We start from the raw sequence: 72089 nt of genomic DNA, 5'->3' as shown, positions 1-72089 counted from the left end.
CTATAATAATTTCATTTTGTTCCATTACCGTATTAATTTGCATGTCCTATTTTGTTTGTTTGATTGTGTTTTCAACAAAATTCATGGTTTCATACTGCATACCGCCAAAATATAAGTCAACATAACATACAAGTAGTTTCCTGACTTCATTCAAAACTGCATGTAATGCTTGATATTGCTTGAGCATATCAGTGACCTTAAAAACTAAATATGCGCACGAAAACTCAAAACATGGCAAACATCAATATGCATACCAGGAAAGGCTTTAACACAATGTTTCACTGCAAGAGAATCAACTGCACTTCGTGTATGTCAGGGGTGTCAAACTCAACTCACATCGCGGGCAGGATTCTAACCTTGAAACCGTTCGTGGGCCTGACAGTAAAATAGTTCCAATATGTTACTTCGAAATGCACGCCCTCGCTTTATTATCAATCTGTATAGCCTACATAGTACGATAATAGTATATTACATCATGGGTCATATTTTAGCAGCACCTTTATTCGCAAACAACAGAATTTTGGCAAAAAGATGAAGTTTGTTTGTTTGAATTCAACCGCTAAAACACTGACTCTAACAACGGAATGTGTTGGCAAATGTCTATGCTACCTATTCTTGAATTATACTTTTGGGCCATGCGACCTGCGTAGAACAGTTTTCCTTCGGTTTTTTCGCTTCGCGAATAACAACTTTTTCCTCATTTTTCCATAAAATCTGAAATCAGTGTGCACTTTTTTAGGAATTGGATGTCAGTGTCACTATAGAAATTAAACATGGAACAGCAACGACCGAATTTGCAGCTTCGTTCCGCTTCGCCGAGGCTGGAGTGGAGAATTGTTTTGCGTAAGCGACTGTAGGATTTCTGGCAATCCAAAAGCTGTCTTCCCGAGAGCAGAAATTATTGAATCTGGTCTTGATCGAAAGCTACTGTTGCACCGATTCCGAAAATATAAATTAAAATATTGATCAGGCACTGATCCACCTAGAATCCGTCCTCCAAATCTGAAATATCGGCATTGTTCGAACAATCGGAGAGTCGCAACGGGTCATTGTTATGGCCATTGTGTTGCGGTTACCCGATTGTTCTAAACAATGCCGATATTTCAGACTTGAAGGACAGATTCTAGGTGGACCAGTGCCTGATCAATATTTTAATTTATATTTTCGGAATCGGTGCAACAGTAGCTTTCGATCAAGACCAGATTCAATAATTTCTGCTCTCGGGAAGACAGCTTTTGGATTGCCAGAAATCCTACAGTCGCTTACGCAAAACAATTCTCCACTCCAGCCTCAGCGAAGCGGAACGAAGCTGCGAAATCGGTCGTTGCCGTTCCGTGTTTAATTTCTATAGTGTCACCAACTTGTTTCTGATGGTGACTAGACTAAATCCATAACACCGCCGTCGGATGGTCATAATGTGACCTATGACCTTGAAATTCGCTGCCTCGTGGGAAGCATTTTCAATCTAGTCAGAATTCCTTCACGCCTATGATAGCTGGTGTTGTTAGAAATAGGGGACATTGCCAATGCCGGTAATAAGTCTTCATAATATACTGCCGTACATTCCATATATGAACGTTTAAATAAGATAGAAAAGGCATGTACCCGTATTGAAATGTGTTGATCGAGGAGGCCATGGTCAAAAGCACTCATGTTTTCATCGAAAAATTCACACATAATAATGAAGTCTTTCCTCATAACAAAGAATGTGTTTAATCGCATTCCGTGCTACACTGCAAATCATTTTACCTCAAATAGGTAATGTGATACTACAACTCCACAAATATATATTTAGTGGTCATTTAGGTAGTGCCAGCACGAGTTATCGATAGTCACTGCATCAATTAATGCAAAAGATGCAACCCAAACCAGTATGGAATCAGATTTCTGGAATTGTACAACGGATTTCAAATGACTGCATTTGCAGTCACAAGAACAGGTAAAATTGATAACACAATGTCGTATCAAATTCCTGGAACGTAATTGTGCCACTTGATAAAATAAGCAAAACCATTCCGATGCATTATGTGGAAACTTGGAGGAAATCACCCAGCCAGTGAATCAATGAGGATTTTCAAATTTCTGTTTGGAAATCTGATTTCAAGAGGTGCTAGCTGTATTAGCGAGAATCCTTCAATGTGGGAAGCGAAATGTCACCGCCCCAATTTGTATCATGACACCAGACTGGAAACCAATGTTCCCTGTAATTTTTCACAAGTTTGCGCAAGCTCAACAACTCACTGCGTGGTCCTCTGGACAAAAGTGCGTAACATAGAGTTGCCACGGCTGGGCTACAGATTTAACCGCATTTTTCCAGTAATGTGTGGTGTGGACAAAAAAAGGGTCATCATTTCGGCTCGACTCACGAATTACCCACTTTACAAGAAAGACATCACTTTCGATCACTTTGATTCGACTACCGATTTCCCCAAATTTTGCAAAACTCTGACGTTCACTGCGACGGACTCGAGTTTATTATTGCATTTTAATAAATTTTCTACAAAAAGAGAAGGTGTTGCTCCATCTGATTACGAATTAGCCTACTGATTGATTACAAGTTAGTGATGTACATTTGCAGATCTGAAATGGTAGTCAATTTGGTCTGATGATCATCAGTGCCGTCTGCGAAAGATAGTGATGATTTTTTTTCGAACCAAAGGTGGTAATGTAAAGTAACGCTGACGCTCGCTAAAAAAAGTTTTTCACAGATAAATTACAGCAATATGAAGTGAGTTTGAGTTTGACCAAGTCAATGGTATATCAAGTTGAATTTCATAGCACTATATTTCACTAATCAAAGGTTAATTCACATTCACGGGAGATTGCAAAGTCCCACCGAACCGGCATCAGCATCAGGTATCTCATGGCGCCATGCCAGTATAATACCGTAATAGAGCGAAGAACTATACCGACATGACTCTACTTCCGCGATGACTTGTATCTGGTGCCACTTCACCCATACCTAACGCTTCCCCTGAGCAAAGACATCAACTTCGGTAATAAATAGAGATACTTAAGTACTACGATCTCAATAGAAAACCCATTTTCTAAGCAAGCTTCATTCAAGGCGGATCTTGAGAGACCGTCAATCAGATGACGTCATTAGCTGCTGTGTAATAGTCATGACGCACCCGAATCGCATTATTGATGTAATAGACAGTAGGTCACAAAATAATGACATGCAACGAAGTAATTATTCTAACAGACCCACCCGAATATGTTTATTAAACGTGCCCTAAATTTTCCAAGACGATACCTCACTCAGCTCTACATAGAAGATATTAGGAAGCTAGAAATTGCCAATTTTATGTATCAGTTCCATTGCGGCCAATGTCCCTCAAATTTCAACTTCTACTTCACCTCCTAGCAGTGTTGGGATCAAGTCACTACCTTCGAGTCACGAGTCATCTCGAGTCATTGCAGATTTTGACTCTCGAGTCAAGTCAAGTCATTAGATTTTCGAAGGTGATTCGAGTCAAGTCAAGTCAAGTCACTCGGTTTTTGGAGTTGACTCGAGTCAAATCGAGTCAAGTCAAGTCAAGTCACGAGTCAAGTCACAATTCAAGTCAAATTGATTTTTCGAAGGGCAAATGATGATTCAAACTCATAACATTTTGCCAGCTGTGTAAAAGACAGATTAATTAGCAATTTATCTTAAATAAAATAACGAGTATAAAGTTAAATAAACATACAAAATGGAGCTGTATCGCACACGCACACGTAGATCTGCTAATAAAATACAGTCTGTTATTATCAGCCAAAATAAAGGATGGAATACGAAGCCTCGAGAAGTTCAAACAAATTGATATGGTACAATACAAAACAGTACCCAGCATCTACAGATCCGTGAGAATATAAACGGGTAAATTATATTCATTCGATTTAAATCATACAAGAGGGTTGATAAAGGTGAGCACTGCGCAATATAAGCGGTGAGCCGTCCACGAAAAGGAGATGTGTTGCTATTAATCTACTACTACTGCGTCATCGTAAGCTATGATAATTTCGTTTCCGGCCAATTTATTTGTGACGTAGTAACAATAGAGGACCAGTGGAACGTACAATCAGTGAACGACTGGTTGCTCTCACCGGCGTGTCACCGGCGTATCGCGGATAATCCGAACATTTAAATGACACCATTTACTTATTGATGACTTGAAATTGACTAGTAACTTTTGCTCCGAGTCACAAGTCAATCCACATTTCTGAAGCGCCAAGTCAAGTCAAGTCATTTTTCCAAAGTGACTCGAGTCAAGTCAAGTCATACAAAAAAGTTGACTCGAGTCATCCCAACACTGCCTTCTAGTCAAAAGCGCACAAGTAGGCTACAGCACACGCGCGTCAACGAAAAACAAATACAATATGATTCAGACGTAATACAAAAAAAACGCATTGCTCTATCAAGTATGCCGGACCCCAATTGTGGAACAGCATCTCGCCGGCTATCCTACAGTCGTCGAGCATGTCCGCATTCAAGTCGAAATACAAGCAATTTCTTCTAAATGAATACTAGCCAGCAATGTTCCCTCTAAGCTGCGCACGCGCGCAATTGCGCAGTACTGAAACGGTCTTTGCGCACATAAAATCTAAGCTGCGCACAAAAAATACGAAGTGATGACCCTATATTTTAGTCGTTACGCGATGTTGTCCAAGGGAACGCGCAGTGAGTTGGTGAGTGCGCGCAGACTCGTGAAGAATTAGAGGGAACATTGGACGTATTGTAACCCTAGTTTACAACATCATATTGCATACATTCTGAGAATCTAGGGAGGTGCCGAAGCTTTAGTGCGCGCGGACTCGTCAAGAATTAGAGGGAACATTGCTAGCCAGCCTTCAGGATTATACCGGACCACGGCCTAACATCGACCTCGCCCTCCGCCACATGCCACCTCATTTTGTCGCATGCGTCTTGTATTCTCTGCGTTACTTTTCATTCAGTGTGCATGCCTCTTCTTTACTTCGCCTAGGCTAAGGTGGGTGCCTGATCTTAAAGTCTACTCCAAGTTGTTTCGACACCTTCCAATCTTTTCATTGTATCGCAGTCTTGTGAAGTTTTGAAATGATGAAAATATTAATAAACTGATTGATTGACTACCGGAAATCTGATAATTCGGCGAATTTTGCGAGTTGATGAACTATATCGCTTCGAAGTATCAAAAGTTGTTCACAAATATTTTTCCAATAGTCTGCCTACTGTGTTTGATGACTTTTTCGTACCTGCTAAACATGTCCATTCCCATTACACGAGATCCTCGTCTAAAGGAAACATCTACTTACCCCCACCCAATAGCAACCTAACTAAGAGATCTATCGACTACTCGGGACCTATCATCTGGAATGCATTACCACCACATATCCGTGAATTGCCTTATAATAGATTCAAAAAAGCCCTACTTGATCACCTCTTGTCGTTACACTAACACTGTTGCCCTACCTCGCCCAGACATTGCTTCATTGATCATTTGCCACCATTGTTTTATTTTTTTTTTCTATTTTCCTTTAACTAAACATTTCTTTACAGCCAGACTGTTCAGAGTCAAGTGTACGTGTTTGATGCTGGTGTGATCAGACTAGATGACCTTCACCGTCTTATCGATCATTTCTATCTAATACCGAATACTGTGCACGCATATTTTCTGTACCACCATCACTGCCGTTTGTTATGTATTTTGGTTCGATGAAAATAAAGACTCTCTCTCTCTCTCTCTCTCGGAAAGGATGAAAAATTTATAGCAATATCAATGCAATTATCAATATTATTGACCGATTAATTCAAAATAATAAACAAAATTGATTAGGTTACAGACTCTTTACCTATACCGAGCAGAATAAACGGGGGGTCGGGGTCAAAGCCACTCCAATGTCTGGTTTATCACCCTAACATGTTTTGGGGGATGGGCTGACGAAGTGCTTTTCTGCACTGGTTTTGTTTGTGGCCAGGAGCGGTTGTCAGGTGTTGTGGCACATTGTATTCGCAGGAACCAGATACGTCTGGTGGTAGTGGGCAATGAGCAAGGTTGCACGAAACGCTTCTTTTCTCGATAATACCAACGACAAGAGCATTATTCGAGTTTGCGTGGTAGCTTACATCCACGACCTTCTGCACGAAGGATTGTGAATAACTCTCGGCGGTAGCACGTTTCTCTGGACAAGATGATTTTAGCTCGTACTCAGCAGACTCGCTAGAATCATATGGCTTCCATCTTGAACATAATTATTTACCATCAAAACCCTCAAAATGCCACTCTCTAGCATTGCAAAAGAACGGTGGCATACTTTACATTTTGGGTTAATTTCAGTTTCTGAATCTTCACCGGTCCGCCAAATATACTTTGAAATTTGACCCGTCCGCGAGGTGAAAAAAGGTTGAGAACCGACGAGATAGCGTGATGGTAAAGCGTCTGGCATCTTGATCGGTTGATCGGGTTGATCCTCGGCCGGGTCAGACCAAAGACCTGATTGGTGACACTGGTATCCATGACTTCCCTGCTTGGCGCTCATGCATTACTGGGATAGCATGGAGGGATGGTGCAAGACTTGGAAAGCCGTAAAAGGCTATATCTGTACCTTCCTTGTCCTGCGGCATACGCACATCATGCACTCATGATATGCATATGCGCAGATCGTGTGTATGTATATCATGAGTCTGTGTATATGCTGCAAAAACATCAAGGACAAAATATAAACTACGTCTTTCCTTCCTTCCTTCCTACCACTGGCCTGAAATGTCGTGTGTCTTGGTGCGTCGTGGCACGGTAGTGGAAACGCCGAAATGCCCATTTCTATAAACCATGCCTTTTTTTGTTTGGAGGAGGGTATACCCAATCATCAAGATATTTGGCCATATTAAATAGCGCGCAGCGCAAATATTTTTTTGTAGAAGTTGTGTTATGTTCGTGCATTTTACGTTGGTATCGTTTGTGTCTTATTTGTCTAGGATTAGTAATTACCGCCAATCATTATTTCCTCGTGTGTCGTGCTTTGTATTTATACCCTGTGTTCTGTTGTTTACTCGTCTTTTGTTTAACTGAACTCTGGATCGTGTCGCCTGTCTTAGAGTTATTCTGCTGTATAATATTCTGATTTCGTATTGCAACCTCGTATGAGTTATCGTTCAAACAAGATCAAGAACATAACAAGTTGCATAAATTTTCAAAAATATACTCTATAATTTATGTTAATTAATGAAATAATTTTGAGCCCACTTCGAGCCAAGGCCTCAATTGGATTATTAAGAAAAAACGTACTGGTATCTTCGTAGGCCGATGCTTTCACCCATTTTTGGTTAGAGGATGCAATCAACCTAGGATATCCAACACACATATTAGATGCAAACTGTAGGATGTGGCAAGAAAAATACACATTACATTTACTATCAGCTTTAGATCTAATGCCCCATTCAGCTTATGCAGTGTAACTTGAAACTCCTATACGCTCGATAATTTGGATTAAGATGAAGATCTCAGGGATAGCAGGTTAATGAAGAACATTTTGAAATCGAATATGATTCAGAACGTAGAGTAGTCCATCAACACAAGTTATTGATCTGACATAAGCTTTGAGACTTGGAATAGTAATCTTCGGAACTTTTACCATCCTTACGAAGTAATAAACGATTACGTGGCAAGGTAGAGCTGGTATCTCACTTTTGATCAGGAGAAACAGCCTTTTCTCTGTAGGCCTACTTTCAGTAGCTTTGTGTATTGCCGGGATGCTGGCATTGGCATGATTCTGTTAGATTACTTGGTAAGGTATAGAGAAGGTATCTCACTTTTGATCAGGAGAAACAGCCTATTCTTTGCAGGCCTACTTTCAGTAGCTTTGTGTATTGCCGGGATACTGGCATTGGCATGATTCTGTTACCATGGATTAGTGGAAGAGTATACCATGGATTAGTGGAGGAGTTTGGAATCCCGTTTTACAACTCAATTAAATGGCAAATACCTATAGGTAGCTTAAAAACGATCCTAAATTGTGGTATTATCAAAAATGGCACACTCAGTTGGTCTTCGTGAATAATACTGAAACATTGACAATAATGCAGAAACATTGAATTGTTACAATATCACGAGCCCGATTGGATCATATGTGTCCGCTTTGAAATATTGTATTTTCTTAGTGGTCAGACAATAAGGATGTACAATGTACATTGTACATGTAGCCAAGATACACATGTGCAACTGCCATATGTTTATGTCGGACAGCAGACATTCAAAAAAGCTAAAATATGTAAGTAATTTACTTGAAAACCTTGACATAGTCAGAAACGGGCAAGGAGAAAATGTCCCCCAACATCTGAAGATGATGGGGGTAAGATACCAGAGTATATAGGAGCTTACATAATTTAGCTGACTATATTGCTCGAGTATCAAACTAGACAACCAACAGAATTATGGGTTATTAGCGTAAATTTGAACCCTGAAACTCGCTCTTTGGTTGTCCTGTAAAAGCAATAACAGTTTAAATCAACCAGATAAAACAGTGCAAATGTTTATTTGAAGTCTATTGATTTAGGCTACTTTCGACTGCTTGTGGTTTTTGTAACGTGTTATGCAATAAACACAAAATATTAAAAGTATTGCTATTACGTGGGTTATGAGACAACGCGGTGGGTGCCTAACCCAAAAATCTGACGTGATAGAGAAAAGCGGAAGTCATTTTTTAATTTAGCGTCCAAAAGTTAGTCAACATCAATTGCCTAATCAAAGTCAACAAAAATTGTGTTGACCAGTGTTATCGGTGCGACTTTCTTAGTCAGGAGAACAACCAACAACACCCATCAACCAAATTACTAACTGACACGTGGCATGAAATTTATCACTTGATAAGACCAAACATTCAATATCCTGTCAAAATATCATGTCCTAGAAAATTTGATAGGGGAAAAAGAATCAATTCAGTTTATAGCACTCCGGACGATTCCACCCCGCTTGTTGAGTCGATAGCCCTGGCTCATCCGAAAGGGCGCATCCGCTCTCTGTAAACGCGTGCTTCCAAGATTACCTCTTTGAGTGTCATAACCAAGCCATCGAGATTTATGCAGATGGTTCTATGACTGCTACGGCGACAGCTTTCGTGATTTGTCCGTTTTAGCCAGATCTTACCGAGATTATATTCGATTTTCAAGCGGAGATGCTAGCTATTGTTAATGCCCTGGATTACACTCGTCAAAACACAGTTTTTGCCAATAAAGTTTCAACCGTTTTAGGGGATTTGCAATTGCATGTAGCTGAATCCAAAAATGACATTAGTTCTTCTGAATTGGCTCTATTTTTTGAGATATTCCATTTTAGTTTCAAAAAATTCTAAAAACACCCAAATTTGACGTAGTTAAAATTCCATTTTTCTACAACTTTGATGAGTCTTCATCTGTCTTCAAGCATGTGCATGCCGTATTCTTTTAGTTCTGAAGCGATATCTCTAAACACGCAATCGTTAACACAGAGAGCCTTGTAAACTAGGGTTACCATACGTCCTCTTTTAAGAGGATTTGTCCTCTTTTTTGACTTTTTTGAAAGTGTCCTCGGAGGACGCCCTTTCGTCCTCTTTTTCGAGATTGTGTCCTCTTTTTTGAGAATTTAGGTCATATTTACAGCAAAATTGGACTGATATGCCGTAAATCAGCACCGAAGTGACGTGCAGGCAGGTATTTCAGGAGCTATGGGCGGAAAGTTGACCTTTTTTTAGTCAACCACCTGACAATGCGGAGGAAAAAACGGCATTTTGGGCGCTGAACGAGAATGTGGACCTTTTTTTAGTCAACCGACCGCAAAATTTATCGTTTTCTGAGAATTCTCCTCCGGTTTTGCAAGTCTGAAAATTCTAAAAAAGTGTCCACTTTTAAGATATCCAAAATATGGTAACCCTATCTAAACGGGAATCATGTTTCACGTGAAGATCAAGCAAAATTAGGCGATATTAGCAGTCAATAAAAGCAGCTGACGTCAAAGCACAAGCACTACTTTTAGTCATGCTCAAAGTACATTTAGCAAGGTGTCAAATCACCTTAAAAACTATAGAACTACGCTATGGCTATAGCTATATAGCTATAAAATGAGATATTGATGTCATGTGATAACTGAAGGGAGTACTCGACGCTGTGTATGTGGCTAACAATACAAGAAACTGCAGCCGTGGGACGTAGCGTAGCAGTGACGATAAGCGCCTACAAATCTGGCGGATCCGGATCGATTCCCGTCGGAGGCTTACCTGGGCTCCTCTTCCCCCGCCGTTGCCGTTCTTGCGGTGACAAAAAAAGCCCAGAATAAGACCCGACGAAAGAAAGCACTCACAGGAAATGGAAATAACTAGTAGAAAGGACCGCAACTTCAAAAAGATCAACATCAAAAAGAACTGTGACATCGGGCACTCTAGGCCGAGGTGTATTAAAAGGGTCGTTCGGCATCCTCCCGTCTGTTCATGACATCGCATTGTGTCTTATCACATTGTGTGTGACTTGTTCAGATGGAAAAAAATCGAACTCAACGATTGTATTGTACTCCCATCGCCTGGTTTGCTGTATGATGCTGATAAGTTTGCGGAAATCACTTATAACGGTAGAAATATACGGTACAGCAACATACAGTATATAGGCTGCAGCTAAATAACTTTTGCTGTCCAGAATGGAATGTTTTCAATGTCTTGTTTCTGAAGTAACGGGATGCTACAACAGCAAATAGACATAGTGGAGTATATGGTCCAGAATAAGTGATGCGTTGGCTTATGAGACATCTCCAATAAGCATGTTACTAATACTTCTGTTCACATTTGGCAGTTACTAAAGTAACGATTTTTCTTTTCTTTTTTTAAATAAAAAATATCAATATCTGAAAATAAAGAGCCAATTTAAAGAAACGAATGTCATTTTCGGACTCAGCAGGCCCAAAATACCCAGAAACCACTAAAATATATTTGGCACTAGGAAAAAACTTTTTTGTTGGCCCGTATATAATCATGGCAGTCGAGCCGATAAATATGTAATTCCGTCAGATCGTCTTAGTGTTCTGAATAAGACATAGTGGCATTCCCGACAATGAGGTTGCAGACGAACTTGCACGTTCCACCGCCGCTTTCGCATTTGACAGTCAGTAACGACAATTCCCTCAATGCACAGATCGCCTTTGTATAAAACGATAATATTCCCTCTCCGCTCCGTCCATTGTCGCCTTAAAGGGCATGTATTTAAAATAGGCTGCATGGACACGCCTTTGTGTGACTTATGCCTCGTACCCGAAAATGTGAATCCCTTCTTCCTCGCGTGCCCATAATTCGCGAGCACATTTATTCGATTTTTGCTTGAAGTTGAAAGTTTAATTCACCATAGATAACCTTCTCGTACGGCCAAAACTTCATCCTTGCCAGCAATGTGTTAATTTAAGCCATTTATAGGTAAATGATTTGTAACTCGTAATACGAAATTAATTTTTCCCGTGGCGAACCAGATCGATAAGGTGATGAGCGCCACAATGTCTCATTTTTACAATCAATAATAATACAAAAAACATATCATGGACATATAAAGTGGACCAAGAACCGATCCTGGAGGTACGTTGCAAGAGAATAGAGTTTCCCATACTTCCCTGCTAGTAACCGCTAATGACTTTCCTAATTCCCGGAAACGTATGTGGAGATTAAATAAATATATTAAATTTATTAATAATAAATTCAAAACTTCTTCCGATTTGATATACAATCAAATCCAATTGCAGAATTTTTCTGCTAATTAATGCTCGTCCCGACTAATTTACCCAATCGCTGCGCCCACACCGTGACCGAAAAACTTCACAATGTTATACCATAACCATAGCTTTTTCCTCTGATGGATGGATGGTGGGTAAGATTATATTTCAATGTCCCCATATGATTACATTGTATGCTACATTGTTAACCAACTCGATGTACAATAGCATGTCCTCTCAGATAGACGTATATATAACTGTATTGTGGCAGTGGTCCATTCATGAGTAAATCAAAACTTGACTCTATGTATCGCCATTCTATAGGCAACGAACAATTGCACCGTGAAACAGCGCAATGATTTTTCGTACTATATTTCTTTGATTGGATGGATCCATACACTTAACTCACACACACATACCAAGATGATTTTGTTTCTCAAATAATAGTCGCTAAACGGAAGGCATTGATATTATATTGACCATATGCGAGTGATAAGTATGAGAATATGGGTTTGCAAAATTGATTGAGAGTGTCCGGTTTAGTGGACAATACATTCTTCCTTCCCATGATCCATAAAAAAGTATGAAACCATATGCTCCAATCTTTTCTTTCATCTCAATACAAGTTTCATCATGATGCAACGTATTAGAATCATTTGAAAGGGCCGTTGTTCCTCATTCAACAGGATTCATGCGTCTTCGACTGTGTTCCATATGGATGAGCTCAAAATCAACAGTCGACACGGCTGCTTTCTCGTGATAACAATCGAGGTCTTTATGTATAGAGATTTTTTAATGAATCAAGTAAGCAAGAAAAGATTGTGATTGTGATGATGATCATTCATATTTTGTCTTGTATGTGTGTGCGGTGTCCCTGTTTACTATATAAGATCGTGCGTCTGCTCATGATCATCATCGAATCACCTTCCAAACCAAGCAATATGAGACTTCGTACAGCTTGTTTGTTGGTATTATTGTGCGGAATCCTGGCGGCGGAATCTTATGGACGGCGTAGGAGGAGACGGTACACGTACAGTCGCAGAAGACGTTCGGTGCGTTAACTATTATAACCTACGTTATATTGCAATTTTCCTAAAGCTGTCCACGCGAAATTGATTGCCGCCCATGAAATTCGTCAGAAGCACATTGATAATATTTTGCCAGCTCAATTTGGCTGTTATGCGCGTTGCTGCACAGTGCACAGCTGCGCAGTTGATGCACATATGCATCGCAATATTTTGAAGCATCTCGATTACTGACAAAATGTTTTGGTATACGTTCTGTTCTGACAAGTACAAATTAATTGTGCAAGATGGTTGCCCCACGAGGTGGTCTCAGTTATCTCAACAGGCGATATTCTGATTATTGTGTAACAATTAGGGCCAGTTTTTATTGCACTAAACTTGCACCTAATTTTAACAACATTCGCAGTGAAAGTTCCATTTATGATTTTTTTAAATTATCAGAGTATGAGATACTCGAACGGTCCCGTTGTATAACCTAACAGCTTAAAATTTGCAGGGTGTCTGCTTGTTCCGTCTCGTTCTTCGCTATTCAATCGATCATACAGGCATTTGTATGTTATGTTATCCCTGTCAAATTGGGTACTTTCGCATTTCACGGACGGTCTGGCGAGAACGCCAAAAATTTCATTTCTTGCCAGTATGCAACAAGAAAATAACGTAATGCTGAAATAATTTTCCCAAAGATTTCAAACAGCATAGCGATAAGTTGCGATATCAAATTACTACAAAGAGTTTAAAATAGGATTACCATATTTTGGGAATCTGAAAAAAAGGACACTTTTTCAAAATTTTGAGACTTTCAATACTGGAGTAAAATCCAGGTTGGTAATTTCTCCTGACTTTGTGGTCGGTTGACTAAAAAAGGTCATCTTTCCGGCCCAAATCCCGAATTATCGGTTTTCTATGAGATTCTCCTTGCGATGACTAAAGAAAAAATGTCATTTTTTTTGCTCACGTTCCGGAAATCCCGTCGGATCGTTACTTGGCAGCCAATTTCCTATATCTCTGTTCAATTTCCACGTACATTTAACCAAAATTCTCAAAAAAGAGGACATTTTGGCGGCCTCTGAGGATACTTTCAAAAGAGTAAAAACAGAGGACAAATCCTCTTAAAAGAGTACGTATGCAATGTTCCCACGCGTACGCAATTGCGCAGTGCTGAAACGGTCTCCGCGCACAGAAAATCCAAGCTGCGCACCCAAAATCCGGAGTAATGATCTTTTTCAGTCGTTACGCACTGTTCTGCAAGGGGCCGCGCAGTGAGTTGGTGAGTGCGCGCAGACTCGTGAAGAATTAGAGGGAACGTTGGGCGTATTGTAACCCTAGTTAACAACATCATATTGCATACATTCTGAGTATCTAGAGAGCTGCCGAAGCTTTAAAAAAGTTGCACAAGCTGCTAAAACTTCCCTAATAATACGGGTTGTAGATACCATTTACTCCGTCTCAACAATGAGCACAAAATATTAATTTTGGGTACATCGTCAAAATGTTTCTTCGGGTTTATGCATGCTGCAGAGTCGTCGGCACGGGCCACCATACGGATTCGAAGCGTGTAGTAGTAAAAGCATCAGTTAGCGCTCTTGGGCGTTCAATTTTTGTCTTTTGAACATTTAAACATAGCGTTCGTTTGTGACGTCGAAAAGCCAGCATCCATTCGTTCGGCTATATGCCTAAAAATACATAACTTGAATCTACTATGCTTGTGCGTTCTTCGAACATAGCAATTTTTCCTCTCATTGGCTGCTCAGCGTGGCATATTTTGTAGTATATTTTATTAATATTTCGCATGAACGGTTGGATCGCTTTGTATTCGGTTTATTGGCAATTTTTATCAGTTGAATACACCACAAAATTTGCGATATGATGACAAGATAGGAAGGTGTCGAAACGACTTGGAGTAGTCTTTGGAATCAGACACCCACTTTGGCTTGGTCTTGGCGATGTAAGGAGGATGCATGCACACTGAATGAAAGGTTAAAGTATAGAAAAAAGCAAGCGACAAAAATAGGGTGGCATGTCACGGAAGGCGAGATCGATAGGTCAGATCGAGAATTACTCTCTTATTTTGGCCTTTAGTAAACTGCATGTGTCTCGATTTCGCCCGTGTTCACATTTAATTGTTTTGCAGTATTCTAGATTGAGTGTGATTTACGGCTCTGCTCCCAAGGCCCTACCAAGACCTTACTACCTTGAGTTGGTGAACGGCGTATGGCAAACCCACTACTATGATTCAAAGGAGGATGAAGCGGAGTTCGGTTTGTTTGTTTGTTCGATATTCATGGTGTTTCAACTACATTGGTCATTTTACATCAGGCCGATATTATTTTATTATTGATTCCGTATTACCGACTTGTAGCATGGCCGAATTCCAGACTTTTATACGACACCGCTTACGCAGATAATGTGTAGATAAACCCTCAACACTTAGGTAGGAGTTCTGGCGTCGACCACGGTCGGACTCGAACCCGCAACCAATTGGTGTTGTAGCTGTGGATCATACAACTACGCTATCTCGACATTGCGGAGTTCGGTATGACATAATTTAGATATAGGCTACCTATAGAATATGTTTATTGTTCTACTAGTAACACTCCGGCGCTACAATACGAACATCATTACACCGAGGCGTTTTTCCGACACTTCGCGATTTTGCAAGTTAGATAGTACTACTGGGAAATTTTTAGCAAATGGTCTGATTTATAATATGATAATGCGATGCTTGAAAATATTTCCTTGACTTTCCATAGCTTGTCTTAGAATTTCAAACATTTTAAATCTCTGATTTTCGGTCAGATGTTCGAAGCGTATGGCGATGTGGCGGTACAAACCGAGTATGGTTCATGAGATTGCGCTGTTAAAATATGCCTTTTGCATAACTATATATACTATGTATGGCTGCCTACTATACTGTGTTGCTGGAAACACAAATGTGTGATGTAAAGCCATGACACCAAAGGCCACATCACCGGTCAGGCGGTGTACCCAGCAGTGGTAACAGTTTTGTCCTCGAGAACGAGGCGTCATGCGTTACAGTCCCCGTCTGGGCTAGGGCCTATCTTCTGCTACGGCAGTAATACATGGTTCCCCTGCGGCCCTACATGTTATGGTATATCAGACCGGTAACACCGTGCTACTACGCCATGCACATCTAGCTTTACATTGTGAGATTATGTTAGGGTTACCATATTTTGGGAATCTAGAAAAGGGAAACTTTTTCAAAATTTTCAGACTTGCAATACTGGAGTAAAATCCACAAAAAAATGGTAAATTTATCATGACTCTGTGATTGGTTGACTAAAAAAAGGTTAACTTCCCGGCTCAAATCCCTTATTACATTATTTCTATGAGATCGTCCGTTGGGTGACTAAAAAAGGTCATATTTTCTGGCTCAATTCCCGAAAACCCCGTGAGACCCCGTTACCTATATATATCTGCCTATTTCCACGTACATTTAACCTAAATTCTCAAAAAAGAGGACATTTAGGCGTCCTCCGAGGACACTTTAAAACAAGTCAAAAAAGAAGACAAATCCTCTTAAAAGAGTACGTACGGTAACCCTAGATTATGTAAATACCTTGATTTAGATGAAGCCGACAACGGATTACCAACTGCTGCACAGTTGGCGAAGGCGGACAAGATTATCGCAACCAACGGTGACGATGATGCGGACGCATTGCTTCATGATGAAGGCGTACCGTAGATAACTGAAACAGATTATGGAACCCTTGGGATTCCGCAACCCGACCTTTGATATTTTTAGCGAAACGGATCAATGATGTTATTAATGCAATAAAAGGATAGTAGGCATCAATTACAACATGCTAGCGATAGCTCGCACCTCAGATAGCATAGTGTTCAGTACACAAAAAAAATCAGGGACTTCCATCTATTTCACGGATTTAATAATTTGCGCAAAGGCGGCTCGTCACAAACGCGGGTAGTGAGACATAGGATGAAAAGGGTGAAAAAAGAGACTTTTTTAGTCAGTATTCGGCTTATTCTGACATGAAAATATGAGTCCCCTAGAGCAGTACAGAAATGTGCATAAGGGTAATCTTATTTGATTAAAACTTGCACGCTATGCCTGTTGCGTATTCACAGGATTGGGCAATGCGCTTTGACTCAACTGATGCACGAATAGGGCTGTATTATCGGTAGATTCGTGACACTGCATGGATAGACAGTCAGTACCGTTACCTCGGAAAACAAATGCTGCATGATGTGATATAGCGAATCAAACTCATTAATTTTGAATTGTTTTGAAAGTACCTTTTAGCTATAATGTCGCGGTGTCGAAATGCTTACGCAAAATGCTCCCTGTTGTGCATTTAAATAGAACCCAAATAGACCCACATATTGAGAGAACTTTTCCTTCTCATCGTTGCCGCGAAGGGACAATTCATGAAATCCAATAAACTTAATAGCATCAATCACCCGACAGAGAACATGCGGAACAAAATAAGTCAACTGCTGTACATGGTAGACAAATACTATAACGATTTAGGATATATGCAGATCAGAGTTGGATCAATTGTAATTTGTAATTGAGCTGAATGTAATTATTACATTTTTTCATGTAATTGTAATTGTAATTGAAGCATTTCTATTTTGTGTAATTGTAATTGTAATTGTAATTTGATCAAAATTTTGCTCAATTACAATCTCAATTACATTTTCATGGAAACCTGACAATCACAACATAAAAAATAAAAATCAATCATTTATTTGTCGCATCAGTGAAAATCCTGTACGGACCAGGATGACGATGAGGGGCCTTAAGGCCTTAGTAAACACAAACAGTCACCACATAGCCTATTTACATCGGTGTTCTATGCGTGCTGCGTTATAACTAGATAATTCAGTCACGCTAAACTGTTTCCCGTACTTCAGTAGCGACAGAAAACTTTGTGAAGTACAATATAGGCTAAACCAATCGTTCTCAAACTGGGGGCGTGCCCCCTCCCCCTTGGGCGGCGTGAAAGCATCTGAACGGAGCGCGACGCTCCAGTGAACTTAAATCTTTTCCGCGCTTGGCCCGATTCACCTCCATTTTATGGTTATTGCTCGGTGTATAGTCTGAATTTCGTATCGGATAATTCTCTCATCAACAGTCATAACTTCCATACCATCAAACTATATGTAGGGATTGCTAACTTTATGGTTTCATTGTGTGTTATGACGATAAGGGGGGCACGAAATATTTACTGTCATAAAGGGTGCGTGTCTAAAAAAGTTAGAGAACCAGTGGGCTAAACTAAATCTTAATATTTCAAAAATGGATGAACAGCAAATAAACTCTTGTGAAACCTGTTCTGAACCATTTCCTACACCACCCACAAAGTTTTTTTAAATCTCTGACCAGTACCGAGGCTTGTTGCATCAATAGAAAAAAAAATTCAAGTTTCCAACCAAGGCTTTATCAAACTTGATCACGCATTTGTTGAGATGTTATCCCAATCTTACCTCGAATCTTTGCCAAATTACTTTGACCAAAAAATTTTCGCACCCTAATGTTCATCAAATGCAATCTAACAGTTTCCAAGCAAGTGAAAATGTAAATGCGAACCAAAATATTGTAATTCTTAGTTATCAGGAGGTTCTTTCCTTTTGCATTTATTTTAATTTTACGCACCTTATCGGTATCATCCTTATCGCTGATGCCTTACCAATTATATTTCATTATCCTGACTCAGCCATCAGTAGCCTAATCGTTTGATTACATTTCATTGACTGTCCTGTATAGCCTATTCCCTGTTAGTCGCTCAAACCTTTGGTTCTTAACAGTCGCTTGAAACCTTTTTCTGTGCTTGTAGTTTTCAGTACTCATGATTAGGAATAGTTCGAATACGTTCGAGTTTTTTTGTAATTAAAGGGTATTCTACATATCAGGAATGAAACATGAATAGCTTGAGATTGTTGCTAATTACGTCGTTGCGGTTGTCAAAGAACACCTCTTTACTGAATCAATTACCTGTTTAAAAGTAATTGTAATTGTAATAATAATTGTAATTTGATATTTTAGCATTGAGTAATTGTAATTGTAATGTAATTGAAACGTGCAAGGAAGTAATTGTAATTGTAATTGTAATTGAATTAAAATATTGTAATTGATCCAACTCTGATGCAGATATATGCAGATATGTGCAGATATATGCAGATATATGCAGATATATGCAGATGCAGACACCATCGTAATATCATATAGCTATTCGAGAGAAAAGTGGCTGGTCAAATCCAAAGTCGTCCAATTTTGCGCTCACTAATTTTGCCGAGTAAACTGAATAAAGGAATAAAAACGTTGATTTCTTTATTGTCAGTGACGTCCGGAGAATAGATAACTAATGCTGTGTATAGTTATGAGTGTTACCAGGGCAAGAAAATATATCCCCGACCATGGGTATTTACAATGGAACACACAAAAATCGCCGCAATTGCTTTGCGCCTATAAATATTAAATTCTTGTTAATATTGTTACAGCACAGAATCACAGGCAAGGCAAATTCCCAGTTGTCCTATGGGTCTAGCTGTCACTAAACTTGAAAATCTATACCTGATATTCACTTGCAAATAGATATATCTTGTAAATTCTCGTCAAAGCGTTGTGCAGATCTTATGTCGTTTATGGTACAGAGTATTTCGTCGTTCGCAACGAACGGGACTTTTCAATCGAGATTAAGTCGTGATTAGCCTGGTAGCCGCATATGGTGACATCGAAGTGCACAAGCCCTACTTCAAATTACATCCTACTTCTATAGACGAGGCAGTATTATGTGCAATTGTTAGGGTGTTTCTGATTGATGGTATACCAGGCGGAATTCGGTGGTCGCCTTTGACACATTCCGTGACGGACTCTATGGCACTTCTCAAGAATCTCACAAAATGGCCTTATTCAGCGAGTCTTTAATTGAAGAAAACACCCATCGCTTTCAATGAGATATCACTTCCGCAATCTGACCATTGTGACCATAGCTAGAGCCATATCATTCAAAGAGACAAGGAAGTTGAATTGAGACGCCAGGATAATAGCATATAGTTGGTAACCCATATACACACTTGACGCTGATTAGAAGCGTCTTCATTGCGCATGTAGTTATTTGCTTATATTCCATCGCGTCGTGTCTTTCTTCGATTGAAAAGGCATACTGCGACAGTGCGAAACTGAATAGACGAATACCACTATGTGAACAGATGGGCGCGTGAAGAAACTGTCCTGCTTCCGCGTACGGTATAAAAGATCACGCCTGTCATCGTCACAGAAGGTTTATACGCAAGATTCGAAGCAGGATGAAACTACGCGCGACTTTGGTGTTACTGATTGTCGCTTCTCTGCTGCTGCTTGCTTCAGGAGCACGACGGAGGAGACGGTCGCGTTCCTCTCGACGGTGGGGTTCCTCTCGGCGGCGGTCGAGTTACTCTAGGCGGCGGTCGAGTTACTCTAGGCGGCGGTCGAGTTACTCTAGGCGGCGATCTACAAGTGGCTGGCACCAAGCTTACAATTCGGTCAAACGATTCGGAAGTCGTGTATACCAGGTGTGTTTAGTTTACCCCAACGTATTCAGGTGGCGCAACCGCGTCTGTTCTCGGGAAACCAAAGTCGGGCCCGACTTTTCGATGCTCTAACCAGCGCTGTGGAGTCGGTAAATTTTACCGCAAACTATAACTCAGACTCCAGACATTTTCAATAGACCGACTGCAACTCCGACTTCGACTCCAGAGTCTTTAAACGTACCGACTCCGACTATTTTCCTCACAGAACTCCGACTCCGACTCCAATAGAACTACAAATTTAATTCGAAAATTATATGCCACGGCGACGCTGAAATGATTTTCAGATAACCATCCAACGTATGCGAACATATTATTCACGATGGCATGCAAAATTGTTTCATTGTGGTACACATCTCGAAATATTCACTGTGAAATTAACATGGAAGTATTCATTTCAAAATATCCTTATTTATATGTTACAAGTTTTTACAACATGGACAAGCCTCGCATACTAATCTAATGTGTATGAATCATTCAAACATGATATATATCCCATCCTGTATAATTAGAATGTGCATATGAACAATAGCAGGGTAGCTCTTGCGCATGACTAAGCAACTAATACAGAGATCTACAAATTTTATTACTAAACACTATACTGAAGAAAAGTATACACATTATGTATTACACTACCAATAAACGATGGTCAGAAACAAAATCTGAGGAGTAGTAAAATAACATACGTCTATGTCTACATCTACATGCACGTAGTCAAGTAGCCTATTCGTGGACATTTGTCCAATGTCCAGTTGTCCACCCATGTGGCTGAGCTACTTAATAGAAATATTTTTGATTTAGTCAAGTGGGAAGCAGTGTTTGGTTATATTTTCATCAATATTACAAGTGACGTTGTCACTTATAAAACCAGACCACGTATTTACTGTTTCATGATATCACGGTGTAATTTCAAAAGTTGAACCCATTTGTAACTGCATCTTTAGGGTGGCGAGATAGCGCAGTGGTATAATCCGCGGCTGCAACACCAATGGGTGCGGGTTCGAGTCCGACTGAGGTCGACTTCCGAATTCCGATATCTAAGTGTTGGAGGTTTACCTAGGCTCCTCCTCGCCACCTCATCCGCGTCAGCGGTGTCTTACAAAAAGCCTAGAGGTGGGCCGTGCTATAAGTCGGCAGTTACGGAAAAACAAAAAGAATATCGGCCTGGTGTAAATGACCATAGTAGTCGATAAACACCATGAATACCCCAAAAACAATAAACAAACTGCATCTTTAATTTTGTGTTGGTCGCGATTTGGTTGGAAGTTTTTCCTCTAGCATATTGAATTGCAATTTGCAATAAATGTCCAGTTTTATCAATGTAGTTACTAATAAATGTGACTGTTGGACTGTTGGTACATACAAACCCTATTTTATTTATTATTAGCAATTTTAAGAGAACTTTGAAAGCACTTGTTTTCATGTTAAAGTTGTTGGACTCGGAGTCGGATTGTAGAGCATTTTCACAAACTCCGACTCCAACTCTAGTCAGTATTTTTTCACAACTCCGACTCCGACTCCAAGGCGTGCTAAAAAGAGACTCCGCCTCCGACTACATCAAGGTAAAATGAGCGAAACCTCGACTCCGACGACTCATACACTTCGACTCCTACTCCACAGCCCTGGCTCTAACGATCGCAAGTGATACTTGCTCCCAAAAGGGGACGACGTTTGCAAAACTGTTGTCACTCGCTGCTCAGTGTTCATACGGATGAATTATGGCGTCTCAGCTAGGCTAGAGTATACTCGAACCTGAATCGAGACTTCATTGTAATGATTCGAGTCGAGTGGAGACAGAGATGATTTTTCGAGTACTGAAATTATACTCTCTTTATCACTATAAGAGTTAATTTATCACCGAAAATTATCGTTTCGATAGTATTTTACACCTCGATTGGCAGTATTGCAGTGCAAGAAACAAGAACACAACGCCCATGAAGGAGCGATGAAGTAGGCATGGTCGAAAAGATACCAAATTATATCTAACGCAATGTCGAACTAGTGTTATATTCTTTGCGGTGGTATATAACGTACTTATCCTAACTTTCCACATCTTCAGTACTCTTATAACTCTTAAAACGTCAGTAACTTCTACTCAGCTCGAAGCGTAAACCGCCATTCAGAATCGGATCACTCAGGTTCTCGATTTTGCCCAGTCCGGCAGCATCCTTATAGCATTATAATGGAAGCTAGTGTAAAAAGTGTATGTATCACAGATTTGAAATTTTTCAGGCATGGGGGACGCACGGAGGACAGGAACATGGATATGAAGGGGGACATGAGGGATATCAAGGTGGACATGAGGGATATCAAGGTGGACATGAGGGATATCATGGACATGGATATGGAGGTGGACAGGGGTATGAAGGTGGACATGGCCATGGAAATGGTCATGGTTATGACATCATGCCTGACGATTACAATGACTTCGGTATGATATAGTCCTGCAGGCGTATGGTCGCATGTATATTTTCGAATTTCAGGTCGGCTATGTGATATCGATATTTTTGTTGCATCACCGTCCTATTCACAATCCTGAACGCCTGTCGAAATTGAGCGACAATATTTATACTGGCGAATCCCATGGTCTTGCAGGCCATGTGGATAAAACACGGCTGAGATTGTGTTGCAAAACATACATTATTAATATTCATCACAGGCGACATTCAAAACACTAGTTTAGTTTTGACCGTTACAAAACATTCATTGCTTCCAATATTACTTGACGCAGGATTTTGTAGTTGTTACCCACAAAAAAGATTCATATCAATTCTACAGCCCAAGTCGCGAAGCGAAATGAGTAGTTTTTTATATTTGCAAAAAAATCGCAATCGTATTGAACAATTCATTCGCCTAGCAATGCTATTCGATCAAAAACCATAAAAAACTGGCAATGCACTTCAACAGCGGAGTGCAGGACCGTATGTGCTGTGCATACATTAGCGAAGATTCTAGATCAATGGAAAATTTACCATTTTTCGGGTTTTTCCACCAGTTTTTCACGTCTGAAAATTTTTAATAAGTGTCTTCTTTTTAGATTTCCAAAATATGGTAACCCTATTATAAAGCATCAAAGCACTACCCATCACTTGACCGAATGACTGTTTGACCTATTGCAGCCTAATAAAATTTGTGACTGCTTTAGATCAATAAAAAGCTCACAAAATAGAGTAAATTCGAGAAGAAATGGACAGCCGCTGCCGGGTTTTGCCTGAACCATAGATTTCTGACATACGGATTGTTGCACAGCACATGACACGCGGTTTAAACGCCGAGAGGCCTATACTGCTGAGCCCGGTAAAAGCAGCAGAATTGGTTGTCATATAACTGGTAATCCGAGCGTCCAAATTTAATATGTCTAATATGTCTGGTCTTAATCGAAAGCAAGTCTTGCACTGATTCAGAAAATACAAATTTAAATATGGCCAAGGCAATGCAACGAACCAAAAATGGTAATAAAAATATGAAAATTGGCATTGCTCCGAACAATCACTCGGCACCACTGGCCATTGTTATGGTCGTTGTGTTGCCGCGTATCTATTGTTCAGAATGATCGACCTTCGGCGGCTAGATTTCGATTCGTAATTTTGGAATCAGTGCTGCTCTAGCTTTCGATAAATACCGGGCATGTCAAATTATTCGGACGCTTGGGTCGCGAGCTATAGGACTACCAATTATGCTGCTTTTAGCCGGCTCAGCAGTACGCATCTCGGCGTGTTCGACCGTCAGCCACGTGTTGTACATCTATTCGTAGATTAGCTACTGTTCGTTCAACTAGAAGGTTAGGGCATATTGCATTGAAACAGAAGTGACGTAACGTTAGCGGTCTACTCACAACTTCCCTCCAATCCTACTTAAAAACTCCAGACTCCAAGCCAATCAAGAGTATTTTATAAATATAAATTTTATTTTATGTCGTAAATATATTCCTTGAAATTTTGTGGGGGCCGCAAGAAGGCTGACTGGGGACCGCATGTGGCCCTCGGGGCCGCGGTTTGGAATCACTGTTCGAGATAGAAGATGGAATATCGTAACTCGCCAATGAAGGGTTGCTGAAATCAGCCAAATATGCCACGGTTTTCTGCACTGACTCTATCGAACAATCTACGATCATATAGAAATAATGAGGTATATGGAATGTTTTACCTATAATATGCATACGGACAAATTGCCGGAATATAATTTCTAAAAGATACCTTACTCATATCAGTGTTGACCAGGTTGGAATGTAAGAGCCTAATTGCGATGCATTAGAATATGTGATTCCAGCGTTTGAATTTTTTCAGACATGGTAGAGGGAGGCGACATGTCCGATCTACCGGCGCAAGACCAATTCGACAGCAATGTGGACGACTTAGCACTCGGTGACAAAAAAAGAAGAGACGCCGCAACTGTCTGAATATACCTGGAATTCTGATTTTATGCTTCGCTTAACAAAAATTTTATCAGTTATTTGTCTGTTCAATAAACAAATTTATAATTGCATTCCGATTTCCAACGACGGAGGCCGGAGGTCGTATTGTAATAGGGTTCATCAAACCACTAGGTGTCGCCAGACTTTGGGTGGAAATCGCAGTTGTTGCGTACGCGATACCGTTGTCAGAAACCTGTAGGCTGCTTTCCCGACTGTAAATAATGGCTACAACGTGCTCTACTTGGACCGTGAGCTCGTTAAAGGATGAATTAAAACTTTGGAACAACGCCGGTTAACACCCAAAGTCTGGCGACACCTAGTGTTTGATGGACCCTGTTGTAAGCGATTTTAGGCTACGCTGGAGAAATTGAAGTTGGTGGGGATATTTTGGCAATGTTGACGTATGGAATTCAAAGACGCTTTACATCCTGCAAAACGTCAACTTTTGGACCTATTTCTGGTTTCCATACAAGCCGGATAAATTGCGACAGCAGCGACTTTGAATTGGTGACCGACTCACACTATTTCGGGCCTATCTCGTTCATGTCAATGTGTTACATCATCAATTTGACTTTTTTTAATGCCGGAGGTCAACAATACAGTCAGTTATGCAATCCAATTTGATGTCCACGTAATCCAACTTCTGGTACCCGATAAAAATAGACATAGCAGCCGTGTTCCATGGAGGCATAGACTCTTGGACTCTTGACATAGACTCTATGTGTAATGATTGTTAGTTGTTATTGTGATGGTACTGCGATTTCTAGGATCGCCAAGTGTCTAGCACCGACTACGTGATCTGAACACTTGGTGGACACATGACAATGAATATCGTCCTTGTCTGAACTGGCTGCCGTGAGGACGCAGAAACAAAGCTGTCTAGAACTATTGTGCATCGCTCTACATCGACTATACTAGCAGGTCTTCCACATAGTCACACATGCAGTCCTATCATAATATATAGTCGATAGCAAAATCAGTGGGTCGCCGTTTCCAAACTGGCCGATATTCGTATGTATAATTCCAGGGCCGCTACTGACCGCAGTCGTGCGTAATAAAGAGTAGGCCTACGACAAAATCAGAGGGGTGGAGATCACGATACTCGACGTCACAACAATCAAAATCACCACTCCCAATGATTTTACTACGCGCAGGATTCGATGGACAGTTTATTTTCTTGCTCTCGCCATCAAACTTTCCCATTGCCAATACGCTGACACGACAGATGCATTGATTTTCCAATACCTTCAGCGTTTCCCGACGTTATTTTTCTGCAGCAAACCTCATCCTAGCGTGTTTTCCATATCTGCGCTGAACCGGCGATAAATATGCACTATGCCTAGTGCAAATGCGCAATAATCCCACCGAGTGAGAAACGTAATTTCCATACATTTGTTTGGTTTGGATATAAGCGAAAGGTAGTCGCTATTTAGTTCCATTCACTACAGGTCGTAAGCAATATGAAACTTAGCACGGCGTTCTTCTTACTCGTACTGACTACGGTCTTGCTAGTGGTATCGTCGATGCCACGAAAAAGCCCAAATGCTAGACCAAGAAGACCGGCTGCAGCCCCAAGCATCAGCAGGCGAAGAAGACGTCGATTTTGGAAGGGTGTCAAACGCTTTGCCAGCACGGCGTTCAATACGTTCCGGCAGGTAGGCGCGTATGATTACAATTGTCGACGTGGTTACCTCAAAATTGCTATGCTTGAGTAGATTACAATTTCCGTGGTTGAAATATCCTTGAAATGTTCACATTATCCTTGTTCATTGCAGGTATACCAACCACAAAACCCATACAGGACGGGCGGTGGAAATCCTTATATGCCGGGAGGAAATGGATACGGAAACGGTTACGGAAACGGATATGGAAATGGATACGGCTATGGCTACGGTGATGACGCCCTATCTAACGAATACAATGAATTCGGTACGGCGATACATATTCTTTATAGTTATAACTGTACGTTAACAACTGCTGTAGGACTATATGTATGTATTGGAGATGGAATGTTTGCAGATTTCTGCTCAGCAGCGATTTCAGAAATTTGGTTGTGTCATCACGGCGTACCCTTATCGGCGCCAATAGTGGCTCATTCTTCATGGTTTGGGACAATTGCCTTGGTGATCTGAATTGCATATACACAACGGAAACGGTTATAATGATAAATACTTTCGAAAAGTAATGTAATAACAGCAGACATAAACGAAGAGGGATACTGACAAGTCTTGCGAGGGGGTCTATTGCCAAAACTCAATTATTATAGACTTGACTTGACTGCTTATTGAAAAGGCGAATAATTTGTAAGTAGATGTGTTCTTCATGAGTACTCTGAAGGAGTACAAAACTTTTCTCTATGCGTATATGCCATAACAGGGGCGGGCAACTTTTCCGGTCGGCGGGTCTGATATGGGAAAATCAAGTAGGCTATTTCGCGGGCCGTATTACAGAATCGATACATTAATCGCGTATTTATCCACCTATACAAGGAATAAATCGCATTTAATCTAACCTTTAATTTTAAAGCATAGTGACCAAAACAGCATTTAATCAATTTATTGACCTAGTGCACTTCATGTAGCTGTTGAAGTCAATCAGACATCTGCAGTCGACGAAATTTGTCCACAAGTTCTTTGAACTCTGGTTGCATGTCGGATGTAGAACCCTTAGTAAAAACTGCACGTGAACATCAGTTAGATTGGAAACGCAGCCCTGTCTTGTTAATGTTCATTGTTCGTGGTAGAAAATTTTTGCTCGTAAATGTATCTGTATAGACCCGAACACAACAAGTTGTTTCAGGACCATCTTTCTCACTTGGATTCATTCTGTGACGCATAAAATTTTTCAATACTTTCATATTAGAATTTCACTGTCAGGGTAGAAATTCTCAGCGGGCCGCTCAAAATTCCGCCGAGGGCCGAATCCAGCCCGCAGGCCGTATGGTGCTCGCTCCTGTGCTATATATTATACCGATATGCATTTGAGTAACATTGCAGAACAAGTTGATCTATGTTACTAATATCACCTATAGATTGAGCTTCAGTGTACTTACTGTACGTACTACGTACATGTGGATACCACATCAATTTTTGTGATTCAAAAATGAACGAATAAACCAATGGAAACTGTATAGGTACAGTGCTTTGCGTAAGTATAGCTGAATTCAATAAAAATGAAAATAGCGTGCAATGGATTGTGAATACAGAACCTTTGCCCAATATGGCTTACAACGAGGGTTGCATTTAAAACAAATGGTTGTTTAAAACAAAGGCCTTTTTACAAAAATAAAACATAATTGTTTTTTTCTAAGTTGTATAATTACGCAACAATTGTTTGAATACTTTCCAAAAAAACATGTTGTATGAGCCTACAGACGATTACCACCGGATATAGCCGACGTATACGATATATGGGATGGTTGAAACCCTCGAAATAGTCGGTTCAACAGCTATAGTACGTAGAGATAGATCGTAGGTACGGATTGAATGTTCTGATGATGATGACCGCCGACCGTAAAAATGCTGCATGACGATGTAGTCCTGGTTAAAGATATTTTAGATTCGTATATGACAGCGGCTATAAGAAGACTATTTCGTCAATTGAGCTATATTTACTCTATATTTTCAATTGTCAATGTCAATCCACTATGACGTCTCATTTGAATATTCGTGACGTCATGGCTTGAAAAAAACAATAAAAAAACATGTTTTAAACAAGAGCCTTGTTTTAAGCATGCCTGTTTTAAATTGATTTTTGTTTTAAATACAACCCTACTTACAACTTGGGCTATTTAACTCCATTTAAGACGGGGATGAAGACATCGAACCAAATATTGCGGAGGTGAAGCTGATGACCGAAATTTTGAAACAAGAAAGACAAGAAGGTGACAGCGACGAAGCGGTGGATAACGGCCAGGAATCCGCTCAGCTAGCGGCTGATAGCCTGCACTCGTAAGCTTACAGATGTGAGAACATCCGCAATGATTTTGGCTTTTTATCATGGACGTGAAAGGCTTTGCCGCTATGTCCAAATGTTATCAAACAAAGTACATATAATCTCCATTCATTTCCTATAGTATTCACAACTGTTACATGTGAAAATGTTCAATGCGTGAAATAAAATCATTCCGTCATAGTTCAAGTATATGTGTCGCGTGTGAACCGTTGGTGTCTGAGTTATGTCAGAACTGTAACTGTTTTTCTACCCGATGACTTTTCGATACATGAGATTCATGCACCAAGCTTAGAACGTAGCCTATACTGCAGTTCAATATTTCAATTTAGCGAATCAAGTTGAAATAGCAGCATTTCAGGCGTAGGCCTACACCTGAATATTTGCTATACTTTGATATTGTCTCAAGCTTCCTTATCCTCCGGGCGCCATTTCAAATAGGCACGTTTACGAATGTTTATGCTGTAATAAAACATAACTATAATTCGTGGAAATGCCTATAACAGTGGTTCCCAACGTGGGCGATATCACCCCCCAGGGGGCGATTTGGTGGTCTGGGGGGGCGAAAACGGACGAAGGGGGCGATATGGGACGAAAGCAACGAAGGGGGCGATAGGGGGGCGACGGCGCGTCAAGACGGCTATATTGGAGTCGGGACCGTAACTACCGCACCCCAAACCCCCCAATTGGGAGTGGGGGCCCGAACTCGAAGGCGGCCAAAAATAATTTCGTGAATTAACATAAACTGTTGAGTAATTTTTGAGAAATTCATTCAACTTTTTTACGCGATTTTTTATTTTCATATATCTTGACTTTGGGGTACCCGTCCCCCAACAAAAATACGCATGATTTATGGAAATGGGAGACTTCGGCGTCAGCCATTACTGCGCCACAACGCACCAAGACATATGAAGTTAGAGGCCACGTAACATGCGACTCCGAGAAGTGTACCAGAACGATCAGCGACGAGAAGACCTTGGCCGAAAAGGAATGCCCTTGTGCTGACCGGAAACTTCGACATATATACATATATGTTTAATTTTCCATATGTGCCTCAATTTTTGGCGTCGAATGTTTCTGTCCTGGCGACCTTAACCCTACAGGACAAATGCTATCCTGCAAAGAAAAAATTATTTGCCAGATAGAATCATGTAACGAAGTCAATATAACAACGATTCCGCCTAATTTCGTGGCAAAAGCAAACAACGTGATGGGGGTCGGTTTATCACCCTATGGGAGCCCAAGACCAAAGTTTATTGGGGGGCCTGACGTGCCTGAAGTGCTGTTTCGTTCCTGCCAATGGGTATACGCCCGAAGATGTTTAATTATTATTTAGGTGTGTCCTACCTTTTCCAACACACCATACTCAGCTCTACCGGTAAATCTGATTACGTGAGCAGAAAGAGGATGAAAAAATTCATAGCAATATATATGCAATTCCCGACCATATTGACCGATTCAAACATGAATTGTATAAATTTGTGGCACTTTGCGCGTTTAGGCGAAATACGGTGACTCACCAAACAGTACATGAAATAGGGTATAGCTGATATGTAGCGAAAAAGATCCCACTGGCTGACAGGGGGTCTGAGGTGGTTTATCACCCTATGGGGCCAAAGACCAACGTTTTAGGGGGTGGCGAACTGCTGTTTTGCAGTTCCCGATATTTGGGGGGCGATGATCGGTGTGGAGCTTCAAAAGGGGGCGATGAGTCGAAAAAGGTTGGGAACCACTGGTCTATAACAAGGACTATGGGTTACAAATCGGACGGGTGCTAACGCACTCTCTTTCCGGTGATCAATCTCCCTGTAATCCCATTTCATCATTGCCCTATCCGGTTTAAAAATATCCACAACACACACACACCCTTTCCGTAACAAACTGAGTCCGATATTAGGCTATTTACGAACGGTCCGGCATATAGGTAAAGACGCAGGTGAAGGTGATGATTGCACAATGCCATCAGTTTTTCTTTGATAATCCCGGGATTATCCTTAATCGGTGGATAATCCAATAATTATCACTCAAAAACTGGAATAACTCCGCTTCTACGGCTTGGAATTGAGTCAAATTTGTTTTGCATAGTTTTTGAAGACGGCGCAACAATTTTATTGGGTTGGCAGAAAAATTTGAAATTTTTTTTTTTTGCATTTTTGGGCAAATTTGAAATTTTCAAACTGTACGATTGCGTCGTTTTTTAAGGCAACCAAACGATTTAATAACGTATCCAGCAAGATTCTGGAAAAAAGGTTATTTTTTAACAGCCCTAATGCACATGGAACAATCGCATGTCATAAATTGATTTGCATTAAATAGGGAATCGATTTGCTGCATGTATGGCAATCATTTCACCATAGAAAAAGTACTCATTTCTATTATACCGTGAATGTTGATTTGAATATGGAATTTGTACGTCTATGAAGATGCGACGTAAGTGACTAGACTTGGGCATTGGCCGCGGTGTGAGTTCAACTTGTGGTGACATGAAATAAACGGGTGAAAATCCGTTGCTTGACAAATTTGATAGGATCAAAATTAGGAACATCTCAACAATTCAAATCACCACAGTCCCGATTACGTAACTACAGACCAGCGACTGTGCGCACGCGCCCCCGGATAATAAAGCGCGAGGGCATGCCAGTTCAAGTTTCTACCGCGCAATGTCTTCACGTTCCAACTGTGAAATCATGACTAACGTTATGTCAAAACTCAGGTATTACTATACGGTTGCATTTAAAACAAAAATCAATTAAAAACAAACATGTTTAAAACAAGGCCCTTGTTTAAAACATGTTTTATTGAATTTATTTCAATTCATGACGTCATCAATATTCAATCGTGGCGTCATAGTGGATTGACATTGACAATAGAAAATATAGGGTAAATAGCTCCTTTAACGAAATATCTGTACTATTAATGATGAACCGAATATTTTGAGGGTTTCAACCATCCCATATCGTGTACTTCGGCTAAATCGGGTGGTTATTGTCCGTAGGCTCATACAACATGTTTTTTTGGAAAGTATTTACACTATTATGGCATGATTTTACAACTTGTAAAAATGCACTTTTTTAAAAAAAGCCTTTGTTTAAAACACTGTTTAAAACATGTTTTAAACAAAGTATTTAAACAACCATTGGTTTTAAATGCAACCCTATGTATTACTCTCCGGCATGTCAGGTGTAAATGCGTATCAAACCACTAAAATCGCACAATATGGATAAGTTAAATATTATCACATTCGATTACAATCGGACTCGAATGTCGACGGCCGGAAAGAATCGAGAAATGGGTGCATTTTTCAATCACTAAAATACAATAACACTAGTAGTACAAAATGACGGTGTCAAACGTGAGTAGTGCTCACACTCAGTTTTGCGCACATAATTATATTATATATCGCATGCGTTGGGTTGTTGATCTTCAATAATAATAGTTATCGTCAGATCATATTTTCATCTGATCAATAAACACATGATATGCAAAGCGATACACAAGACACAATGCGATGTATCGATGTACATTGTACACTTTAAGAAAAGAATTGCTACTATCCTCCAGGAACTACTGGGCCCAGGTCTCAGATAGATTGCAGATTCGACGAATATCTTGTAACGATTGCAGGCACGAACATATGCATATGCAGTAATAGAAACGCATAGGGTTGCATTTAAAACGAATGGTGTTTAGAACACTTTAAGAGTGCCTTTTTAAAAAATTATGTTTTTTTCAGACGTTGTATAATTATGCCGTAAATGTGTAAATACTTCCGAAAAAACATGTAGCATGAGCAGGCCGTGTTATTTTTGGCATATGCCAAAACTGCCAAAAATAACTTATTTTTGGCATTTTTCGATTTTTATTTTTGGCAGTTTTGGCATCGTCCTCTAAATAGATAGTTTCAGCCTCGAATTAGTCACAAAAACGCTTTATTTGGGCTAGTTTGTCAAAAGACACCACAAAATGTGCAGCATCCACGTATAATCAGTGCCAACAAACAATAAGAAAAAGGAAAAACCTAACGATTTCATAGGTTAATAATATCAAACGAAACCACAAAATGTGCAGTATCCATCGGAATCGGTGCCAATAAGCAAAAAAAAAAAGAAAGAAAAGTCTAACAAGCACGCTCAACAGCTGATTGTTACAGCTGTTGAATAGACTTAAATCGTTTGCACTGTAACAGTGCTTCCAAACTCAGGTCAACTAAGTTTCTGCTAAATTCTTTTCTCGCCCAGCGAATCTGGGAAATATCGGCTTCAACAGTAGCCGTTGAGGGAAAGAATGTTGCCAGTCATCCACAAAAGGTTTTCAGAGCTTCAAAATCTTTGGAGGGCCGAACCGGCTTCCATGCATCATGAAAAGAGATCACTTCGCCAGTGCCATCGATCTCATCGCGGAAAGAATTTTCTTCCCGATCCTTTTCCAGGAGTTTCATGTGTTGTCTCTCAACACATTCTATTTAGTAGCCCTACTATCATTTCTCCTTCAGTCTACCGATATATATTCGGAGGACTTTTGTCACTTCAGGTGGCTTTAATATTACCAACTCGCATGGAAGAGTCCTGGGAAGGTTAGCTTGTTTAAGAACATTGACGCAACAAGACTGTCTGGCAAAACGAGACTAGGCGGCTCAGAAATAGCCAGACAGTTTGTTGCGTCACAATGTTCAACTCGATCACAATGCAAAAATTGTGGTTGATTTTGGGACTTCCAGTTCCATGAGCAGAATATATTTCAGATTTTAATAATCAGTACTGCGGCAGCTTCTCATTGATACCCGTTTTATCAAATTTAGTGCTCGACAAGCCGGTCAAAAATGGTTGTAAAACTGCCTTTGGACAAATGGAAAGTATGACGTAAACCAAATGCAGTCAGCCGTTCCATCTCGCTGTGCCCACACCATTTAGGACACCTTGCTTTCACCCCTAATGGGTGGGCTGGACCCAGATTAAGAAACCTGCCTTTCACAAACGCTCTTCTCGCTTGTAACGAGGTCCTGCTAACACAACACCATGAACGAAATACACTATTTGACAGGCCGTGTTATTTTTGGCATATGCCAAAAATTGCTTATTTTTGGCATTTTCAAATTTTTATTTTTGGCAGTTTTGGCATCTGGCTCCTGAAATGCCAAAAATAACACAGCCTGAGCATGAGCCTACGGACGGTTTGCACCCGATATAGTCAGCATAACCTTTAGGATACGGAATAGTTGTAACTCTCGAAATCGTCGTTTTAGGGTCAACAGCTATAGCACGTATAAGATATAGATCAGGCATGGGCAATTATTTTCCTCCGCGGGCCAAATGAGAAAAATAAATATACGTTGGCGGGCCGCGTGAAAATGTTTAGCTATATTCTCCAGCGTATTTTAATTTTATTTCTGAATTGCATTGTTAATAAATGCTGCTCCTTGAATGTGTTGATATTAGGGAATGAGAAAGTGACGGTTAATTAAAAAATGTCTATTTGCTGTCATGATTCGAAACAATGTTAAACATGGTACATTTTAGCTCTCTTCAAACCGCTATTCACGTTCTTCTATTAAGACTCTAAAGCAGTGGTTCTCAAACCTTTTTAGGCACGTCTCCCTTTATGATAGTGAACAATTTTGAGCCCCCTTATCATGACATCACAAAATGCAACCAGAATGCTAGCAATCCCAACGGATAGTTTGATGGTATTGGGTATTATGACTGTTGATGAGCGAATTATGAAGTATCAAAGTCGGACAATACACAGAGCAACAGCTATAAGCTCTAGTGTATCGCGCCTAGCGCGAAAAAATTTTTTCAACAAAATTCGGCTTCGCGCCACCCTTCTGATGTTTTCACGTCTCCCAGTTCGAGAACCACTGCACTGAAATGAATATGCAAAAGTACAAAGCTTATGTTTTCTTGGTCGCTGCCATCCGAGCATTGTGCAGCTTAAATAGCTTTTATGTTGAGAGAAGCTTGCAGTTTTCTGAACTTCGCCCTCTCTTGACCGAGTGTTTCGTGTTTTTGTCAATAAGAACGACTCTTATTAAAATTCCTATTCTCGGCGACATGCTCGGCAAAAATGGAAAGGATGGGTTTACCCCTGACTCCAGTATGCGAATATTTAGTGCTCTAAATTCTAAGCGTTCTTTGAATTTCAGTTTTTGGCTTTCATTTTTGGCATGCCCGTTAATCTTTTATGTGTGATAGATATGACAGAGTCATAGTAATCGCGAGCACTGAGCGACTTGTCTTACGAGAATTCGCAACAAATTGAAACACACACCGTATAACGCGTAATGTGACAATGGCGGCGAGTAAGGTTTGAACTAAACTATATGGAAAGTGTGATTTTTTGTGACTTCAATTGCTACTCATACTTTGCCACATTGCCTTTAATTTGAATCTGGATTACGCATGCCATTTACGTAGGCAGCGTAATCGTCGCATATTAATGAACAGGCTTCAAAGCAAACGAATTTCCTGTTCATTTGATACAGCCTATGGTTTTCGTCATTCAAAAAGAAAGTTTTATGTTTTGAATTCGAAGAAACCTTTCGCGGGCCGCACAGAATAGCTTCGCGGGCCGCATTTGGCCCAGGTCTGAAATAGATCATTGGCGCATACTGGGTGCTCTGATGATGATGACCGCCGACCGTAACAATGCTGCATAACGATGTAGTCCTGATTAAAGATATTTTCGATCCATTTATGACAGTGCCCCGGGGGTAGGAAGCCTTTTTTGTGAAAGGAGCCGTATTTATCCTATATTTCAATGCCAGCCCGCCATGACGCCACAATGGAAGATTCGCGACGTCAACATTAAAAGAAAAATCAATGAAAATATGTTTTAAACATGTTTGTTTCAAACTGATTTTTTTAATACGAGCTACAAACCAATACAAAAGACCACTTCACCCACACGTTCCCCTTTCCATCAGCACACTACACACTGTACTGATTCGACGTTCGAAAGACGCGATGCGATTCGAAATGCCTGATTCTAATCGTGATTCGTACTGCCCAGTATCCCTACTCTAGAGATCACGCATTGGTGATTTTCCATTATGACCCAGTTTTTCGTTGCTTGCAGGTTTTCCTCAAGCTCAGGCTCATTTGCTGACTCGTTGATTTTCCGAAACACCAGCTTTTATTCGACGTTATTTTTGCGCAACAGGCCTCCGCCCGGCGTGTTTTCCATATCTTCAATGGTATAAGTTTTGGAATCGGCGATGAGTATAGTTCCGGAGTTATCCCATTGAGTGATAAATGTAATTTCCATAACTACGATGTATATGGTATATAAAGCAAACGGTAGCAGCGGACTCTTACCATTATGTGCTGCATATCCAAAACAGTATGAAACTTCGCACGGCTTTCTTCTTGCTGGTACTAGCCACGGTCTTGCTCGTGGTATCGTCTAGGCCGCGAAGATTATTCCGATTTAGATTACGAAAATCGTCTAGCGCTGGCAGTGTCGCCCCAAGAGGAAGACGAAGAAAATTTTGGGGTCGTGTCAAACGCGTAGCCGGAAAAGTCGGCAATGCGGCATTGAAATTCGGCAAGGCGGCATTTAATACGTACCAGCAGGTAGGCGTTTATGATGTCAAATGTGTTTATGTGGGCGCCCAAACCTGGGAGATCTCCAGAGGGGATCACAACGTCTACTTTTTTCGATTACCCCCGATGGTTTTGCCTACAATTAATAACTAAGGATACACAAGCGATTATGATTTTAGGCTACACTTGTACTTCTATTGACGGTTTTTAAAACTGAACTACTTAATTTCTTACACCTTGGATTATGTAAAGTAAAGTGTAGATCATGAATACGTGACCATCATAAGTGAAATGGTCATGCCAGCCGAAAGAAATAGCTCCTATATCATAGGAACTGAATATTTCTTTTAAAAATCGCACTTATTTGTTGTGTCGCTACGATTTGATTTGCAGTTGAAACCTTCCTATTCCAATCAATTGTAATTTTGAAGGCGTACATGCAGCAACCAAGTCCATACGCGATGGGTGGTAGAAATCCGTACCTGATGGGTGGAAATGGATACGGTAACGGATATGGAAATAGATATGGAAACAGATATGTGAATGGATATGGAAATGGTTATGGGTATGGCGATGACACTATACTTGACGACTACAATGAATTCGGTAAGACCACGTTTTAAATATTCAGTTATAAATGGACATTGGATATAGAAATGTTTACTACAATATATGCCGGAGATCGCAAGATTTTTCAAATTCCGGCTACCAGCTATATACCAATGGTCTAGATGTGTCGCGACAATGACCCACACCATGAGTTTTGTTTAGTATAGCCTACTGCGGGCCGCCGGAATTGCATAATCCATTTGATGGGCATAATCAACCGATGGATTTTAAATAACAACACAAGGAACGATATAAGAAAAGTTCATTGCGCCAGCCGCCCAGCATTTATAGTCACGTTGAAATGAGCATCATGCAGGCAGCAAATGATTATATTTTAAAAAATTTAAATTTAATTTAAATATGAATTTAAAATTCTTCGAACCAAGAAGAAGCGACCGAGTGACTGTATTACGTCATAAACATAACAAGTGATGGTATGTGTCACACTTTGTAGGTCATCAAGTTTATGGATTGAAATTGATTACACTGGTCAACACATATTTTTAGGCAGACAAAGTAAAAGTGGTTTTGGGGGTTCTGAAGGGCACTGATTCCGAATATGACCTTGGTTTTTTCAAATTGGCTCTTGTTGGGGAGATAACCCATGGGGCTATTTTGTCCAAAATCTCCCATTTTTGCGGTTATGACTGGATATAAAATCGGCTTAGTCGTACTATAAAGTTTAAAAATTCAAGCTACTTGTTATTTTTACACACAAAAGACTATTTTATATCAGAATACAGCAACAGCACTATATTTAGGGGTATTAGATTGATCATAATTACATACTTTCACCGATACCATGAACATAAATAAACTCCAGTCATGTATTATGAGTAGGGCTGGGCAAAATCGAGTACCTTAGTGATTCGATTCTGAATCACGTAATATGCTTCGAGTCGAGTCGAGTAATCGAGTATCCCAATTATGACGTCATAAAAGGATGTAATACGTCAAAGTTCAAATATGTACCGTTTATGCCACCACAGAGAATATAGTGCCTGCTATCCATCTCATAAATGATACTCTGGTAGTTTTTCGACCATACCGATTTCATTTCACTTGGTGACAATGTTGTGGGATAATCATGACTTCGGAAATGCGCTACGTCCAGTAACCTTCGTAGCTTTGTATTATATGTTTCGTATGCTACGATACCGCCGATCAAGGTTTCAAGGCTTCAGCAGTGAAAATTAGTATCAAAACTATCATTCTCGTTGATAAATTAACTTTCAGTTGCCAGGAGCGTATAATTTCAGTACTCGAAAAAATCGTATTTTACTACTCGACTCGAATCATTAAAATAAATACTCGATTCAGATTCGAGTACTCGAATCATTGTGCCCAGCCCTAATTATGAGTATTTAACTAGATACTCAAATAACGTGGCATTAGTTCAATCAGTGTTACGTCAACCACTTATTGTAAATTTGAAATAATCAGTTGGAATACAATATTATTGATATCTGTTAAATCGAATTTTTTTTTTGTACGATTTTCGCCAGTAAGCTATTTAGTGCAGTATCTCGAAAGGTTCCGGCAATGGTCTGACATAATATGTTCAATGGTTCATCTCATCTGCCCTGCTATCTTTCTTTTGTTGTTCTGATGTCTTGTTAGAACATCTCCCCTTGCTAATCAACAAGATGATTGGGAAATATATCAAGATGACTGAACAGGAAGTGAACTTTTATGCTCATGTTTGTTCCAAGTTTTCGATATGCAGTTACGAATTTTCGGACCAACTGTTTGTAGTTCGGTGCTTTGTGACCAGCTAAAAAGTTTTATTTACTACATCTTAGGAGAAATTACATGCTGTGAACTCCTCCTAATGTGAAATTGGAATCTTTCATCGGTATTCGAATATACAAGATACCAGATTAAAGCTTCTCGTTTGATAGGGTTACTAGGTATACGCACTTTGTTGACTCAGTGGAAAATTATTCATTTACCAGTCAAAAGAAATGAGACACATATGAGTATAGTAGTTAAGCCTTTCAAGGACAAATTTTATAGTTTTATACTTCTCTTTAATCTTGGTAGAATGACCAATTGATACAAGAGAAGATGAATTTCCGTTTTGCAAAAGTACAATTTTTAAGGCTTGACAAACTGCTTTTTTAACAAACAAATATTTCGCATCGTGCCATGTTAATTTTGATAGATTGACTGAGAACGACATGAGGGTTCTTCATAGTCAATTAGCCATTTATGCGAAGCATAAAATTTAAAAAAAACTACGATTTTATTCCTACCAAGCGAAATATTTAAGCGTAAATACAGTAATTTTGGGCGTTTTTAGGGGTATAAATATCTTCTGACAGATAGCCATCAATCTGACAAAACGAATGTGATATTCGTAATCAGCAACCTCAAAACCCCCAGAAACGGCTCTCAGATGTTCTGCCTATATGTTTTTTTTTCATGACCAGTGTTATAAATCCAAAATAGTTCGAATTCATTTCGTGGAAAAATTTATACAAATATATTTATGCTATGGTGTAAACTTTTACGAAATTGCTTCGGGAACAGATCCGTGCCTATCGTTTGTCATGGTTTGAACCACAAACTTTGAAGAATCTGGAGTAATCGGTTTCACAATCTAAATCGCATTGATATCGAAAACTGTTTGCAAGGATAAACTGCACCCATAAATATCTGACTTGAAAAAGGCTTGCTGAACAAGGCGTTTCAAACGAGTATGTCATTTATTTAAGACGATGACGAAAAGACAACGCCACTTGTCGCAGAGCTGGAGCTTCTGACGGAAATTATGAAGCAACAAGGTGACACCGGTGAAATGGCAGAGGAAGACCATGAATTCGCACAGTCTGCGGATGACAGTCAGCATCCGTAGTGGACAGATACAGATATGACATTTTCAACGTCGATCAACCACAGTTTAATCTAAATGTATTTATAGCCTCAATCATTCTCAATGTGCGTTGTCAGGCTTATTACTTTTATCCGGTCCACGTAAAAAACGTAACTGGTCCACGTTCCTCACTGCAGTTTTTCTCAATATCATAATCAAAATCAGCAGTTCTAACACCACAGTACTGCGATACGACGAAATGATTGCAAGGTGTAGAAACGACTTGGAGCAGCCTTCGAAATCAGACACCCACCTGGGCTGAGAAGACACAGAAACTCAACGCGACACACAAGACAAGACACAATCCAATGTTAGGGACATATATGATGATATCGACATGAGGAAGCACAGTCTTTCAAAGCAACGGCCACCCCGGCCTAGTTTTCCGTGTAACAATGTCAAATCTTTGTCATTCGGAAGTCTTTATATTGACGCTTCTATCGCATTTTCACACCATTCCTTATTCGCCCTCCGTCGGGTCTTTCTCGGAGCTTTCTGGTAAAGACGCCGTCAGAACAGCGATAGTCGTTATGAGCCTGTGACATCCCAATTTTAAATTTTATGTTACCAAAATTGACTAGAAATCACACCATTGCAATACGATTTAACGTTTGTTACTTAGTAACATAGCCATTGTTTTTCAGGAGATATCCTGTCCTATATTTCCCATGTACATACTTCCGAAATAATGTTTAATTCGGGTTTGTACAATGTATTGCACGTAGTCTTTTATGCTGTAATAAACATCGCCATAATTTGCGACAGACTTCTTTTTTGTGGGCCCGAGATGCTACGTCGATAACGCAAGCTCGGCAACATCGAAAAGACATTACGTTACGTATTTATGTAATTTTATTCGGCCAAGAAAATTACAGTCGATAAGTAAATCGCGTAAGAGTATCAAAACCCGCTATTACCCGGTCGTAGAAGGGTTCGCACTTACTCTTACATCCTTTACAACTTACGGTATTGCCATCTTGTATATCGTTTATCTCGACATCTGAAAGTCGCCATTCATTATTTTCTGCTCTTTATAACCCTCTGTGTCGAGGAGGTCAATCGAATTATTTCTCTTCACCCACTCAAACGCAAGTGCCCAAGTGTTTCACTTCATCGACACTCCAATTCTACATAAACAGTGGGTAATTTTTGAAGCCAGCGCAGTTACCGATTTCGTCAACTATAGAACGCAGGTTGGGTAAATTGTTCCTGTGTAGCTGCTGACTGTCAATTAACGCCCGTATCGTAATAACGAAAATTACATTACATAAGACTGTAGTCAACTTATCATTTCACACCGTTTTGAAATACGTCAGTGCGAACGATTCCAGCTGAACCTAGTAGCCAGAGCAAGATCCTGCTTATCAAAATCCAAAGTGTAAAAGTAGTACGGCCTAAAACAGAAGTGAGTAGAAGTGGGCAACATAGCCATTTGAGTGGGCATTGCAAGTTGTCAAAACCTTCTGGAGTACTCCAAAAACTACTTTGTGACTGGTTAAATCTGCGAATAGCACGCTATCACTGAAGTAGTAAAACAAGCGACTGAATGCCAAAAGAATTACCGCCGTTTCGGGTTTACACTAAGGCTTTCTGGGAGACTAACATGAAAGGGTTCTATACCAAGACCGAGAAAACCATTACCAAGACCGGACATTACCGAGAATGGCCAGTGCCAAGAATCTAACTTGCCGAGAAGGCGTTGTCGAGAAATTTATATCTGAGAATCGACACCGAATGTGCCGAAGCCGCAAGCACATACACACGACCTGTACAATGTACTTGTGCACATATGCATAACACGCCTGCATTGCATTCTCGGTGGTGTCCATTCTCGGTAATTGTTTTCTGGGTATTGCCCGGACACCACATGAAAGGTAGCAAATGGTCGGGTATTTTCTCGTGCGAGCATGTCAAGCAGTAGGCCCCGTATTCCAAAAGCCTAAATTGCAACAAAGGCACCGTATAATCTAGCGACTGTGCCTCATTTACTGAACACACTGCATCCAATGGCATCCCCGAGACCCCGACAACATTCTCTCTTCGACTCTCATTGCACTGAATAGAAACCGGACACCATTCTCCGAACTCGCATTCAGACTCTCTGCGCTACGCTATCCCAAGACCACCCCACCCAACTACGCAAACAAACAAGTCCACGCGCGCTCGGTAATTACTTGATATAATGCACAAGAAGGGTATCCAGCACGGCCAATAAATGTGTAAACATGATTAGACGGAAGTAAGCAGTGTGTCAGCATTCGTGAACAACGACGCGGCGGAGAAAAACAAACATTTCACTTCGCCAGCGACACCCGAGCACCCGTCGCACCCGGCCAAAAATCCGGAGAGCGTGTCGATTATTATTATTTGAGCACTTTTTTTTATATCGGAAGGAAAAACAACAACAACAAAAAAGTGTAGAAGAAAAGATTAGTTATTTTCTCGGCGACGAAGGAATAATGGGTCCAATGATTCGTGACGCCGCGAGGGCGCCGTAGAAAAACGTGCGATACCGCTGGTCCAAGGTGTGGCAGGTCGGAAGACAGGAATCTTTCGGAATGGTAAAGGATGCGAGCGCTGGGCGCGTTAAGCCGCGGCCTTCTCTTGCTCGATAACTGTAAAAACGGAACAGGAGTATACGAGTTAGGAAATAACTACTAAAACAAATGGCAATGATATCCAAAATAACGATCCGATTATATTATGGTTCGGCGGTTCCCTTCGGCTGTAGTAGAGATTCATAAGTAGGCCAAAATGGCGAAATATCCACAATAAGGTTCAGATTAGCAGTAACCGAGTACTCAAATAAGGTTTTGATTAAATGGCTATGCTTTTAGGCAAAGTAGTAATTACTTTTCAGACTTTGGATATTGTGATTGTAAAGGAGAAATTTGTTTTGTAATATGTTTCTATCACCGTTTGCAGGACATATTGGAATAGGAACAGGACATTGGTATTCTTGTCCTGGGTGCTTATGCGGCATATACGCCGACTCATGATATAAATACACACGTCCTGTGCATATGCATTAATGCATAACATGAGTGCGTGATGTGCGTATGCCGCTGGACAAGGAAGGTGCAGAAATAGTCTTGTAAGGCTTTTCAAGTCTTGCACCACCCCTCCATGCTATCTCGGTAATGCTGAGCGCCAAGCAAGGAAGTCATGGATACCAGTGTTACTATAATCAGGACGGGCCCGGCCGGGGATTGAACCCACGACGTACCGATCAAAAAGCCGGACGCTCCACCGTTATCTTGCGATAACACCTGGGTGAAATAGTCGTTAATCACGTTACCTGAATGTTTTCACCTTGCAATTTATCTACTAATTACACCTTTAACATATAATATCAATTTGGAGAGCTTTTCGTGTCATTGGGCACTATATATTAAAACAAAATAGGCCTCTCCACAACTATTGGCACTGCCGTGAAAAAAAGTCGGCCCCACCTTCCTGCGTGGGCAAGGTGTTCTTCTCGTCCACGTCGATCTTGTTGAGCGATTCCTTGCGGAAGAGGCCGATGTTTTGAATTGTCTTCTCCTTATCGATATCTGCGAAAGCAAGCCGCCGTAAATAGGGTGTCGGATGCGGAGTATGAAAGCGCACGGCGCGCACTCACCAGCCTGAGACGGCAAAGCTGTCTTTTCCACCGTGTCGACGTGCTTGAGCTGTTCCTTGTCGTAACCGGCGGCCTCGATTGGCGCTTTTTCGACGGCAATGTCTGAGAAAATAGATAAATATTAAATAAATTTGGTCATTGTCAGTGCATCGTAGGCTACGTACATCAAAGCTCAGAAATCGATGTTTTTTAAACCAAATTTCGACTTGAATAAAAAGATTTCGATGACTTCGAAACTTCCAAACATTCCCAAATAATGTCATACAGTCAGTTACACTCGGCATTAAAACTAATTCTGTAAGTTTGCGACCGGAGAAATATCGCTCGCTACGCCAGCATACTAGTCTCGAATCATTGCAATCGACACTTGATTCGGATTCGACAATTCGAACATTCGTACCCAGCCCAGGATACGACACGAATTTAGTTTAGGATTCAGATCGGAAACTCAGGATCCGGACTTCCAGGCGTAAGCTCACCTTGCTGCGAGGGAAGGGCGGACTTCTCCACCGTGTCGACGTGCTTCAGCTTCTCCTTTTCGAAGCTGGCAGCCTCCTGGGGCGCCTTCTCCGTGGCGATGTCTACAAATATGGGAGGCGAGGTTGCGAGCAGTCGAGCACGACAAATAAAGGGGCGTCGGTACCATTAAGCACTTTTACTTCTTCGGGGTACGAGAGTACGGTTTGCCTACTTGCGCCACTAGTGGTCAAGTTTTCGTACAGTTTTCGGACCAAACTACATACCGCACTTTTCACAATGACAATTTTCAAGATGAGAAAGCAGCTTGGGGGCTAGTTTTCGTCACTTTTCAGCCAAAATGCCATAGGAAACGAGTTAAATTTTGCGTACCCGGACCACTACGTTTTTCGTCCGTTCTGAGCCAACACGCCGGGTTAAATCGCGATGACCGAATTTATGTTCGTAAATTTTACAGAATAGTATTGTCATTGGCCACTTTGCATAGATCTTGTAATTTAGGAAGTGGCCATCTCCCGACGCATTTCTGATGGAACGCGAGTGGGAGATACGGCTATACTTTCACTTCTAGTTGGTATCAACCTCGATTGCTTTGGCCACCTCTGAACAAGCCAGGCAACAGTCATACTTCGGAAGGCTTACCTTGCGCGGTCGGCATGTTGACTTTCTCGGCGGTCTCGACGTGTTTGAGCTGTTCCTTGTCGAAGGCCGCGGCCTCTTGCGGGGCCTTTTCGACTGCGATGTCTGGAAAAAAAGAGTCACGGGGATAATGCCAGGCACAAAGATTATGACAATATTTTATACTTATAGAACTGAACTCAATTCAATTTCCAAGTTTTCGCGAATTCGGTCATTCTAATTCTAGTCTAATTTGGAGAAAGCTGTGTAGCTATAATTATAATTATAATCTAATTTGGAGAAAAAATGTGCAGCTATCATTTCAATTCGAAATAAATTTGGAAAAGCTAGCTGTCCGACTCTGCGCTACAGTATCGCAAAGATGCGGTACGAATCGAGGCACATCAGCGGATGTGACGTCACCGTGATATCGTGACGAAACCACAGCCTTGTCACAAAGTGTACTGATAATAGAATTTGCATTATTTTCTTTGTTGAAGACAGAGGGAAAGAGAGAGCCCCCTCACCCGTCGGTGGCAAACTATTCAGAAAATCGCTTACCTGCTTGGGAGGGTAGCGTGGACTTTTCCTGGGTTTCGACGGACTTCAACTGTCCGTGGTCATAGCCGGCGGCTTGTTCGCGGACTTTTTCCTCGAGGTATTCTAAAGCGGCGAACAGTGAATGAAAGTTCGCGTAGTCGACACGCCGTATCACGACGGGGATCCGGCGCCTCAACAGAGGGTGACTCGAGCGGTAGGAGTTACGCTGCAAATTTCTGCTCGAATGCAAACAGAATTCCACAAGACACGTTAAAACTAGTTGAAGCGGGAGCAGATAATGCAAGTCTGTACGCTACTCGAGTAGGAATTTTCAAAAAGTAGGTTAGATCGAGGGATCGTATACTTTGACCGGTTTAAGGGGCGGTGGCTATTTTCGAAATTGCAAAAATGACCAATGACACCTAGAATACGTACAATCTTCCAAAGTATGCCGTGATGCAAGGGCTAATGTCACGAGGTTGTTATGACAATTCCACTGAAACGGTATGCAATCATGCAAATAATCACGAATTCAATTTCTGCATAATCAAAAAGAATGACAGCATTTTGGCATAAAATACTCTCCAATAGGGCTTTTCAGAAATAACTTTTTTTCCGGATTTCAGCCATTCACAGATTAAATTGTCAGGTTACCCTCACAGACACGCTGCACACCAAATTTGGTTCAATTCTAACTAGTATAAGCCGCCGAAGAGGCGATTTACATTGTTAATTCATTAGGCAAAATTAAAAAAAAAAAATCACATTTTTCTGTCAACCCCATGAAATTGTCGAGTTGTCTTCAAAGACGATGCAAAACAAATTTGACTCAATTCCAAGTAGTAGAAGCGGAGTTATTGAGTTTTTCATTGATAAGTCTCGGATTATCCCCCAATCAGAATCAAGAATTTAATTAGCTATGCGGCGGCTTATACTTATTAGTATTGAACCAAATTTGGTGTGCAGCGTTTTTTAGGGTAGCCTGACAATCTAATCAGTGAATGGCTGGAATCCGGGAAAAAGGTTATTTTTGAACAGCCCCAAGCCGAACTGGAAGTAGGCTAAAACACAACCCGTGGAGTAAGAAGCTCTAGCATGGAAAACCTACTTGGGTGCTCCGAAAACGCAGAAGTACTCCGTCACTAACCAAGTCTGCCCCAAGTCTACAAAATTAGATACCGGGCTGGGGGGGGGGGGGTAAACTTCGACAAAATTTGCTCGACTTTTCCCGTCGTCCGACGTGTTGATGTCATTTTCGATTCTCGTCGGAACGCTAATCACTACTTGCGATCAATTGTACAGGCCGTCGATTCGGTAAAGATACAGAAAGTCAAATATTTCAACAACGCGAATCCGCCAACCCAAACAACGACATTGCCGTTCGCAACCGGCACCATATGTCACGCGAAGTTTGCGCGAGTAATAAAAACGCTAGGGCATCAACCTGCACACTACTCCCACTTTTAGTTGATCGTTTTTTTTTCACGCTAAACTGCTTACTTTCTTACGATCTGACGGATTTTGACAGTGGGAAGTTGTTTTGGGCGAAGTGTGCAGCAATCCATAAGCGAGATTGTCATAAGTACCGCTTGAAATAGTCCCTGTATCACGGAAACAGGATATATGTTCCAAGATTCTGCCTATTAGTATTGTCATATGCGTTAGTCGCAAAGATACAACTCAAAATTTTGGAAGTAGCCGTATCCGTACAGTACGTCTGCTGACAGTATGCTATCACTGTGTCAAATCTAACTTAAGTACTTTCATACCTTTAAATTCCTACTTCTACAGTAATATTACACTCGCAATGGACGCACACTAATCAAGTTCAAATCAACCCGTGTCGCTGACCCGCATAACAGGCGAAGCACAAAGCATCGCGCTCCATCGAGATCTTTGTTACCCCGGTCGGCGCGCAAAACAAAGCGAAAATCCACAAAGGAAGATGATGTCGGGCGCAAAAATAACTAATTCAGTGCGCACCGAGACAGCGCACGCACTCGGGCAAAAATTACACGGCGATTTCGTCGTAATTGCGCGCGGTCCACTTACGAGCCTTGAGATCCGTCTTCTCGTCCGTCTCCACCTGCTTCAACTTGTTTTTATCGAAATCTTTGACCGCTGATACGTCTGGTTTCGACATGACTTCTTCCTGCTGATAAACAAAGGTGTGGATTACACGTAGGCTGCCGGGACGAGAGCGATACAGAGTACAGGTAGGTGAGAATGCTGCAAATTACCAAATCTTCTGTCTCAAAGCTAAATTTATGCCAGACCGCAAACAAAATTACGATAACAAAACATCAGCACATCAATTATATCAATATCTAGTCTGAATAGTGACGTGACACAGAAAACAAGAAATGGTCGCTCGCAATGCCCCTGAATTTCCGTTATTTCCGCGTGCGCGGCGGTATGCGAACGAGCTAAGCGAGGAACCATAAACCGTACGCGGCCTCGCGGTGATTTACAATCTCAAACCAGATTTTACGAGGCTATTTATTTCCGCCTACAGCAAGTTACCCTTTTTCAAAGCGATAAAGTTTAAACACTCATCGGAACGAGCACGGAAACATTACGGCTAACTTAATATTTGCATGAATCAGTTGACTTTTAGACACGTACGGGCTATATTCAATCAGCAAACATAGCGGGCGTAAGGACTTCGATTTCATAAATCCAACTCAATACAACCCATCTCCTGAAGAGAGGAAACAATCGCATGTACCAAAGCCTCAAACGTACGCACGCAGAGCTATATGCCGCCGCGGCCTAACAATGAACAGCGCGCTACGGAACGATAATGCCCCGAAGTCAACAAATAACAGTGCAGCCTACAGCCTAGCAGTCTATAAACACCGTTTCTCCAAGATCCACGTTATAATCTTATCCGCCTTACGGCCGAAAATTCTAATTCAATCCGCGATTACTATAATTGCGAAAATATTACATCCCTAAGCCAGCCTGAAATCCGCGATTCGGAATCTGCACTACGCAGCCAAGAATGGCATTTGATGCTTTCCATCCAGGCTATATTTCAATTACTCGGACCAGCTGTGAACGATACCGCTAATACTCGTTAAACTAGTGCGCGGACTAAGTGGCCTCGGATATGTTATTCGCGTTAACGAGGACAGGATTTGCAGGAATTATTCCATCGATAGTGTGGCCCACGCGATTGAAAACGCGTGATAAGAAAATCGGTCATAGTATTTCATAAGCCGGCATGTCAAACGAGGCCAAATGCTACAATTACGAATTACGATACGGCAACGCTAACGACTTGTGCGTTATTGTGCACTGTTCATGTGCATTGTGAAAGTGTGCAGTCAGGAGAGGATCTATCTCAAATTGTTTTTAAATAACTATTTTGTAGTTAGTGCGAATGGTCGGCGATATACTCCATTATGAAGTCAAATTCCGTGGCCAAAATTTACCATTCCAGTCCGCTGTGGTAATCACGCTGTTGCACGGATAACCGAAACGTAGATGATTATGACGTCACAACTGATAAGACACATACCTTTTCTGGTTCGGGTTCTTGAGAAGCTGGTTCTTCTTTCTGGGATTCTTCTTGCTGCGTCGGGGTCTCCTCTTTCTTTTCCTCTTCTTCTTCCTTCTTTTCTTCTTGCGCTTCTGGTTGTTCTGTGGGGGCGGCGGTCTCTTCCGGTTTCTGCGGCTCCGAAGCTTGTTGAGTGTCGTCCGACTTCTGCGCTTCCTCTGCGACTGTAAATATGCCGAGATAAGAGGGGAAAGGATATTTGCCTATGTGCCTAATTGCTTATGCAGGAATTTCACGGCAAGAATAAATGCCTTAAGGGTACTCCGAAGTGGCCGATAAACTTGCATTTTTCTCTGCATTTTTCCTCGTAATAATAGATATCAAGTCATGGATCAGCGTTAAATTTTGGATCTGAACATCTGTGCAAATTCTAAACGCTTTAGATTTTCATGCGGGTTCAGGAGGTACTTTTGAGTTGTCTTTTCGAGTTTATAGACTTTGGCATAAGAGAAATGAATTTGGGTAACGTTAAGCATCAACTGATGCTGCACAGTCCACAGTGGCACTATCCAGTGTCCATAGTACACGATGCGCTCTAATACTGGTCTAAACACAAAGCGGAAATGTCAAGATTTCAGAAGCCTATACCTTGATCCGTTTGTTCAGTAACTTTGTCTTCGGCTACAGCAGTATCCTTTTCCGAAGGCGCTTTTTTAGAATTTTTTTTACCCTCTGCAAAACAACGGACGAATTTAGCCCGTGCCATGAGACAGAAACACGCGGAAACGCAGTTCCTCATCGGAATTGGATTACACACATATACAGAACAAAGCACGAAGCAAATCCAACCCTGTAGCAGATTCTACAATCTGCATTCTAATATGAATCTGAATTCGCAGCTACGCATCGCTGACATTCTAGTCCTCAAGATCAAACGCGTTAAAGCATACGCAATAAGCAACCAAAGCAACAGCAGAACCAAGGCTGTCCCAACAGACGTGCTCGCAGTGAAAGCAAACGTAGGCTTTATTTTCTGACACGCATCGCGAGTGTAATTAAACCACGGGGATGAATGACGGCCTGGAAAGCTAAAAACTTGGATTCTTTTCCAGCACCCTACAATGCTTCGCAATCTCAACACACACTCGACAGCCTCGGCGCAGGCCTATCGCACAGTTTCGCTATAAGGCGAAGCGCATACCGCACGCGACAACGCCCGTGGCAAAATAAACAGCGCAGCCAACGACATATCGCGAGACACCGCCTATGCTAACATTCCCATACGCAGCAGATTGGAAGATGTGATGTGTGTACCACGCGATTTCGGAATCCATTACGTAGCCCAATTCCTTTCAATAACCATCCATATCATATCATTTTGAGCAACGCAGAGCAACACAGACGGTGCACCGTAGTACATAGCGCATTTACACAAAATTAAGACCAATGAAGACAAAGCAGCAATTGGCGGGCACATATCCGCGTCCAACTGTCCATTCTGTAATACCGATCTATGCCACCCAGTGTAGAAACTAAAAGCCTATGTCAGACCCGGCGACATGGCAGAGAACGCTCGGCACACGAAAACTAAGATACTACCGCATGAACAGCTCGTCATGCCACATCTACAACCGCGAGTCTAACGCTATCCGGTGATTAAAGGGAGGGATCATCCAGATCGCAATATATCTACATCTTGAAGCATGCTTGTAAACGTCATTTCCTGATACTTCTACGTCACGTATATCAACGCTCAACAGATCCACTAAAATGGCTGAAACATGATACCGAGGCAATATTCCAGGATGGTATTTCAGAATTGATCTGAACAGATTAGGAGATCTGGCGATCTCCCACCATTACAGTGTTGAAATATTGTGGATATCAGCGCATATAGTTCAGCATAATCCCCTCCTGCTGCCTTCGCCAAAACGCTGTACGTCCTTTCTACAGTGTACCGAACGAGGCACCAACAACGTCACTTTATAGTCGATACGGTGAGCGGTTATTAAGAGTCAGCTGACCCCAAACAAAGAAATGTTTTGACGTTCATTACTCATGTACATTCGCTCTTTCTGTAATCGACCATTGTCCACACTGTAGCCCCGCGCTACAGGTATTATTTTAGCCTGCGAAAGCAAACAAACACGAAAAATACGATCTCAACGTCATCTATAAATAAATAAATTACGTGGACGAATACACAAAGACTACTGTAGAAAATTTGCTTTGGATACATCGGGTAAATTCGAATGAAAAACGGTAGAACATCCGGACCTTTACCCATTACGTCATGTCGATTTGAATCGGCACACAAACAAGATACTTTCACTAACTTTCTGCCATGTTACTCACCGACCAACCGAAGAGAGCCAGTGAATAGCTTTCCCTTAGCGTCATACCGGCACCGGAAAACCCGTTACTATGGCCGGATGAAGCAAATACTACGAAAGCTAACCATGCCTATTACGCATACGCTTGCCATAACCTGCAACCATTACGCATGTGAGTGTCTTCGTACGAATACTGAATGAGGGAGGTGTTACCGTTATCATACGTGGGCAATATACAATGGACATTGGTGGTGCTTTGTCCGACTTTAGTGTGCAGGCAAACACAGATTTCGACGCGATATTCTGCGTCTCTTTGTGATTGTGAACGCTAACCATTGCGATATCATCCCGATCGTAAAGTTACAAACGAATCTTATCCACGCTCCATTGCCGAAATGCTAGTCGCTGTGATACTCCACTCAAGGAAGCTTCGAATATCTTCGCACATCGCAGGATGGTCAATTGGTCATTTTACATCAAGTTTTCTGGCAACTAAGGCTGGGATCAACGATTTCTGTTCTCAAATCCTATTCTAGTATCAACTATACTGACTCGAGTCGCATAATGAGATTCGATTAATTCGAATAACGAATATAATCACCTTCGTATCAAGAGCGCTATTTTATCAAGGAAAAATATCGTTTCAATTACGTGTTCTACCGTTGGAGCCTCGTCATATGGGCTAGCATCGGTTCAGTATCGCAAAACATGTTGCACAAAGCTACTAATATTCATCGACCGACATTTCTGTCAAGCCGTGATCTAGCCTCACACTGGTCACGAAGCGCTACGAAATAGTCATGGTGCAGAATTACAAAATTATTTTGGGTGACGTGTGACTGGTATCTTTTACCTTGTCGCAGCCAAAATGATACGTAATTAAACCTCTTTCATGTCGTTATTACTGTCCTAGCGCCATGATAGGTGGCACGACTCCGAATCGAATCTTCCATATACTTGGATTTTGCCTAGCCCGCAAGGTCATCTACAACCAGTAGAAGAGAGAGATTTCGATTTGAAGAAGTTTGCTTATCTAGAATTATTTTACGTCACACTACCGGATTTGGGCATGACGCGGAATGAACTCCGGAGTCCGGATATTGGAATTTGATTTGATGGTGGAAGCCGAACAGGATTTAGATTCAAAATATTATATCCGTTGGTGTCTGTAATCTAGCACTAATTGATTTTCAATTGAAAAATAGCCCAGACTTCCAATTGGTGATTAGCGATATTTTCGACATTTGACCCAAACCTGATGAACACAGATTCACACAAAACAGCTGACGCAGACATCACGACACCAAAAAGAGATCGATAATAACGATAGCAACTCCCATATTTCAAACAGAGAGAAACAAACAGCGAATGAAAAAAAAACCGCTAAATCACACAACATCTGCAAAGTCACTCGCATCTTCGAAGTCGTGATGAACCCACGGAATTGTCGCCAGCGCAACGAATGCCCGCGATCGAACAATACCGAATAGCCATTGATTTGGTGAATATATGGCTTTATTATCTCGTGAGAGCGTATCTGAATTTTCCTCCGCATCAATTCATCCATCTTCAGATGACGTCACAATGCTCGGTACTCCAATAATCGACAGGAAGCCTAACACGCGAAGAATCGAATCACTCAGGTACTCTCAATTTCCCAGTCCTGTCCTATACTGATGTCGAATGGCAGCATACCAACATCTTCCACTGTTTTAAAACTCTACTACGTAAACCCGGTAGCTACTGCGCCGGACTTCACTCTCTGAGCAAAGCTGCGATGAGACAGGAACTTCGCGAAGCCCGCGCGTTCAATACAATTCCCCGCCTGACGCTTGTAACCACAGGAAACAGCGCGCCGTGACTAACTACGTGGGATACCGGTCGATAAACATACTAGGGCCGAGGCATCGCGCAAGACAGCGCATCGTCAAAACAACCTGTCCAAAACCCGACCCGACGCAACCACCTCTTTAAAGCGATCGACAATTCAAAAAAGGCCGCAGGAATTCCTCGCGCCGTCGGCAGACGTCCGTAGTCGGCAATCGGCGAGAATAAGCTTGGTCGTCTTCGCGCGTTCGTATATGGGAGAAGAAAGGTGAATTACGCCAAATATGGGCGTTGGTAGTGTAGGTACGCGCGATCGCTATTGAGAATTCACGCAGGTTTCGTAATGACAGCGTTTTACCTAACGGTGATTGAGCAGTAAGCACGTTCGCGCCGTTGTCGCCAATCACGCTATCTGCGGTAAAACTCTACGATTAATCTGCGATCTTATCTGGCCTTATGCAACATTGAACATGAGCATTGAGCATGCTATTTCGCACGGTTCAGAGCAGCGGTTCTCAACCTTCAACCATTCGAAGGCACCGAATCCTACAACCATCATACATGCGTGCATTCTCGCTGTTGGAAAATTAAAACGCACTTCTTTTAGTGGCCTTATGGGCAGGCCGTGTTATTTTTGGCATTTCAGCAGCCAGATGCCAAAACTGCCAAAAATAAAAATTTGAAAATGCCAAAAATAAGCAATTTTTGGCATATGCCAAAAATAACACGGCCTGCCAAATAGTGTATTTCGTTCATGGTGTTGTGTTAACAGGACCGCGTTACAAGCGAGAAGAGCGTTTGTGAAAGGCAGGTTTCTTAATCTGGGTCCAGCCCACCCATTAGGGGTGAAAGCATGGTGTCCTAAATGGTGTGGGCACAGCGAGATTGAACGGATGACTGCATTTGGTTTACGTCATACTTTCCATTTGTCTAAAGGCAATTTTACGACCATTTTTGACCGGCTTGTCGAGCGCTAAATTTGATAAAACGGGTATCAATGAGAAGCTGACGCAGTAGTGATTATTAAAATATAAATTATATTCTGCTCATGGAGCTGGAACCCCCAAAATCAACCACGATTTTTGCATTGTGATCGAGTTGAACATTGTGACGCAACAAACTGTCTGGCTATTTCTGAGCTGCATAGTCTCGTTTTGCCAGACAGTCTTGTTGCGTCAATGTTCTTAAACAAGCTAACCTTCCCAGGACTCTTACATGCGAGTTGGTAATATTAAAGCCACCTGATGTGACAAAAGTCCTCCGAAAATATATCGGTACACTGAAGGAGAAATGATAGTCGGGCTACTAAATAGAATGTGTTGAGAGACAACACAGGAAACTCCTGGAAAAGGATCGGGAAGAAAATTCCTTCCGCAATGAGATCGATGGCACTGGCGAAGTGATCTCTTTTCATGATGCATGGAAGCCGGTTCGGCCCTCCAAAGATTTTGAAGCTCTGAAAACCTTTTGTGGATGACTGGCAACTTTCTTTCCCTCAACGGCTACTGTTGAAGCCGATATTTCCCAGATTTGCTGGGCGAGAAATGAATTTAGGAGAAACTTAGCTGACCTGAGTTTGTAAGCACTGTTACAGTGCAAACGATTTAAGTCTATTCAACAGCTGTAACAATCAGCTGTTGAGCGTGTTTGTTAGGCTTTTCTTTTTTTTTTGCTTATTGGCACCGATTCCGATGGATACTGCACATTTTGTGGTTTCGTTTGATATTATTAATCTATGAAATCGTTAGGTTTTTTCTTCTTATTATTGTTTGTTGGCACTGATTATACGTGGATGCTGCACATTTTGCGGTGTCTTTTGACAAACTAGCCCAAATAAAGCGTTTTTGTGACTAATTCGAGGCTGAAACTATCTGCTTAGAGGACGATGCCAAAACTGCCAAAAATAAAAATCGAAAAATGCCAAAAATAAGTTATTTTTGGCAGTTTTGGCATATGCCAAAAATAACACGGCCTGCTTATGGGTGATTGAAATCGGTCTTACTTCAGGATCTCTGTAACAATGTCTCCGAAACTGTGAATTGTAATCTAGTTCGGGCATTGCTCCGAACAATTGCGACGAGGCATCACAATTGAGCTATCATTGTTCGGTAGTAAACTAGCAATGTGTCTGGACGGACTTGATAAATGCCACACTCATTTTACAACAAACTCCGCTACTTTCACTAGTTTTCATATCGACCATACTCGTATAGGACTGATTGCCAAGCTATCATGTAACAAACACTAAACAGCATGTGTATCTCGAAGGCCTGAGCTGACTTAACGAGCTGATTTTGACACACCAATCAGGCGCGTCCAGTGCGGCCACGCACCGGTCAGTGCGATAAGTCGGCGTACGCTAAAAACCGATAGGAGCATACCATACTATCAAGCTTCCTGTTGATCTCGTCTTAGCATTACTTGGATGCGCGAGTATAGCCCGGGTCCGTATTCTACTGCGAACTCAGTGACGTCGAAAATAAACTGGAAGGTATATCACAGAAGACAGTGGCTTACGCACGCGCGTTTCCTGCGTGAGATCGTCGTCATCCTGCTAAGACGCGTGACCCGAACCGGACGCATATACAGCAAAGGCAAGAGAGGCATCATAACTTGTCGGAAGTCGAGCGAGTTATGTAAACCATAATAATAAGTGAGCACGATACTGAACAGGGTTGACAACTGCCAAAGCCTCTGGGCGCCAAATCCTTCATAAAATTGTACCTAAGTGGGGAAATTATTGTTAATATGCAAAATACTCCAGAAAAACGAGTTCTAGCAGTAAAATTACGCATAGAATAGGCAACTAATAAAGCTCCCGGCGTCTGAGGGGAATTCAATTTTTCTCTGCATAGGGTGGTAGAGTTGACGCAGCATTAGTCCACAACTCTCTATAGCCGTGGCGGCCCCTGTATGAATTCGTAATAATGGTGGATGAACCTTAATTTTAATGACGAACCTGAAATGCGGTACTTTCCTATGACCACTCGCTACCAAACCGAAAACAAGTTCTCATTGTGAGAGTTGAACGAAGCTGAAAGCTCTAAAATACTGTTAGGCCCTATCAGCTTGAAAAAAATATCATACTTCCTTTAGTCGGATATTTTGACAACCAAAAAATGTGCCAAGTGGTGACAGGTGTGCCGCGATGGAGCCATTGTCTGGTTATGTCAAATTGCAAAATCGGTTTTACTCGCCATATTGCTTCTCCGATTTATCTGTGGTTACCCGGGCCACATGACACAGTCACTAGGGGAGCAGTCGCAATGAAAATTTTTCGAGACAAAATATATTTGACAATGAAGAGATGGCGAAGATACACCGGGACGAAACAAACGAAATGGCGGGATGACAAACATTTTAGTGCTAGAGCGCATACACGCGATTTTGGAGGGTTGAACACTGAACAGGGGTAGGCCCATGCAGGACCGTGCCGAACTACACCCGCAATTTCGAAAACTGGATTCAGCCATTTTTCTTGCACCGCCCCTTTTCGATAATTTCCTAGGTCTGGCGCCCCTCCCCCCTATACCTTAAGGAGGGTAGTAAAACAAGGGATAACAGTTTGAAGTTTTCGAGTTGGGACTTCACTATTGGAAATAACTTGAATCGCGCCCCAGGACCACTCGACTAATTAACGCTATAATAATTGTATGTGCTGCATTCAAGTACAAATCAAGGTTGTTATAGCAATCATCGGGTACGGGCTCATACCATCTGGTTCGATCTCGGTGTACACATCCCGAATTCACCTCTGCGTCTGGCAATGCGGGGACGTTGATTGTGTTTTATGGCTTTCTACGACTAGTAAATCAACTGAGATAGTCGTAGAGATCTTTTCTCACATTTAATTTAGTGCTGAGCTCAGTTATTTCCCTATCATGAATGTATTTTAAACAAATAAACCCATATTATATATTATGTTCACGTGAGGTTGCGGGTCATAACACTAAACAGTATCGTCATTCGTGATACGATGAAGATTAATTCCGAAGATTTAATTTTGTAGCTCTCAAATACAAAGATATTAAGTTCAACATTTTGACCAAAAAAACATCAAAGCATCTTCAATATACAAAGGGCTCTCGACGCTTAAAAGTGGTGCACAGTGTCTTTTCTTCGATTTCGGTACGCTGTTCGCAGCGGGATAAAATATCTAATTCGAAACATTTTGCTGGAAATCACACGAACTTGCGTGGCGGGAGTATTTTGACGGGGAATTGGCGATCTAAAAGTACGCGAATTATAATAAACCACTGCATACATAAAGATGTTGCAAACACTGTCGGCATATATTTCGCGCCAAGCGCGATGCAAACTTCGAGATTTGACAGATTTTATCGAATGTTGATTTGCAATGAGAACTCAGGGATATATAAAACTGTTGTTCCACGATATTATCAAATGACCCTAATGCACCCTATATTGTGACGCCATTTTTCTTCATACCCCCCACACCGCCCCCTGATCCCGGCGCACCCAATATCACTCCTTGAGCGCTTCCACCGCCTTCAAAATCCAAATCATCCCTTGGAGGCGCTGACGACCAGGTTAAAACACTGATTTAGACGCTTTGAATAGGATGATTTGCGCGACATATCTCAAAACTTTCAATTGAAACTGCATCAACTCAAACAGTCTTCAGAGGAGAGTTTGTTTTGTGAGGTATCGAGTATATTGAGAATCGATTTGCATACTTTGTGAAGCAAATCATCAAAACCACCGGGTATTCAGTAAGTAGCTTGGAATTTTAGAAATCCCCCATTCGCTACCTTTACTCGAAGTAGCTTTGGCCGTTTCTGAAATCGGTACTCTACTTGTATACCCGAGTAACCATTACAACACTCAATGCTGTCAGTTTTACCGAATTAATCAAACTAGCTCAGGTGAGTTTGATTAAGTTCAGTTAAAATAAGCCACTCAACTATAAGTTGCATGGCTTTGGTCTTGTTATTCCTCAAGGTGCCGTCAAATAAATCTACCCCGGTCACGTGACAAAATAGGTACCCGCGAAAGCGAAAACGCTGGTACCGTTGATAGCATGTTCTGAGAAACGCCAGGCCGTGTGCTATTTTCGTAACGAATAGCAGCAAACACTTGTGATTTGAATGTCGCACAGATACCCAAACTTTGCACAAGTCGATTGCGTCGCAGTACACGATTTTATCAGACGGGCTTAGTTTGCGAAAAGGGAGTGGTGTTTACGAATTGTGTCAGCTAATGAAGAATCACGGCGCGGCGGCGCGAGGCGTGTGTTCGCATGTCAAGGACATCTATGGATACTCCCACCAGCGTGCGAATGATACGAAACTTATCGAGTTTAAATCAACGCGGTAGAATTTCTACGGCCGCTGAACAGAATCGACATCTTGGTTGGAATGCCAGAGTTGTCATATACACAAATGCCATCCATTTATTAAAACGGGACCGCTGGCCGATACATTCCACCACACAATGTTATCTGGAATTCAGTCTATAATATATGGTCCTCTGCACCCTTTAGAGCAGTGGTTTTCTTTCGTCTTGTTCGCCAATTGTATTACAATTTCTTTAATCTCAATTGCAGAATGTAAGAAGTGGGACGGTTGTCCGCTGATTCGGGAGATGAAGCATAATATTTTTTTGATTGACTTGGCAATTTAGAGTGTGTTATTCAGCATCATAGTATACTCTGACCTGCCGTACGTCTCAAATGCTACAACTACAAGTGTTGCAATAAACTGTTTAAAGGTAGCTTATAACCAGTTATATATGTAACCTAAGAAGACTTTTTGAACGAACTTCGTTAAATTTGGACAGTAGAATTTAATGACATTCGACAGTATAATAGAGGACAGCAAACAGCACAAAGTTGCAGTTCTTTCAATAGAAATCGGCTGATCAATATCAAAGATAGTGGTTTTAACAGGACCTCGACTTGTAGAAGCTTCAATAGAATCACGTAGTCTAACAAAGGCAGCAGCACACTCCTCATTAAATCTATGCTTCCAATACTTACTTTTGGGTTGCATACACTTGTAATGATTGCAGTATGGGATCGTTGTGATTTTCGAAGCTTCAACGGTTCGCTAAATATGTTTGAGGTTTACGCACGCTAAAAATAGTTGAGAACTACTGCTTCAGAGCATCCTGGTTATATATCCATTGTTTTATTACGCTTACGACGTAGACAGTCGAAAATTTACGATTGGTCTAAATGCGAAGGTTGCAAGGACTCGACAGAGCATGATGTCATTTGAAATGCGTCAATGAAGCGCAGTCGGTGCAATTGACGGACCAGGACCTCATACGGCATCAGGATATTACATAGTTGCACTAAGCTGTTTCGGAAATGTTGGTATACTTCAGTTGAGCAAACGATAGAGGCAAGACTCGGGGAAATCAACGGCACAAGCACGGAAACAATGACGTCAAGCCATAGGTAGTGCGGGGATGTTTCAAGTGATATTCAGTACCCCGCCTTTTCACTTGCACCAAATACCTCGATTATGAACACTAACCAAAAGCGCGATGTTGCTGTTTCGCTTAGCAAATACCAGCAGCAATACAGTCGTTAAGCAATATTCAAACAACTGCCACAACATGGAGCGACTGCCGTTCTTGCTAATATTGTTGACTCTTGGCCTACACTTATGACGTCACTGTGTTAAGCGAACGCGCATGATACGCATTTTCCAAACTTCATGATATAACTGTATCTGTATGCTGTGCTGTATCCCATCAAAAATGAGCAGAATTCCATGGGTTAAAAATCAAATATTAACGGCATTTCGGAGATCTATCGTGCTGTACCAAAATAGCCGTTCATTTATGTCGAAATCTTGCAACTGGCGGCCGGAAACGAGCCCTTTCAGATGTGACAACACGACTCCAGAGCAGCGTCCGGCGGATGAACTTATCAGTTTATTCGCACCCGCGAGGTGGTGTACTGGAACAGATCTCGCAGTTGCGGTGGTTGCGTCATTCCGCGCCAGAGGTCGCGCCCACCGATTTAGCAGAGAAATGTAGCTTCCAGTACTGATAAAATTCAGATAATAACCAGAAACAGATTATGTGACACTCCTGTTTCGTTTTTCGCAGTGCTATGTTTCGCTAACGCGACAGAGAATTGTCCCTGCTAAGATTCGATATTACCCCGTCAACCAAACCAAAAATTACAGTGCCGGCGAGAAAAAATCTTTGCATTTTGATTATGTTTTAACCATTTTAATTGATAAATTGTTTTTCTCGGGACTCACTGCCTCTGACCACAGGTCACAGCAAATTCAGAATCTCCCTTCTCTAACAAAATCAAGGCGCGATAGGCGATATCGTTCGTTCATTTGCATCTTCTTTCGGCCCAGTGTGATTTTTACAATACATATACATTATACAAGACCTCGAAACTACGAGAAATTGAAAGACATTGTACGATTTCCCCTTACTATACTATTCACGAAGATGAAAAGCAACACTAGGCTCTGTAATGAAGTCATACAGTAGCTAATAACATAACTATTAGCGATTTTATGACGCAGTGCGTTTGTCGGAGAGAGTAAGGTAAAAACTTTTGCAGATTTTACGAATAACATCTTTTTGTTGCCAACTAAATGTAACGATGTTTTGCAGACACTGTACTCGGGGACAGCCTGGATCAGTCAATGGAGTCGTGTCTTGGTGTCAACAAATGTCGCTGAATAATTGTCGACAGCGACTTATGACCGGCAAAAACACACAATGACGCATCGATTGTATTAATGTATTATTCACATAATTTCAGCGACACAGACTGCCCTCACGGATCATTATCGAGCCACAAAACACGCGCGCCGACCATTAAATTCGCATTGCGTTGGCAAAACGCGGGAGTATCGCATCGTACCGTGTAGCCGATCTGAAAATATCATGTCGATGGAAATGAACACAGCCATGTCCATCCGTCAAGCTAATCTCGGCAAGCATTTCTGTCGCAATGCCCCGGGGAGTCTTTACACCGCGACATTGCCGCGGCCGAAACAATAATTTCTCGGGAGTAAGATAAATTCGAAAACAAGCATCTCCAGATTATCGAAGGCACGAAAATTGCCTGCGCGAAGCGGAATATGAACCGACAATATCACATGAGTAGATGATTCACTATTCACATACGTCGTAACGTCACATTTAGTATATATACCGCAGTACAAAGGAGCGTAGTGGTCGCAAATCTGTGTCTCACATCTATGAGAGCCGAAAAAGTATCCGCCAGACGCGCATATAATATTACCATGATTATAATTTTATTCAATAATAATTGACAAATACGACCCAGTGCAGTAACACATCCCTACAGACAGATATAGAGAGACAGACATTCATTGCTTTGGGAACATAAAATTTGACAGTCGTTTAATTGTGCATCGACTGCATAAGATATCCTCAAATGCCCTAAGCTCCCCCGCCGCCTTATTTGAGACATCGATTAACATTGATTGATAACAGAACGACTCCAATCTACACGGGCTGACGAATTAGTTGAACAATGATACTATCGATCTGAAGCCTTGATAAAGCAATGTTAAGGAGATCATTGCAATGGTAATGCTTCTGTATGGATATTCACTTTACTGAGCTGACGGGCTGTCGCAAAATTAGCATGTAATTGGTTTACAGTAATAAGCGGAAATCTGGTACGGGTGTGAACTCGAATAAACCGGATTTTAGTCCTATCCAGAACGGCTTTCAATTTGCAATCGTACCGAAAACGGATTACTGTTTGGATTTGTCTATCGGACTCCGATGACATTTTGTGATCATGCAACCTTTCCAAGCTCTCAAACTTTCATGACAACGGCTTTTGATTCATAAAATATTCCCAAAGCGAACCCAGATTGTCATTTATGCACAATAGAACGGAAACAGTTGCAATCGCACAGCGACATTAACACCGACGATTACGATATTAGTCAGATCTCGGGCGTCGTCGAACGCTACGAAGTCAACAGCACCAAGTAAGTTACTTATTCAGCTGAATTCGACTGTGCCGTGAAATAGAACGTGATGCGTTACGCGTTATCTTCACTATTACGTCATTATATCATACAGACAACAATGTTCAACATGCACGGATGCTCCGTTGCAGTACATAGGGCAGTATTCGATATAAATCATCAGCAATGCTACAGGAGACAATCCTCTGCTCTCTGGAAGAACATCTATAGACCCTACAAGTCATTTCATCAGTATTGTTATCATTCGGTTATTTTTATCATTCGGTTATTTTTATACATGATTTGACTCTTTTAATGTTACCGAGCGTAGTGCTATGTCGCGCGAGTCGTTTGCTCGACATTATAACGCCAAAATTCTTTACATATTTCGTTTATATGGTTAACGGGTTCACCGCAAGTATTGACGTTCGCTCCTGATGCGGGTCAATCGAAAAGCTTAAAGTGGAAAAATTGAGGCAATTGATATGAATTCATTATTTGCTGCGGTACTGAAGTTTTGCGCCTCCAGAAGCCTATCTAAATAATCTTTGCTCCGGAGATCTCATTGGGAATTTCGCATGACATGTAGATTGTAGACGCACAGCAATACTAACACGAAAACACGGGCCAAGCAAACATGCTTCGAAGCTATTACTTTAGATGTAGGGCGTTAAAAATGTATGGATCGCGAGTCACAACACAGACAACAACCCCGACAGATAGCCTACCATCTTCAATGTCACTGAGGAATAAGGAATATACCCCGCGAGATTACCGGGCATTAGCCCGTCCTACAGCGTGAAAAGGACTCGGGTACGTCTCCCGCATTCTTCCGGTGTTACTCTGTCGGCGGAGCGTGTAATGAAGACATGCCAAGTCTTAGATGAGAGTTTCTTGCTTTGCATCCATGACCTTTACATATCGGGGGAACAATGGGTTTTCGGAAGTATGTATGACCGAGATATGCTGGATAGTATGAATGGAATGCGAGACTGTACCGTTCTGAAACATCGGTGTCACATTCTCAGTGCCTAATTCGATACATGCACGCAAGGGCGTCGTGCCGCTGTTGTCCGTCCACTCGAACTTAATGATGTGGACAACATTCTCAGCGCTATGTCGACATGACAGTCGAATCGTTGAAATTTGTTTCTTGCATCCTAATTTTTTACTCTGGCTTACGCCCCCGGCGTACTGGCAGGGTCGTTAACGTGTCTATTCAGACCGCACTACAAAAAAGTGGAAAAGCGTGTCGCAATCTGCGCATATTTTACTGGTAAATTCACCGAAATTTTTTTTTGTGTTTGTAATATTTTATTCCGCAAAGAAAATTATGCGATATGAACAAATATATTCGCAACTTAGGCCACCTCGAAAATATGAAGAGCATATAGACGGATCAATACCCACCATTTGCGATGGTGGGGGCGTAGTTCACAAAAAACAGCGCTACATCAGTCCCTATTATGATGTCACAGTAAATCCATACAGCTGCGAGTCGATGTGACGTCATACATTCACAAGGCGTATTAATCAATCAATTAACATTTTCCGTTTACCTTTTTCAATGATTTAGTACTGTAATCCAAGTCATCAACTTCATAAAACTAAACTGTACCGTGGCAGAATACCAGACACGGCAGTCCTCGTCTTGGAAGCGAGAACAACTGATACTCAAAACGACTATTACTGCGCCTCTTTCGGTTCTGCGTCAGTACTGTTAAAGTGCCTATATCAGCGATTCCCAACCGCGGCTCCCACTGACATTTGAAAATCCCACAATAATATTTATAATTAAGAGTGGAGCCCAATTGACATGCAGTCGATTAGCGATTCTCTGCTCAGCAACGATTTCGTTGCTCAAGCCGAAAAGTATGCTCACACTCAAATGCGCTCGGCTCGGCACTCAAATTCAAGTCAGCTCACCACCAGACTTGAAGTGCAGGTGGTGTTACAACACATTTTCAAGCGGTGTCTTGACCATCAAACCAATGGATCATTTGATGCGTATAACAGGCTTATCAGTAGGGATGGTGTGAACGTGAGGTTCACGTTCGTGTTCTGTGTGTGAACCTCGGAAATTTAGAGGTTCGCGTTCACAACAGAACCTTGGTAGGTTCTGCACTGTGAACCTTTTTGGTAACTTGTAATTTGCACTTAATTATAAGATCTTTGGTTCAAGTTTATTGCATATCAACTGTGGGTTACTCTATGCATGGCGCTGGCAGCATAAAAAATCAACACTTAACGAGCATGCACCATGCCAACCTTAAAAGTTTTACTTGCATTTTTGTTACCAAAAATTTCTCGAAATATTCAGCTTTCCGTTTGTGAATAATTAGTGACTCTCTGCCGTGAGCTTGACCCGCAATCACACAACATCACGAGCGATATACGTAGTCAGCGAATGATGCCTATTAAACCAATCAATGGCATTGATATCGTTTTCTGATGTAAAAAATCGAGCGGGCGTATGGGGTCAATCTCGACTTCATATCTTTACTGTATCATTAAAACCAAATCCGTGCGATTAAGGTGCTGGCTACTGCTATATAACTTGTTGTTTATGGTATCGGTAGCGAGTATAGAAACCCGTTTTACACTCTGCTCAATATTAATGTAGCAATACTCAGATTCCGAACACATTTTCCGGTCTGGCTAAGACCATTAAGGCGTAAGCTTATATCTCCTGGTAAGTCCTCGTCGAAATTGTTGGCGAAACGACGAATGTATTGATTTTATGAGATTATTATATCCTTTGATAACCGCGGTTGATACATTTAGCGACGCTTAAAACGCCAATATGTACTTCAGCAATGCGACATTATGTGGCCCGAGTCTTCGCTAGGTATCGTGTACAATAATATAGGCTATCACTTCATTGAAAGATAGGGTTGGAATTAGCAATATGACGTCACGAGGTTCACGTTCGTGTTCACACAGAACCTTTCAAAAAGGTTCGCGTTCACACGAACCCGAACCTTTCAGAGGTTCACACCATCCCTACTTATCAGCAATTTTATTGACGAGTTCAACCGCCGCATTGACGGAATTGACGCATTCTTGCCCATGATGAAAATGATTTTAATTCAAATCCTATCGCAGTTAATGTGACCACTGACCCTAGTAATTTTCAACTTGAGTTGCTGGACACGCAGTCAGATATCGAGCTCAAGCAATTATTCAGAAGGGAAGACTTACTTGAATCTTGTAGTCAAGATCCAGAGGGAAAGTATCTCAACTTGATAATGTCCAGAAAAACAAAACGATTCTCTGCTGTGATCAACTTATGTATGTGAAGCACTTTTTAGCAAAATGGTCAGAATCTAAAATCAATATCGCAATCGACCGACAATGACCGATGACCGCCTCAAACAGCTACTACGTATACTGCATTCTCCGCAAATATATACAGTATACACCTCGCTTTGACACAGTTCTTGAAGCTCAAAGCCAATGCCGAGTTGAACATTAAATTGATTTGTGTTTTTTTTTTCTTGTTAATGTTTCTATTCGTTGGTACGTGCTGTCATGCTTTATAATTTTTGGTTATCCTAATGAGTGTATTGTTCGTGCGGCTCCAAACGCACTCAGAAGTTTGAAATGCTGCTCCGACACCAAAAAAGGTTGGGAACCACTGGCTTATATTGTTGTCGACACCAAATTTCGCTGGGACAATTTTCGGAGTGAACTTATTTTATCACAGGACAGTCGAATTCAAGCTATCGAAGTTTACAGATACTGACAACGTTGTCAGTATCTGCAATGTCACAGTTCTAACTCTAAAACTGTCACGGCTAGTACTGGTAGGTAAGGTATAATGCAACAATGTACTGTGAGAGCTCTTGCGCGTAATAGGCATGATTTGTGCATTCGGCGCAGAATAAGTAGGGAGTGGAATAACAATCAGATTGTCATTCAAAACAGGAGGACATTTTTGTATACAGTTGACATCCTTGGAGTGCAACTCGTCGAAAACATGCAGTTTATACGGTTTACTATCTAACTAACAGCGAGCTATCGAAACAAATATGATATATGATATGATGTAAATGTAATGCCTGCTTCGAGCAAGCAGTAGCTCAATTCACGGTGTTTCTTCAAGAGTCGAAAGTGCTGTACTCCTTTTACGAAATGAAATTGAAGATTCCACGCTATCAAGCGGTTTACGCATGAGATCCTCAACACCACGGGGATGCATGAAGTGATAGACTCATATTAATGTAACATGGTCGTCATGGTCGTTTCGCCTGCATTATTATAACTCACATTGGCCATAGTAGTCATATTCACCATATGGTCATAAACATTTGTGACAACATTGGTTGTGAAAAACTTCAAACCAGCAGACACCATCACTTTTAATGGGCTACTGGGTAACTTTCGTTAGAAATAGGAATAGCACCTCGAATGATGATGGGCTGATAGCCATGCTACTGTCAACTTGCACCATACCTGGTAAAATAAGGAAATTCCCAGCGAAACTAGAGTCTTGTTTCAAATAAGGAACATGTAGAACGCAGATATACGGCGCTGTTTGAATGAATGTCGGTCGAGCTAGCGCAGAATATTGTCGGCCGAAACTGGGTTCAACAGTTATACTCCAATGCCCGAAAACCATACGAGCCACTTTAGGAATCACATGGCAACACAAAACACTACGAACGAACAAACATCAAAGCCGCATTAAACCTAACCTAACAGTGTACGGATATTTGGTATTGGTTATCATCTTCTCTTTTGTATACTTTGTGCCCGTCTACACACAAACGGTATTACCATGACACGGGGAGTCGAGTTCAATATTACATGAGCAATGAGCATGGTAACTCGGTCACCAGACGCTGCTACTTGTAGGATAGCCAAGGGCCGCTTTCCCGCGCTTACAGACACAAGTATCCTCGACTTTGATAAGCCTTGTTTGCTCGACCGCGGAAAATCTAAATTACACCTTCCCGACCGCCACCGAGAAGAAATTGGATTCAGCGGCGCATCCATTCCCAAACGTGCAATCAACGAGTCATCGGCCAACTATATTATAGCTCACGTTAAGGTGATCGATTGCAGCCTATCGATTAGGCTGATGGACCTCTTCTCCGAAAGCACGCTCCCGGTATCAGTGATCTAGGGATCGTGTTACAAGCGTTACTGCATCCACACTATAGCCATCTACAATTGCTTGTAAAACCGAGGACAGGAGTCGACATGATTCACATTACAGGGAAGTTTAAAATCAGTAATCACACAATCTCTACAGTAAAGGCAGCAGTGCGCAAGTCCAAGTCCTTCGATTCGGGGCGTCGACAGGAAAACTTCCCAGACAATGCAAAGACGTCATAGTTCCCGTCTGCGGCAATAATAATGACGTGACATTGCCTCCTGGTCATGTTCCTGTCCACGGCTTCCCAAATTGAGGGTCGCGGAAAGTGTCGATTCAACATGAAGTACACTATATTACGAAATTACGGGCTGATTAGCAATGATAATGCCATGAAATCTCTCGTGTCTGCCCTAGATCTTGTTCAGTTGAACATGATTATTGCCGATTGAATATTAAAATGCAAAATATTAATATACTCCCGGAATTACGGATATTTTTTGTAAACCGGCTCGCCGTATTTGTTCCTGAATTGCCAATTTATCCCTGCACAATGATATCATTGCTAGATACTTGAGAGAGTATTGGTGATGACAATAAAATATAGGAAGGGAACGGTTATACGGCGCCGTACATTTACGATCACCGACTCAGTAAACCTACATCAATATCTGAGCGGATTGCAATGGGAACCAGATTATGATGTGGGCCTACCAGCTCGAATTTGATCGAGGACTCTTTACTAGAAATGGAATGGAATGTTAAGCCTGAATATTATTTTATCAAGCAACGTCTGCAGTTAGAATGCACGATTCTCGATCCAACAAGCTTGTGGAATTTTCTCTTATGCCGCCCTGTTGTAACATTATTCGTGAGGAGTTGTGTGACATTTCACGAGAAAATGGTTTGGGAAGTCCTGCCCCTGCCAAACGAAGGGCGGAGTGGGCAACACACGTTACTTAATTCCAATGCGCGAATTCACTTCCAAACATTCCAAAATCGAATAGTAAATAGTTGATAGATTACGGGGGATATTTAAAGCAGAATATATCCACCTGAGTGAATGAGTTATTTTTATGCTGTTAGCCAACCGGTGACTTTACTGATGTATCATACTTGTGCAGATACAAGAATTCACTTTCGACATATTTTACTGGTGTCCGGTCAGGAATACACTTTTCTCCTAAATCCATCACTGGAAAGAGAAAAATTGCCATTCTATGTTCAAACGGAAACATGGTCTAGCACAGGGGTCACCAACACGCGGCCCGCGGGCCGCATGCGGCCCGCCAGGTCATATTTTGCGGCCCGCGACATGATTTGAGATTTCGGAAGAAAGTTAAGAAAACATTTTGAAATTCTGAAATTGACGTGCAATGGCCCAAACACTTCCATTACCGAGACGCTTAGAAAACTGCTTAGGGCAGTGGTTCTAAAACTGAGGGTACGTCCCCCTTATGAAGGCGTGAAAGCATCTGAAGGGGCCATGGAGCTGCGTTCAACTGAATTTTTTTTCGCGCTAAGCGCGATTTTACTCGGATTCATAGTTGTAGCTAGTGCTCTGTGTATAATCCGGATTTCATATTATAGAATTCCCTCATCAACATTCATAACTTTCTATGCCATCAAACTATCAGTTCAGATAGCCAGCATTTTGGATGCATTTTGTGATATGACGATAAGGCGGCGCGAAATTTTTCAGTATCATATGGGGGGGCATGTCTAAAAAGGTTTGAGAACCACTGGCTTAGGGCTTACCCACAAGATTAAGCTTCAAGTGGGGATGGTCTTTCAGCTAGTTACGGATCTCGCTAGTCCCAAAAAACCTTTCTAGGTATCGTGCACAGCTCGGAGTTCAAAATAAAATGAAATGATGACAGTGATCCTTTGTTGTATTTTTATTCCTTTAATAAAATATTACTTTTTTGTGGTCACTATAGCCATCGTCTATATGTTAGGTAGCACAGCGTTGTAGAGTTTTAAAACGTGGTTGCCCACTTTATATCGATATTGAATTTATGCGGCCCGCGGCCGCTACGAAATTTGAAAAGTGGCCCGCGACCCGTTTTGAGTTGGTGACCCCTGGTCTAGCACTAGCGTGATATGTTTCGATTACCCGAAAGGCAACAGACGCGGACTCATTTCGAAATGTAATTACGAACGGCAGCACTTGGTTATACTCCACTCCGGCCCATCATGACCTTATTTCGATTGATACAATACGTCCGTAAGCTAGTCAGGCGTTTGTGATGTGACGGATACAAGAATCACGAATAAGCGACTTGGTGACCACTTTTTTGCCTGTTCGCTTTCTTCTGGAATTACAACATTCAATCATACAATTGTCAAAGTAACTGCAAAATGAATACTTCGTCCTCCTGTATCTCTACCGGGCCTTACATAGCATGCTGCTACTAATTTATCTGGTGAATAGCACTTCATGTTATGGCGTCAGAAGCAGCACAATGAAACCATCACAGAGCACCCAAAAATTGTTGGCATAATTGATTGAAGACAATTGTTGGTAATTACGATTAACGGCAACTAAACAGTTGTATCTCAATCAACCTTGTGACCACTTATCAACCGACAAAGTCCAATAAGAATACATGTCAAGATATAGACAATACACTTGAAATATCTCTCGGTGACTGTCGCCCTAGTTGTGCGATCGTTCAACTGTCAGGATAACGCGAGAACATGAGTGTTTTAACAGGAATGCGCCTATTGGGCTACTACTACACAAACCCTATCCTAGCATACCAGGTAACGAGGTCGTGTAAAAGCGCTTCAGATGCGAGCGAGAGTGCTTGGCAATTGCAGTTGCAAATATAGGGAAGTCGCCACACGCCAAACTATACCATTCAAGATCTCAGGTCAATACTGAAACAGCTTGGCAACCTTCCATCTTGAACTCGACGCGTATAAGGTGCATAGTGCATACACAGCAATCGCCCGCGATAATAAGCGGCAATTCACATTGGGAATCTTAAAAACTTACTTTTGGGTGTTGATCCTCCGTTTTTTGAGAATAGATTCCCCATATTTCACGTTAATATATTATCAAAATGAAGCTAATCCAGCAGAAGTGTTCGCGTTGCAATATCCTCCGTCCCGTGCACAAGACCACAAACAAAACGTAATCTCCAACAAGCTATACCAGCTCTACTTAAAACTATACGAACAGCGGACTGCGAAAATCAATGTAATATACGTGTTAACATTAGGCTCTAAGGAGCCGTGGCGGGTAGCTAGGAATGAATAAGATCAACACGCTATAATCACTTGCAGTATACGCTGCTATTTTTGCTGCGCCTCGATGATACCCGCTCATGCAAAACAAATCTCTTGAACCGACGACCGATCGAACACAAAATATTCGCCTCGCCGTCAGAGCAGGCGTGGCCGCAGATGCCAACAGATTCTCACAAAGTCGGTCATGAAAATCCAATTACAGCCCAGTGTGGCAGACCAACGCCGTAACCACCGTGTGTGCTATGAAGCCCCCGCAAATTTCGCGCATAAATCATAGCCGAACGCGGCGAGAAAAACATTCCATACCTATGAATGACGCTGGAAAATTGCCACGGAACTGTCAGCTGGGTTCGCTTGCGTGGAGACTTATTTGCGAGGAATAGTTGGCATATTTGCGATGTGCTTCCGCGGATGGAGATTGGACGACGTAAACAGCGTAAACATTATGACGTTGGAGCGGGACCACTGTTATTTGCCTTTGAAATATTACTGAATCGAAGGAACGCACCGTGATAATCGGACATCTGCCGAGTACGGATTGAGCACAACGATTCCAGAGCTCGAATCAACTATCTGTTGGAATAATTATTGTGGAGTAACTAAGTATACGTCTAATACCAAGAGTATATTATTCTATCAACACTCAACAGCAAACATAGTTCCAATACTTCATTTCCAACGCAAGAGTCTCGAAACCTAGGTTGGCCGTATCTCAGCATCTAAAAGCATATTGCACAACGCTACGAATTTTGATGGAACGACATTTCTGTCGTACTAGTCATCGAGCTTCACAATGATAATAAAGCGCTATGAAATTGTCAATGCCCAGATATACGAAATGAGTTTATATGCCGCGTAACTGAAAATATTTTCCTCGTGGGCGCAAACATAAACATATTTGAAGTTCTGAAGTCCTTTGTCATGACGCTATAATTGGTGTTACTTCACTGGATTTTGCCCGATTGCCGAGTACATTAAGGTCCCGATAGTCCAGTGATTCTATCGGAATGTTCGTCATCACACTGAATGCGACCGATACGGTGCTGTGCCACTTGTGGCAGGTCGGATCAGATTATACCGACAAAAAACTAGAGTTCACAGCTTCGCACTTGGCACTTCGCACACAGGGAAAGAGTGTGTACTGTGTAGGGTACCCGGGAACATCATCTATTCGAAACCATCATATGAGTTGGCGCGCTGTCATTACTACAAACAAACTAAACGCATGCTAACGGGGGCAGCAAATCACATTCCTGGCGTACCAACAACGAGTTCGCTGCCACAATGCTTATAAGATCTTGAGTATTCGGCAGCGAATTTACATGACGAGATCCGTACAATAGCAGTGGCTATACCGTGGCGCGACAATGGTTGTCTTACTACAACGCAAACATAGATCAAACAGAATCAAATGCGTCGTGTTTTACATGGCCGTCAACGGACTATATGGCCATTCCCAACATTAATTCTAAGACTGAACTTCACATCTAGAGCCTGATTACGTTTTGACGTAGAAGTACTACATTCAAGTTTCAAGTATTGACTTTTATAACGCATTATATGGGTTAATGGATATATTTCATCATCCGATCGAGCGAAGTGTCCACGGCTACTTTAAAATGTAGGTTTTTCACGTACTGTTACCACGAAAAGTGAATTCGGAATTTGAAATTTTAGCAGCAGTACTCACTTCCACATATAAAAATTGATTAGAATTGTAGTGATGGGCAGAACAATGCACCGGTCATACCGAACTACCTCAGAATCCATCAGATTACTTCATACACCATTGAATTAGTACTGTGGTACTTGCAATAGTATTAGTCCAATCGGGACCAACGTGATACGTAATACGAAAGCGCCGGTCGAATCCGCCTTGTAAATGACTTCCTCGCCTGTTTAGATTGGCAGTGAAATATTATAGTAGAAAATGTAATGTAGTACAATGAGTAAATATAGATGAAGATCGGACGAGTGCTTGCAGCAATTCCGCGCTTCGCTGATTAGAAAGCGATTTGTTAACGACCTTAGACAATCCGAGATAAGAGTAGATACAAAACAGCAGTATCATATCACGAAGTGTGCCATATTACAATAAGTAATTTGTAGTTATCAATCTAACAGCGACTATATCTACTATATTTGTGAAATAAGCGTCTAGGAAGTGATAAGCCATGATGAATGTCGCACACATCGCAAAATATTTTCTAAAACAAGACACATGCCTT

The 72089-nt window shown here is 41.4% G+C and overlaps 5 protein-coding genes and 2 long non-coding RNA genes across 9 annotated transcripts; 5 read left to right on the top strand and 2 right to left on the bottom strand.

Moving 5' to 3' along the window:
• The first annotated feature begins 12567 nt into the window (after positions 1-12567).
• LOC145457989 (uncharacterized) lies at positions 12568-16523 on the top strand. Its single transcript, XM_080336277.1, has 3 exons — positions 12568-12730; positions 14835-14961; positions 16291-16523. Exons 1-3 carry the CDS (start codon positions 12584-12586, stop codon positions 16404-16406), a joined length of 390 nt encoding a protein of 129 aa, XP_080192403.1. The 5' UTR covers positions 12568-12583; the 3' UTR covers positions 16407-16523.
• Positions 16524-19908: 3385 nt separating this feature from the next.
• Positions 19909-24736, top strand: LOC145456653 (uncharacterized). Its single transcript, XM_080334744.1, has 3 exons — positions 19909-20236; positions 22484-22682; positions 24538-24736. Exons 1-3 carry the CDS (start codon positions 19991-19993, stop codon positions 24648-24650), a joined length of 558 nt encoding a protein of 185 aa, XP_080190870.1. The 5' UTR covers positions 19909-19990; the 3' UTR covers positions 24651-24736.
• A 1351-nt stretch (positions 24737-26087) lies between these two features.
• LOC145457900 (uncharacterized) lies at positions 26088-28808 on the top strand. 2 transcript variants are annotated; one of them, XM_080336195.1, is made up of 3 exons: positions 26088-26320; positions 26441-26594; positions 28483-28808. In XM_080336195.1, exons 1-3 carry the CDS (start codon positions 26126-26128, stop codon positions 28617-28619), a joined length of 486 nt encoding a protein of 161 aa, XP_080192321.1. In that variant the 5' UTR covers positions 26088-26125; the 3' UTR covers positions 28620-28808. The 2 variants fall into 2 exon arrangements, with proteins under 2 accessions (XP_080192321.1, XP_080192320.1); XM_080336194.1 differs by having other exon boundaries at positions 28471-28808.
• Positions 28809-35919: 7111 nt separating this feature from the next.
• On the top strand, positions 35920-40400 carry LOC145457762 (uncharacterized). Its single transcript, XM_080336040.1, has 3 exons — positions 35920-36187; positions 36589-36763; positions 39484-40400. Exons 1-3 carry the CDS (start codon positions 35957-35959, stop codon positions 39621-39623), a joined length of 546 nt encoding a protein of 181 aa, XP_080192166.1. The 5' UTR covers positions 35920-35956; the 3' UTR covers positions 39624-40400.
• Positions 40401-41803: 1403 nt separating this feature from the next.
• On the bottom strand, positions 41804-69827 carry LOC145457760 (uncharacterized). Of its 2 annotated transcripts, none has more exons than XM_080336039.1 (10): positions 69608-69827; positions 49049-49132; positions 48422-48624; positions 46951-47050; positions 44920-45021; positions 44383-44484; positions 43743-43844; positions 43264-43365; positions 43094-43195; positions 41804-42256 (listed from the first exon to the last, which is right to left on the bottom strand). In XM_080336039.1, the coding sequence occupies exons 1-10, from the start codon at positions 69648-69650 to the stop codon at positions 42228-42230; spliced, it is 969 nt and encodes a 322-aa protein (XP_080192165.1). In that variant the 5' UTR covers positions 69651-69827; the 3' UTR covers positions 41804-42227. The 2 variants fall into 2 exon arrangements, with proteins under 2 accessions (XP_080192165.1, XP_080192164.1); XM_080336038.1 differs by having other exon boundaries at positions 46951-47053; positions 69608-69826.
• On the top strand, positions 50734-54259 carry LOC145457763 (uncharacterized). Its single transcript, XR_013920966.1, has 2 exons — positions 50734-53856; positions 53887-54259. It is a non-coding gene; the product is annotated as an uncharacterized LOC145457763 (long non-coding RNA).
• On the bottom strand, positions 55494-69601 carry LOC145457764 (uncharacterized). Its single transcript, XR_013920967.1, has 2 exons — positions 68142-69601; positions 55494-68108 (listed from the first exon to the last, which is right to left on the bottom strand). It is a non-coding gene; the product is annotated as an uncharacterized LOC145457764 (long non-coding RNA).
• Positions 69828-72089: the final 2262 nt, after the last annotated feature.

Source organism: Botryllus schlosseri, chromosome 15 (genome assembly GCF_051294905.1).
Source record: "Botryllus schlosseri isolate E-star chromosome 15, Bs_hap1, whole genome shotgun sequence".
Taxonomy (NCBI): domain Eukaryota; kingdom Metazoa; phylum Chordata; class Ascidiacea; order Stolidobranchia; family Styelidae; genus Botryllus; species Botryllus schlosseri.
The sequence above is the reverse complement of the archived record's forward strand: the minus strand, read 5'-3'. Positions and strand labels throughout refer to the sequence as shown.

Coding starts and splice junctions, on each gene's coding strand:
- LOC145457989 (XM_080336277.1), top strand. CDS start 12,584: ATGATCATCATCGAATCACCTTCCAAACCAAGCAATATGAGACTTCGT. Junction 12,731..14,834: donor ACAGTCGCAGAAGACGTTCG/GTGCGTTAACTA, acceptor ATTGTTTTGCAG/TATTCTAGATTGAGTGTGAT. Junction 14,962..16,290: donor GGAGGATGAAGCGGAGTTCG/GTTTGTTTGTTT, acceptor ACCTTGATTTAG/ATGAAGCCGACAACGGATTA.
- LOC145456653 (XM_080334744.1), top strand. CDS start 19,991: ATGAAACTACGCGCGACTTTGGTGTTACTGATTGTCGCTTCTCTGCTG. Junction 20,237..22,483: donor TCGGAAGTCGTGTATACCAG/GTGTGTTTAGTT, acceptor GAAATTTTTCAG/GCATGGGGGACGCACGGAGG. Junction 22,683..24,537: donor TGACGATTACAATGACTTCG/GTATGATATAGT, acceptor GAATTTTTTCAG/ACATGGTAGAGGGAGGCGAC.
- LOC145457900 (XM_080336194.1), top strand. CDS start 26,126: ATGAAACTTAGCACGGCGTTCTTCTTACTCGTACTGACTACGGTCTTG. Junction 26,321..26,440: donor CGTTCAATACGTTCCGGCAG/GTAGGCGCGTAT, acceptor TGTTCATTGCAG/GTATACCAACCACAAAACCC. Junction 26,595..28,470: donor TAACGAATACAATGAATTCG/GTACGGCGATAC, acceptor ACTCCATTTAAG/ACGGGGATGAAGACATCGAA.
- LOC145457762 (XM_080336040.1), top strand. CDS start 35,957: ATGAAACTTCGCACGGCTTTCTTCTTGCTGGTACTAGCCACGGTCTTG. Junction 36,188..36,588: donor CATTTAATACGTACCAGCAG/GTAGGCGTTTAT, acceptor GTAATTTTGAAG/GCGTACATGCAGCAACCAAG. Junction 36,764..39,483: donor TGACGACTACAATGAATTCG/GTAAGACCACGT, acceptor CATTTATTTAAG/ACGATGACGAAAAGACAACG.
- LOC145457760 (XM_080336038.1), bottom strand. CDS start 69,650: ATGGGGAATCTATTCTCAAAAAACGGAGGATCAACACCCAAAA. Junction 49,133..69,607: donor CGGAGGATCAACACCCAAAA/GTAAGTTTTTAA, acceptor GTTGTTTTGCAG/AGGGTAAAAAAAATTCTAAA. Junction 43,366..43,742: donor CGCCCTTCCCTCGCAGCAAG/GTGAGCTTACGC, acceptor CTATTTTCTCAG/ACATTGCCGTCGAAAAAGCG.